This window comes from Pristis pectinata, chromosome 34 (assembly GCF_009764475.1).
Source record: "Pristis pectinata isolate sPriPec2 chromosome 34, sPriPec2.1.pri, whole genome shotgun sequence".
NCBI lineage: Eukaryota > Metazoa > Chordata > Chondrichthyes > Rhinopristiformes > Pristidae > Pristis > Pristis pectinata.
Genome location: NC_067438.1, coordinates 4,959,492 through 5,030,748, shown reverse-complemented (window position 1 = coordinate 5,030,748; position 71,257 = coordinate 4,959,492). Strand labels below are relative to the sequence as shown.

The window sequence follows — 71,257 nt, the reverse complement described above, 5'->3', positions numbered from 1 at the left end:
ACATCTTAATCTTTCGTTGCTGGTTCTGAAAAAAAGTCTTCTGGTCTACCACTAGCTTATGCTACCTTCTATGCTTTGGTCTTTCATTTAATATTTTCCTTTTCTTTTTTTCTTTGTTAGCCAAGATCCTTCCAGGATTCCACGCAATTCTAAATAGCGGCAGCACAAAGGTGCAGCTAACAGACCCACTGCCTCTCAGCTCCAGCGACCCAGGTTCGACCCTGACTTCCGGATGTGTGGAGTTTGTACGTTCTCCCTATGACTGCATGGATTTTCCCAGGGTGCTCCGATTTCCTCCCCCATCCCAAAGACATGCAGGTTGTGAGGCTAATTGGCCACTGTAAATTGCCCCCAATTGTGTAGGTGAGTGGTTGAATCTAGGGAGGAGTTGATGGGAATGTGTGAGGGAGAATAAAATGGGTTAGGGTAGGGTTAGCGTGAAACTAGGTGGTTGATGGGTTAGTGCAGACTCGGTGGGCCGAAGGGCCTATTTCCGTGCTGTACCTCTCTGGAAAGATTTGGTGGTGACAATTCACTCAGCATCTGATGCTGTTTGGGAGCCCTGGCTACAGTGGCATAACGGTTAAGCCATTGGTCCAATGTCTGGAGACCTGGACTTAGCCCTGGCAACACAAGTTCGAATCCCACCACAGCAGATGAAGAGTTCAAATTGAAGCAATTTAACAAATTTAAATATAATGTAGACATTAATGTCATTCTGAAACTATTGAACTGTGGTTGAAAACTCTTCTGCCTTCTAGGGAAGCTTACTCCAGACAGCAAAGTGGCGTAGCTGGTAGAGCTGCTGCCTCACAGCTCCAGAGACACAGGTTCAATCCTGACCTCCGGAGCTGTCTGTGTGGAGTTTGCACGTTCCAACAGTTGATGGGCTCTGAGCTCTGGAACTGCCCCTCTGCCCTTCTCTCCTCCTTAAAACCCAGAACCTTCAGCCGAGCATTTGGCCGCTCCCCGACAGTGACTGGTTCCGTAGCTAAGACGCACATTATGACCTACTTTGCTGGATGAAGACAAGCCTGCTGTTGCTGGCGGCTCCACAAGGTGGCAGCAGCTCCCACTGGCAATAAAGCATTGGGAGATAACATTAATACGCCAGCATTCGCCTTTCAAGTTTATTGTCACAGGCATGCATACACACACAGGGTATAAATGCCATGAAACTTGCAGCCGCCGCACAAGGATGTTGCCAGGACTGAAGGTCTTGGTTCATAGAGTCATACAGCACGGAAAGAGGCCCTTCGGCCCAACTGGTCCATGCTGACCAAGATGCCCCATCCAGGCTAGCCTCATTTGCTGGCGTTTGGCCCATATCCTTCTAAGCCTTTCCAATCCATGTACCTGTCCAACTCTTTAAAAGCTGTTATTGTACCTGCCTCAACTGCTTCCTCCGGCAGCACATTCCACATATTGGTATTGGTTTTGGTTTATTATTGTCACTTGTACCGAGGTACAGTGAAAAACTTGTCTTGCATACCGATCGTACAGATCAATTCATTACATAGTGCTTTGAGGTAGTACAGGGTAAAAACAATAACAGAATACAGAGTAAAATGTGACAGCTACAGGGAAGTGCAGTGCAGGTAGACAATGAGGTGCAAAGTCATAACAAGGTAGATTGTCAGGTCAAGAGTCCATCTCATCCTATAAGGTGGTTGATGGGTTAGTGCAGACTCGGTGGGCCGAAGGGCCTATTTCCGTGCTGTACCTCTCTGGAAAGATTTGGTGGTGACAATTCACTCAGCATCTGATGCTGTTTGGGAGCCCTGGCTACAGTGGCATAACGGTTAAGCCATTGGTCCAATGTCTGGAGACCTGGACTTAGCCCTGGCAACACAAGTTCGAATCCCACCACAGCAGATGAAGAGTTCAAATTGAAGCAATTTAACAAATTTAAATATAATGTAGACATTAATGTCATTCTGAAACTATTGAACTGTGGTTGAAAACTCTTCTGCCTTCTAGGGAAGCTTACTCCAGACAGCAAAGTGGCGTAGCTGGTAGAGCTGCTGCCTCACAGCTCCAGAGACACAGGTTCAATCCTGACCTCCGGAGCTGTCTGTGTGGAGTTTGCACGTTCCAACAGTTGATGGGCTCTGAGCTCTGGAACTGCCCCTCTGCCCTTCTCTCCTCCTTAAAACCCAGAACCTTCAGCCGAGCATTTGGCCGCTCCCCGACAGTGACTGGTTCCGTAGCTAAGACGCACATTATGACCTACTTTGCTGGATGAAGACAAGCCTGCTGTTGCTGGCGGCTCCACAAGGTGGCAGCAGCTCCCACTGGCAATAAAGCATTGGGAGATAACATTAATACGCCAGCATTCGCCTTTCAAGTTTATTGTCACAGGCATGCATACACACACAGGGTATAAATGCCATGAAACTTGCAGCCGCCGCACAAGGATGTTGCCAGGACTGAAGGTCTTGGTTCATAGAGTCATACAGCACGGAAAGAGGCCCTTCGGCCCAACTGGTCCATGCTGACCAAGATGCCCCATCCAGGCTAGCCTCATTTGCTGGCGTTTGGCCCATATCCTTCTAAGCCTTTCCAATCCATGTACCTGTCCAACTCTTTAAAAGCTGTTATTGTACCTGCCTCAACTGCTTCCTCCGGCAGCACATTCCACATATTGGTATTGGTTTTGGTTTATTATTGTCACTTGTACCGAGGTACAGTGAAAAACTTGTCTTGCATACCGATCGTACAGATCAATTCATTACATAGTGCTTTGAGGTAGTACAGGGTAAAAACAATAACAGAATACAGAGTAAAATGTGACAGCTACAGGGAAGTGCAGTGCAGGTAGACAATGAGGTGCAAAGTCATAACAAGGTAGATTGTCAGGTCAAGAGTCCATCTCATCCTATAAGGGAACCGTTCGATAGTCTTATCACAGTGGGATAGAAGCTGTCCTTGAGCCTGGTGGTATGTGCCCTCAGGCTCCTGTATCTTCTGCCTGATGAGTGAGGGGAGAAGAGAGAATGACCCGGGTGGGTGGGGTCTTTGATTATGCTGGCTGCTTCACCAAGGCAGCAAGAAGTATAGACAGAGTCCATGGAGGGGAGGCTGGTTTCCGTGATGTGCTGAGCTGTGTCCACAATTCTCTGCAGTTTCTTGCGGTCCCCGGCAGAGCAGGTATGGTCACGGCCATACCAAGCCATGATGCATCCCCCTCAGGTTCCTATTAAATTTTTCCCCTCTCATCTTAAACCTATGCCCTCTAGTTCTTGATTCCCCAACCCTGGGAACAAGACTGAGTGCTTTCAGCCTATCTATGCCCCTCATGATGTTGCACATTTCCATAAGATCACCTCTCAGGCTCCTACACTCTAAGGAATAAGGACTGTGCAACCTCTCCCTATAACTCAGGTCCTCAAATCCTGGCAATATCTTCGTAAATCTTTTCTGCACTCTTCCCAGTTTAATAACATCTTTCCTACAGCAGGGCAACCAAAACTGAACACAATACTTCAAGTGTGGCCTCACGAGCGTCCTGTACAACCGCACCATGACCTCCCAACTTTTATACTCAAGGACCTGACTGATGAAGGCCTGTGTCTCTAAAGCCTTCTTCACCACCCCATCTAGCAGAATAATAAGGAGAGACTAGAAGGGCTAGGACTGTTTTCCCTGTATCGAAGGAAGCTTAAGTGGTGACCTTACAGAGGCTGAGCTAATCATGAGGGGCATGGATAACGTGGATGGTCACATCTGATCTTTGACCCAGAGATCATTGGTTTAAAGTGAGAGGGGAAAGATTTAAAGGGGACCCGAGGGGCAACATTTCACACAGAGAGTGGGGGGTACATTGAATGAGCTGCCAGAGGAAGTGGTAGAGGCGGGTACAGTTACAACATTCAAAGGACATTTAGACAGGTACATGGACAGGAGGGGTTTAGAGGAATTTGGGGCAATTGCGGGCAAGTGGGACGAGCTCAGGTGGGCACCTTTGTCGGCATGGACGAGTTGAGCCAAAGGGCCTGTTTCCATGCTGTGTGACTTTAAGAGTGCAGAAAAGGTTTACCAGGATGTTGCCTGGACTTGGGGGCCTGAGTTACAAGGAGTTTGCATAGACTGAGGACTTTATTCCCTGGAACGTAGGAGATTGAGGGGTGACCTGATAGAGGTATATAAGATCATAAGGGGCATAGACAGGCTGAAAGCACCCAGTCTTTTTCCTAGGGAGGGGGTGCTAAAAACAAGATGGCATAGGTTTGAGATCAGAGGCGAGAGATTTAAAAGGGACATCAGGGGCAGCTTCTTCACTCAAAGGGTGGTGTGTATTTGGAATGAGCTGCCAGAAATAGTGGTTGAGGTGGGCATATTAGCAACGTTTAAAAGCCGTCTAGATAAGTACATGGCTAGGAGAGGTTTAGAGGGCTATGGGCCAAATGCGGGCAGATGGGACCAGCCCACTGGGCAACACAGTCGGTATGGACAATTTGGGCTGAAGGGCCTGTTTCTGTGCTGTATGACTCTATAATTCTAAGAAGGCCAAGGAGGTGAACAAGGCATTTGGCTGAAACAAATCTAACGGAGGTCCTCAAAATGATGAAGGTGTTTGATAAAGCAAATCCAGAGAGAACATTTCCACTCCTGGGGAGAAGCCGAAGAAGAGGTCACAAGAAGTCACCTAGAAATCCCCCTCATCCTATTACTGACCCCTCCCCCCCCCCTCCATCCCTCGCTGCAAATTAAAATCTTTTTTAGAGGCACCTGCCTTCTAATCCGGGCAGCATCCTGGTGAACCTCTTCTGCACCCTCTCCAAAGCCTCCACATCCTTCCTGTAATGGGGGCAACCAGAACTGAATGCAATTCTCCAGATGCGGCCTAGCCAGAGTTCTATAAAGCTGCAGCACAACTTCCTAACTCTTGAACTCGACGCCTCGACTTATAAAGGCAAGCATGCCATATGCCGCCTTTACCACCCTGTCAACCTGTGCGGCCACTTTCAGGGAGCTGTGGACTTGGATCCCAGGATTCCTCTGTATGTCAACACTGTTAAGGGTCCTGCCATTAACTGTGTCCTGACTCTTGACATTTGATCTTCCAAAGTGCAACACCTCACACTTGGCTGGAGAAGAGAATAGAAGAGGAAAGATGGAGGAGGGTCAAGCAGAGCAAGGATTGGCTGGGCCAAATGGCCTATTCCTGGTCCGTTTAACTTACGTAATCCCGTGTAAAGAAAACTCACGAGGAAGCGAACTCTGTTGGTCTATCCAGTCCCGTGTAAAGGATCCATCTGATCTTTGACCCAGCTGGAAAGAAGCCATGTTGGAGGATGGGGCCTACTTGTGGTTGCCGGGACACAGCCTGCACCTATTGTGCAGCAAGCAGAATAGATCCTTTCATCGGCTAAATCACGAGCCCCTCGAGCTCCAAGCTCCAGTGATTCCAATTAGCCAATTACTATGTGTGCATAGCATGTGGCTCAGAGGGAATGCTTGGGAGCAGCAGATTACAGAGAGGCCCAGAGATTCTACTTCTGGAAAATCAGCTCCAACCTGAGACGTCTGGTAAACTGAACCATAGATTTGTTAAAAGGGAGAAGGCCATTTGGCCCTTTACATTCTGGTATTGCAATCCAGTCAGTCCCATTCCCACACCACTGTAAACTCCCTCATACACTCCTCCATTTCCCTTATAAATGTCTGGATTTCACTGCCCTCCCTCCTACAGACACGGTAACAGATCTTCACCGTTATCAAATACGTCCTTTCTCAAGTCCTCTTTTGCTCAGAATTGTACATCTATGTCCCCCTGGTCTTTGAACCCAGTAATTAAAGGGAACGGTCTCTATCTATTTAGCAACACACAAAATGCTGGAGGAACTCAGGTCAGGCAGCATCTGTGGAGGGAAATGGACAGTCAGAGTTTCGGGTCGAGACCCTTCATCTGGACTGAGATGGTCAGTATAGAGGGAAGGGGTGGGGCAAGATCTGGCAGGTGATAGGTGGATTCAGGTGAGGAGAGGCAGATGGGGGGGGGGGGGAGTGGGAATAGCGACAGAGGCCGGGAGGTGACAGGTGGAGGTGACAGAGGGCTGCAGACGGTGGGATCTGACGGGAGAGGAAGGTGGAGCGTGGAAGGTGCGGAGGGCAGAGGAGAACAGTGGAGGGAGGGGGACCCAGTGGGAGGGGTGTGTGGGTGATGGAGAGGGTGGGGAAGGGGAAAGAAACAGGGTGATGGGGGGTGGGTGTAGGAGGAACTGGGTAGATCATAAGGAGAGAGAAAAGGGACAGAGGGGGAGCAGGTTAAATGAACTTCAATGTTTATACAATTAGGTTGCAGACCACGCAGGTAGAACATGAGGTGATGTTCCTATTATATTTCACCCGGGACCACCTGATAACTAAGGGATGTTGTGTATTTGGATTTCAAAAGGCCTTTGATTAAATCCCACATTAAAGTTTAGTTTGCTACATCAAGAATGAAAGGGTTGTCCGTCGAGAGAGGTTGGACAGTATGAGTTTGTATTCCTTGGAGTTTAGTAGAATGAGGGGTGGCCTTATACAAACATATAAGGGTGAAGGAGATTTGACAGGATAGATACTGAGATGTTTCCACTAATGGGGGAGATATTAGATATTAGATATTTATTTATTAGTCACATGTACATCGAAACACACAGTAAAATGCGTCTTTTTGCGTCATTGAGGATGTGCTGGGGGCAGCCGGCAAGTGTCACCACGCTGCCCCTCACCTACACACCAGGGACAATTTACAGCAGCCAATTACCCTACCAACCCGCACGTCTTTGGGATGTGGGAGGAAACCGGAGCACCCGGGGGAAACCTACGCGGTCACAAGGAGATCTCTTTCCCAAGGTCGAAATGTCTAATACCAGCGGGCATGTATTTAAGGTGAGGAGGGGGGAGAGTTCAAAGGAGATGTGCGGGGCAGGTTTTTTTGCACAGAGGGTGGTGGGTGCCTGAATGTGCTGCCAGGGGTGGTGGTGGAGGCAGATATGATAGAGGCTCTTAGATAGGTACATGAATGTGCAGAAAATGGAGGGATATGGACTTGTGTAGGCAGAAGGGATTAGTTTAATTTAGGTGTTATTAGCTTAATTAGTTTGGCACAGCATCTTGGGCCGAAGGGCCTGTTCCTGTGCTGTACTGTTCCTTGTTGTAATGTGCTGGGAGTTGGGAGTGGTGGAGGTCAGGATCGAACCCAGGTCGCTGGAGCTCTGAGGCAACAGCTCTCTCAGCTTGCACTACTGTGGCGCCCTCACAGACATGGGGAATGCCGAGATTCCCAAGCACTGCCGATTCAATTTGTGTCCTGGGATGGAAGTATGGGTATGGTTGAAGAGAGACAGAGAGGGAGAGAGAGAGAGACAGACAGACAGACAGACAGAGAGACAGACACCAAGGAATGACAGAGGAGCGTTATTCCCTCTGAAGCCACTGTGACAGGTGTTAACACAGCCATGAAAATCCCAGCCTAAAAGAGCTGGGCCCTCAGCAGCAGGAGATAGAGGTGAATAGGCGAACAAGTTCAGGGGCACAATTCAAGAGCATAGGAGCCAAGCAGCTCAAGTCAAGTAAAGTCAAGTTGAGTTCATTGTCATGTGCACAAGTACTGTGAGGTACAGGTACAATGAAAAACCTACTTGCAGCAGCATCACAGGCACGTAGGTCCTGTCCTGGTCAAATCACACAGACACCATGGCTAAGAAAGCTCACCAACGCCTCTATTTCCTCAGGAGGCTGAAGAAATTTGTCATGTCTCCTTTGACACTCACCAATTTTTATCGATGCACCATAGAAAGCATCCTATCTGGATGCATCAAAGCTTGATACGGCAACTGCTCTGCCCGGGACTGCAAGAAACTGCAGTTGTGAACACAGCCCAGTGCATCACGGAAACCAGCCTCCCCTCCATGGACTCTGTCTTTACCTCTCGCTGCCTTGGTGAAGCAGCCAGCATAATCTAAGACCCCACTCACCCGGGACATTCTCTCTTCTCTCCTCTCCCAACAGACAGAAGATACAGGAGCCTGAGGGCACGTACCACCAGACTTAAGGACAGCTTCTACCCCACTGTGATAAAACTATTGAATGGTTCCCTTATACTTTGAGATGGACTCTTGACCTCACAATCTACCTTGTCGTGACCTTGCACCTTATTGTCTACCTGCACTGCACTTTCTCTGTAGTTGTGACACTTTACTCTGTACTGTTATTGGTTTTACCCTGTACTACCTCAATGCCCTCTGTACTAACTCAATGTAACTGCACTGTGTAATGAATTGACCTGTACGATCGGTATGCAAGACAAGTTTTTCACTGTACCTCGGTACAAGTGACAATAATAAACCAATACCAATACATAAATTATATAAGAAAGTGAAGAGAGAGAGAAAAATTGTGCAAAACACAAGACCCACTCAGAGCCAACAACCTGCACAACCCTAATCACTAGAGTTTAGCAACTCTATGACCTCTTTGCACTAAAATGAACTTTGATTTTTTTTGTGTTTTCTTGTAAAAATTGTGTATAATTTATGTTTAATCTATGTTTTTCTATATGATACGATGTGCCTGTGACACTGCTGCAATATGTTCTTCACTGCACCTGTGCACACATGTACTTGAGCATGTGACAATAAACTCGACTTTGACTTTAGACAAGTCCATGGTCGTGCAGGAGGTGGTCCGTAGTGTTCTGTTGCTGAGCAGCTGAAGGCAAGACCACCAAAAGTGGAGCGTTTATTGTCGGGCATCATAAGAAATCGAGATTTCATGGTAAATAGTCCCCAGCAAATGCCAGACTTGCCTGAGGTAGATATGAACCCATGAGGGCAGGGTGTCAAGGAACATTTCACAGGAGGAACTTGATGACTTTAAGAACCTTCCTAAATTTTGTTCAGTTTTGGTTTGATATATTGTTTATAATTTTTCTTATTGATTTGGGGATTTTTTCCCCTTCTTTTATATACACAATAAATCTTTTTCTTTCCTTTTTTGTATATTATATTAATTTACTAAGAGATCATGGGATCTACAGTTTTTTTTATATTTTACTATTCTTTATGATTATCTATGCCATGTTGTTCTTCTGATCTCTTTGTATTACATGTACAAACATCGATGTTATATATTAATCTGTATTAATTTGGAAACTAATAAAAAGATTGAAAAAGAAAGAAAAAGAACTTTCAGGAGGGAATCTCGGACATAGTACAAGAACACAAGCAAATAGGAGCAGGAGAAGGCCATTCGGCCCCTCAAACCTGACGTGACTTTCAATGTGATCAGGGCACAGCCTCGGAATACAGGGACATCCCTTTAGAACTGAGATGAGGAGGAATTTCTTCAGCCAGAGGGCGGTGAATCTGTGGAATTTGTTGCCACAGAGGGCAGTGGAGGCCAAGTCATTGGGTGTATTTAAGGCAGAGATTGATAGGTTCTTGGTTGGTAAGGGGGGTAAGGGTTACGGGAAGAACGCGGGAGAATGGGGATGATAAAAAATCAGCCACGATCGAATGTCAGAGCAGACTCGATGGGCCGATTGGCCTACTTCCTCTCCTATATCTTATGGACTTATGCTGGCCTCAAGTCCTCTTCTCTGCCAGTTCCCCATAGCCCTCAATTCCCCAAATACCTCCACTTTTAATACAGCTAATGATCCAGCCTCCACAGCTCTCTGGGATAGAGGAATCCAGAGATTCACCACCTGTGAGAGAAAAAAGATCTATGTACCTTGGTTGTAAATAATTGGCTTCTTACCTTGAAACTATATCCCCTCATTCAAGACTCGCCCACCAGAGAAAACATTTTGACATCTACCCTGCAGCGTGATCTTGACCAGCTGGGAAAAAAGGCTGAAAAATAGCAGATGAAATTTAATGCAGACGTGTGAGGTGATGCACTTTGGGAGGACAAACCAGGGTAAGACTTATGCAGTGAATGGTAGGGCACTGAGGAGTGCAGTAGAACAAAGGGACCTGAGAATACAGATCCATAGTTTCTTGAAAGTGGCATCACAGGTAGATAGGGTCGTAAAGAGAGCTTTTGGCACTTTGGTCTTCATAAATCAGGGCACTTAGTACAGGAGTTGGGGATGTTATGTTGAAATTGTACAAGACATTGTTGAGGCTGAATTTAGAGTGCAGTTCTGGTCACCTACCTACAGGAAAGATATAAATAAGTTTGAAAGGGTGCAGAGAAAATTTACACAGGTGTTGCCGGGACTTGAGGACCTGAGTTACAAGTAAAGGTTGAATAAGTTAGGACTTTATTCCCTGGAGCGCAGGAGAATGAGGGGAGATCTTAGAGAGGTATTCAAAATTATGAGGGGTATAGATAGGGTGAATGCATGCAGGCTTTCCCCCCTAAGGTTAGGTGAGACTGGAACTAGTGGAGGCAAATTCATTGGGGGCTTTTAAGAGGGGCTTGGATGAGCACATGAATGAGAGGAAAATGGAGGTATATGGGCATTCTGTAGGTAGGAGGGATTAGCTATGTTGGCACAACATTGTGGGCTGAAGGGCCTGTTCTGTGCTGTACTGTTCTATGTTCTATGTTCTAACCAGAGGAGATAGGTTGAGGATGAAAGGTGAAATATTTAAGGGGAATCTGAGGGGGAACTTCTTCACTCAGAGGGTGGTGCGAGTGTGGAACGAGCTGCCACGGAAGTGGCAGGTGCAGGTTCAATTGTAACACTTAAGAGAAGTTTGGATAGATACATGGAGGGGAGGGGTTTGGAGGGATATGGTCCGGGTGCAGGTAGATGGAACTAGGCAGTAGATCAGGTTGGCATGGACTAGATGGGCTGAAGGGCCTGTTTCTGTGCTGTAGAGCTCTATGACTCTATCCCCCTTATATGTTTGAATAAAGACGCTCTTTATTCCTCTAAATTCCAAAGTGCACAAACACAACTTTTGTAGTCGTTTGTGATATCTTTGTTGTTCATACATGACTCACCATACCAGAAATTAGCCTGGTGAATCTCCCTTGGACTGTTTCCAATGTTACTGTATCCTTTCTTAGAGAAGGGGACGAGAACTGTGCACAGTGCTCCAGGCATGGTCCCACTAACACCCTGTACAAAACCTCCCTACTTCTAAACTCCAACCCCTTTCCAAGAGGGGCCAATGTGTCACTTGCCCTTTTAACTGCATCTGCCTGCTCACTTTTTAAGATAAGATTAAGATTTCTTTATTTGTCACAGGTACAGTACATCGAAACACACAGTGAAATGCATCTTTTGCGTAGAGTGTTCTGGGGGCAGCCCGCAAGTGTCGCCACGCTTCCGGTGCCAATGTAGCATGTCCACAACTTCCTAACCCGTACGTCTTTGGAATGTGGGAGGAAACCGGAGCACCCGGAGGAAACCCACGCAGACACGGGGAGAACGTACAAACTCCTTATAGACAGTGGCCGGAAATGAACCCAGGTTGCAGGCGCTGTAATAGCGTTATGCTAACCGCTGCACTTTAGGGTTGAAAGGTACACATCTCAGCACTTGCATCAAACTGCAGAGTTGGCGGAGTTGTCAGTAGGTTGCAGGGATGGAGGAGGCTACCGAGACAGGGAAGTATGAGACCACAAGGAATCTGATGACAAGGAGGAGAATTTTCAAACCAAAATGATCACAGCTGGGTGAGCCACAGATACAAAGCAAAAACCTTGTTTTCAAAGTCTCACTAGAAATACTTCTGCAGGAATTTCTCACTTGTGTTTGGGGGAGTTCCCTAATATGATAAATGGACTCTTGACCTCACAATCTACCTCATTATGACCTTGCACCTTATTGTCTGCCTGTACTTCACCTTCACCAAGAAAGAGGCTAAGGAAAAGGGTACCTGGGTTGACCTGAAACGTAAGCCTGCTGAGCCCAGGAAGGCACACTTCGTGCGAACCAAGGGCAACAAGCCACAGCTGCTGGAGCCTATTCCTTATGAGTTCATGGCATAATTGTTACAAACTCAAATAAACCTCTCTCTCATTTTATATTGACTTTGTGCATTCTTTAATAACTTCCCTCCTTGCTGGCTCAGTTACAGGTGTGGCTCTGCTACTGCTGGCCACTTTCTGGTATATTTTCCAACTGATGTCCCATGTGAGCTAAGATGAGTTGTGGGCATGCTATGTTGGCGCCAGAAGAGTGGTGACACTTGTGGGCTGCCCCCAGCACGTTCTCAGTAATGTAAAAAGACACATTTCACTGTGTGTTTTGATGTACGTGTGACTAATAAATAAGTGTCTTATATGTCTTATGTCATTCTGCATTCTGTTATTGTTTTACCCTGTACTACCTCAATGCACTGTGTGATGAATTGATCTGTACTAACGGTGCGCAAGATAAGTTTTTCATTGGACCTCAGTACAAGTGACAATAATAAGCCAATTCCAATTCCAATTCTTTGATTGTATGTGTGCTAGAGAAACAAAGGACTGCAGATGCTGGAATCTAGATGAAAAACACAGTCATCGCATTTTTCATCTTCAGTCCTGAAGGGTCCTGACCCAAAACAATGACCGCCTCCTTTTCTCCACAGATGCTGCCTGGCCTGCTGAGTTCCTCCAGTATCATCGTGTCTTTCATCTTTCATTGCATGTACCTTAAATCTTTACAGTAGCAGAAATGTCCTTAGACACAGTGGCACAGTAGGTTGAGCCGCTGCCTCACAGCTCCAGAGACCCGGGTTCAATCCTGACTTCTGGTGCTGTCTGCGTGGAGTTTGTACGTTCTCCCTGTGACCACGTGGGATTTCCCCTGGTGCTCCAGTTTCCTCCCACATCCCAAAGACATGCGGGCCAGTTGGTTATTTGGCTGCTGTAAATTGTCCCTAGTGTGTTGGCACATGGTAGAGTCCAGGGGGAGTTGATGGGAATGTAGGGAGGATAAAATGGGAGCCACAAGAGACTGCAGATGCTGGAATCTGGAGCAACAAAAAATATGTGGGGTGGTTCCCTGAGCAGACTGTCCCGATCATCGGGCAGAACGCTTCATCGCCAGAACTCACCAACAAGCACCAAGACCTCGCTTGCCTGGCGGTGAGAGGGACCCTCCCAGTCAGATTCTTCCTGTCCAGACAACGTATCATCCCCAATGCACACTGCCCTCGGGACGGCTGCAGTGGAGAAGACACAGTCACCCACTTCTTTACAGACTGTGGATTTGCCAAGAGGGTGTGGAGATGGATGCGATGGTCCGTGTCCCGGTTCATCCCCAGCAGCTGCGTGACAGAGGACTCTCTAATCTACGGGCTGTTCCCGGGGACACACACGGAGACGGACATCAAGTGCTGCTGGAAGGTCATCAACTCGGTGAAAGACTCCCTTTGGTCTGCCCAAAGCTTGTTGGTCTCCCAGCACAGTGAGATGTCCGTAGGGGAATGCTGCTGGCTGGCACAATCCAGGCTGCAGGAGTACGTGCTGAGGGACGCACTGAAGCTCGGTGCGGCCAATGCAAAGGCTCTGTGGGGAAGAGCCTGTCTTGGCTCCTTGCGCTACCGCACATGGAGGGGCTGAGTTGGGTGGAAAGCCCCTCGAACAATGAAAATGGTATATCACACCAGGAAGCCACATGAGTGGTATGGTGCAAAGGTTTACACTACTGGATGTAACAACCATGAATGTAAAAGAGCTTTGCACTGTTTCTTCCTTTGTGTATATTTTTTATAATGAATAAAGTTTATGTTTGAAATTTAAAAAAAACTATAGAGGTGAGGTGGTGACTGCTGATGTGGGGGTCCTGCTGGGATGAGGAATGAAGATGGGTTGAGAGTAGGGGGCTCAGCCCAATACATCACGGGCACATCCCTCCCCAGCTTCAGTACTATCTACAGGAGGCGCTGCCTCAGGAAGGCAACATCCATCATCAAAGATCCCCACCACCCGGGCCACGCCATCTTCTCGCAGCTACCATCGGGCAGGAGGTACAGAAGCCTGAAGTCCCACACCACCAGGTTCAGGAACAGCTACTTCCCTTCAACCATTCATTTCTTGAACCAACCTGCACAACCCTAATCACCACAGTTTAGCAACACTATGACCACTTTGCACAAAAGTGGACTTATTTTGTTCTAATTCTGTTATGTCTTGTAAAAATTGTATATAGAACATAGAACACTACAGCACAGTACAGGCCTTTCAACCCACAATGTTGTGCCGAAATTTTATCCTGCTCTAAGATCTATCTAACCCTTCCCTCCCACGTAGCCCCCTATTTTTCTATCATTCATGTGTCTGAGCCTCTTAAATGTCCCTAATACATCTTCCCCCACAATATAATTTATGTTTTTCTTGTGAATGTTGTGTCTCTAATGCTCTGTGCCTGTGATGCTGCTGCAAGTGAGTTTTTCATTGCACCTGTGCACACATGGACGTGTATGTGACAATAAACTTGACTTTGACTTGAGTTCTTTCTAAAGCCTGGTGTCTTTGCCTTTTGACTTTGATACTTGACTTTTACTTTGTCTTTATAACCTCAGGAGAGAAAGATGGAGAGAGAAAGTGGTTTAAATGGATGAATCATCTCCAGGGCTAACCCTGAGAGATCAGCTGCCTGGTCTTGGATGAGTTCCATCCAGATATTGGTCTAATTAGATTGTCTGTGGTAATTGCTGGTCATGCTGGCTATTTAAATGTGGGTGGGGTATTGGGGGGAGAACTTTAATCAGTGATATCCTGCTGTAAATTTACAGTGCAAGATCAGAGCGAGAGTTATCAGCCTTTGCTGTGTTCTTCTTGAGGATGAAGTCTACCCAGCTTATCTCCCTCCTCTGCCTGTTCTTCTCCATCGGTAAGTAACTGTGGCCCAAAACCACACCACCGCCAACATTTGGGCACCCCGGCTCCCTCTGTGAGTGTCTTGCCTCACAGCTCCGGCAGCACAGGTTCGATCCCGACCTCCAGCGCTGTCTGTGTGGAGTTTGCATGTTCTCCCTGTTTCCCTCTCACATCCCAAGGATGTGCGGGCTGGTAGGTTAGTTGACCACTAGGAATTACCACCGGTGTGGATGTGAGAGGTAGAATCTGGGGGTTGGGGGGGGCCGAATTGAAGGCAAAGTGGGGGGAGTAGATTACAGAGAAAATTAATGGGGGGGTTGGGATTGCTGTGAGCCGGCATAGACTCAATGGGCTGAATGGCCTTCTCCATCATAAGAAAAGATGGAAAAATGAGACTAGTGTAGTATTTGTATAAAATGGGTGCCTGATGGCTGGTATGGACTTGGTGGGCCAAAGGGCCTGTTTCTGTGCTGTATAACTCAGTCTCTCTATTTCTAGAATCATAGTCATACAGTGATACAGCACAGAAACAGGCCCTTCAGCCCACCGAGTCTGTACTGACCATCAGGCACCCATTTACACCAATCCTACACTAATCCTATTTCATCCTCCCCACATTTCCTTCTACTCCCCTTAGATTCTACAACTCAGCCTACACACGAGGGACCAGTGGCCAATTAACCCATTGACCGCCACGTCTTTGGGATGCAGGAGGAAACCGGAGCAGCCAGGGGGAACCTACGCGGTCACAGGGAGAGCGTGCAAACTCCGCTGCTGGGTCACTGGAGCTGTGAGGCAGCAGCTCTATTAGCTGCACCACCGTGTGTGTGTGTGTGTGTGTGTGTGTGTGTGTGTGTGTGTGTGTGTCCCTGTCTCTGTGTGTGTGTCTCTATCTCTCCCTGACTCTATAACTTCTCTGTAGAAACTGGTGTGTCCACCTCCTTGTCTTTCTTTCTTTCTACCTATATACCTCTGCAGATATGCCTCTCTCTTTATGTTCCTCTCCCACTCTCTCACTCCCCCCCCCCCCACCTCCATCTGCCTCTCCCTCCCCACCAAAGGGCCACAGTACAGGGGAACATGCTGCACCTCACCTGAATGAGATCACATCTGGGTGGTGGACAGAGACTCTTGTCTTGTGGAGGGGTCTGGTTGTGTTGGATGAAGGGAGTTACTGTGTAGTTGCGGCAAGCAATTAGGAAAACTGGCATGTTTCTTCACGAGGAATGGATTCCAAAAGTGGGGAAGGCAGTGAAAGCGAGAATAATCGTGTGACCGTGCCCGGAGTTCTCTCCGTACCTGGAGGAGGACGTGGAAGGGGATTAATTCCAGAGAAGGTGGAGGGGGATCCACACTGTGTGGGGAGCTTGGGTGAAGTTGACCTGCCCTCAGTAAAGCCTAGTGGAATGAGGAGTGAGCCTATTGAGACACACACATGGTCAGGAGAGGGATTGTCAGGGTAGGTCCTGAGAGGGTGTTTCTCCTGGCTGGACACCTTGAGGATGAGTGGAGAGTTGCCTCGGGATAGAGGTCGGCTGTTGGGCAGAGGCTGTGGAGAAATAGCTTCACTTGGGTTGTTCATAGAATCATAGGCAGATTGCACAGAAGGAGACAATTCGGCCCAACTGGTCCATGCCAACCGAGATGCCCACCTAAGCCAGCCGCATTTGCCCACATTTGGCCCATATCCCTCTAAACCTTTCCTATCCATGCACTTATCCAAATGTCTTTTAAATGCTATGGTGTCTGCCTCAACCACTTCCTCTGGCAGCTCGTTCCATATACGCACCACCCTCTGTGTGACGTTCCCTCTCAAGTTCCTATTAAATCTCTCCCCTCTCACCTTAAATCTATGCCCTCTAGTGTTTGGTTCCCTTTCCCTGGGAAAAAGACGGTGTGCATTCACCCTATCGATGCCCCTCATGATTTTATACACCTCTATAAGATCACCTCTCAGTCTCCTACGCTCCAAGGAATAAAGTCCTAGCCTGCCCAACCTCTCCTTATAACTCAGGCCCTCAAGTCCTGGCAACATTCTTGTAAATCCTTTCTTTGCACTCTTTCCAGCTTTATGACGTCTTTCCAATAATTGTAAGCTTTATAAGAGGTGTTGTAAGCCTCGACAGAGAGGGGAGAGGTGGGGGGTTGCGCCCAGTAGCCACTCTGGGTGAAACAACATCAGTCTTGCTTTCCAATCCCTGACCGGGCAATGGGTGTTGGAAATTATGCACCTGACAAGGGTCGGGATAGGATTGGATTGGTTGTGATGCTTTTGCAGTCAAGCAGCCTGCCAGGAATCACCAGGTGAATGTGGGACTGGTGATTATGACAAGAAGTGAGGTGTTTAATCAAACTGTTATAGCGAAGGGTGTGTCACCATCTGCAGCTTATAGTGGGGGGAGTGTGAAAGGGGTGTTCTGGCATTGGGCTGTTATGTGGGATTATTGTAAAACGGTGTCAGGCGATACTGTGAGGGGTGATCTTATGTCATCTTATGTCATGTCATAGTGCAGGGAGTGTTACGTCACAGTATTACACTGTGGGAGGTGTAATATTGAAGGATACTGTTGGCAGGGTGTGATATCAATGTTACCTATTCTGTATTATATCACTGTATTACACTGTAGGAAGTGTTCTATTGAAGATAATGTCAGCAGAGTGTTATACCAATGTTACATATTCTGTATTATATCACTGTATTACACTGAGCACAGTGTTGCAATGGAGGATACAGTTGGATGTGGGTGTTATACCGAGGATTACTGTGTGGAGTAATGCTACAGCAGGGGAATATAAGGGGGCATGTTAAATCAGGGGCATAATATGAAGGGATGTGTTATATCAGTGTTATATTACTGTTACACTGTGGCAGGTATTATCTTAGGGGTTGCTGTGGGAAGCCAGGGGTTACTCTGAAGGGAAGAGTTATACTGAAACACTGTTACCACAAGAGATGTGTTGTATCAGTGCTACAGTGAGGGATGTTTTATCACAGTGTAACAGTGAGGACAGTGAGTTATGTTACTGTTATAATTACAGAAGTGTCATGTAAGTGTTACAGTGAGGGGGAAGTGTTACATCAAAGTGTAACAGTGAGGGAAGTCTTATAATTTGTTACAGTGTCAGCCAGTTCCATCACGGGTACAGATCTCCCCAGCATGGAGGATGTCTACAAGAGGCGATGTCTCAGGAAGGCGACGTCCATCATCAGGGACTCCCATCATCCGGGACATGCCCTCTTCTCAATGCTGCCATCAGGCAAGAGGTACAGGAGCCTGAAGACCCCACACCTCAAGGTTTAACAACAGCTTCTGCCCCACTGCCGTCAGGTTCTTGAACCTACCTGAGAAACCCTAATTCTACCTCAGACTATATTTCTTTTATCTCTTGCACTAATGGGCACTCTTGCATTCTCTCTTGTTATGTCTATATTGTTTATTTTGACATGTAAGTTATGTATAATTTATGTTAAGCATGTTAACTTATGTCCATACCTCTAGCTGCCTTGGTGAAGCAGCCAGTATCATCAAAGACCCCACCCACCTGGGTCATTCTCTCTTCTCTCCTCTCCCATCAGGCAGAAGATACAGGAGCCTGAGGGCACTACCACCAGGCTCTATCCCATGGTGATAAGACTATTGAATGGTTCCCTTATATGATGAAATGGACTCTTGACCTCACAATCTACCTTGTTTTACCTTGCACCTTATTGCCTACCTGCAGTGCACTTCCCTGTAGCTGTAACACTTTACTCTGTATTCTGACATTGTCTTGACCCTGTACTACCTCAATGCTCTCTGTACTACCTCAATTCATTGTGTAATAAATTGACCTGTATGATCGGTATGCAAGACAAGTTTTTCACTGCACCTTGGTACAAGTGGCAATAGTAAACCAATACCAATACCAATGTTTGTCATGTAACGTACTGACCTGCTGCTGCAAAAAGCTAATTTTCATGACAAAATACTTGAACTTGAGAGGTTACAGGGAGCGATAGGTTCACAGGAAGGTCTTACACAGAGTCAGAAATGTAAATAAGTAATGCAATGAAAGATTGAAGGAAGCAGTTAAGATAGAAAGTAAGTTGGGGGACAAAAAACAGGTAAATGCATTAAAGAAAAGTGTCTGACACTCTCCAGTAAAGAGCACATTCAGGACCACCCACCTTGATGAGAGCAAAATTTGACCAATAGCCCAAGGGTTTGTCTGAAAGGGTCATTCATTGTACAGGAACTGTGAAGTTAAGCTCACAAAGTCAGTGGCTGTACCTAATGAGCCACACGTTTATCGGGATTGGTTGGTTTGACTGTATTTTACAGAGCTGCCTCTCTGTTTTTCGAACAGGTGAAACTCTAAAATGCTACACTTGCATCTTTCCTGCTCTGACATCAAGCGACTGCCTGAAGTTCCCAAGGATGTGTATGCCCACAGAGACCTGCTTCACCAGCAAAGCTGTTGGAATGAAAGGTAAAAAACTCAAGTCATGATGAGGGTGGGGTCTGACTTAGTCTCGGGAGCTGGGTGCGGGGTGGGGGGGGGACGGGTATGTGAGGGGGAAGAATAGTATGTGACCCACTGCTCCATCCGGGTCCAGAGGGGGAGAGGACAGTGTGTGACCCACTGCCTCACCCAGTCCCAGAGGGGGACGGGACAGTGTGTGACCCATTGCCCACCTGGTCCCTGAGTGGGACAGGACAGTATGTGACCCACTGCCCCACCCAGTCCCAGAGGGGGACAGGACGGTGTGTGACCCACTGCCCCACTCAGTCCCAGAGGGGGACAGGACAGTGTGTGACCTGGGCCAGGCAATGCCCTGACCCAACTCAGCCAGAAAGCAGGAAAGAAAGAAAAAAGTCCAAATCTTGTTCGACCTTCAGCACTGAAGCAGCTCACAGCCCAGAGTTTTGTTCAAGTTGTTGACATTTGGACCTGCCAGAGGAGGGGGTGGAATCACATACAATCACTGCATTCAAGAGGCATTTACATGGATACTTAAACAGGCAAGGCCTAGACAGATGCGGTCACTATGTGGGAAAACCTCAGATGGCGATGAGGAGGCGTACAGGAGTGAGGTAGATGGGCTGGTTGAGTGGTGTCGCAATAACAACCTTGCACTCGACGTCACTAAGACCAAGGAATTGATTGTGAAGTTCAGGAAGGGGAAATCAGGAGAACACACACCAGTCCTCATTGAGGGGTCAGCAGTGGAAAGGGTGAGCAGCCTCAAGTTCCTGGGCGTCAACATCTCGAAGGATCCTCCTTGGGCCCAACACATTGATGCAATCACGAAGAAGGCATACCAGTGGTTCTACTTCGTTAGGAGTTTGAGGAGATTTGGTACGTCAACAAAGACCCTTACAAATTTCTACAGATGTATGGTGCAGAGCATTCTGACTGGTTGCATCACTGCCTGGTACGGAGGCTCCAATGCACAGGATCGCAAGAGGCTGCAGAGGGTCGTAGACTCAGCCAGCTCCATCACAGGCACAACCCTCCCCACCATCGAGGATATCTTCAAGAGGCGGTGCCTCAAGAAGGCGGCATCCATCATTAAGGACACTCACCATCCGGGACATGCCCTCTTCTCGTTACTACCATCAGGGAGGAGATACAGGAGCCTAAAGACCCACACTCAATAATTCAGAAACAGCTTCTTGCCCTCTGCCATCAGTCTTCTGAACAGTCCATGAACCCGCAAACACTACCTTGTTATTCCTTTTTTACTCTTGTAATTTATGGTAACTTTTATGTCTTTGCACTGTACCACAAAACAACAAATTTCACTTCATATTAATCAGTGATAATAAACCTGATTCTGAAAATGGGATCAGTGCAGATTGTGAAAAAGGTTGGCATGGATGTGGTGGGCGAAGGGCCTGCTTCTGTGCTGCATGACTCTCTGAATCTTAAGTACTCTAAACATTTGCTGGTGTAACCTACTGCAAGTTCATCAGTGTTCTTTGAGTGGTTGAAAGAAGGTTAAATCAACAATGAAATTAGCTCCAGAAACCACTCCACTTTCAGGTGTGCAATGCCTCAGACGTCAATTGTTCTGCTTTTACTTTTTGGTTCTGGGAATGGTTCTTTGGTTCAGCTGGTTCCCTCCAGTGACAATCAACACTTCAGTCGTGAAATGCAACAGCTCTGGATTGCCACAAAGCCCAGTGATGTTGAAATCAGTTGTAACAACATGCGCACTTTCAGTGACATTGACATAAATTATGCCACTGGTTACCATGGTCACGTCATTAAAACATCAAACAAATGGGCTTGGTCGAGAACCTAGATGTGCATTCTGAAAATCACGTGCTGTATTCTCAAAGCACAATAGACAAATACTGAAGAGTTTATATTTCCATCACAGAGTTTGATTGGGGAATTATATTTAGCGTGACTTTTCAGTTTTTGATTGGTTAAAACTGAAAAATTCAAGTATCTTATGTTCAAAGCCTTCAAAGGATTTGCCTTTTCCCAATTCTGCACATCCTGCAACACTGCAACCCTCTGAGATCTCTGCCCCGCCAAATCCAGCCACTTGCTGCCCCCTGGCTTTTGTCAGAGCAGCAGTAATTCACTTTCCCTCAGCTACCGGGCCGGGAAACTCCGGGACTCCTGCTGAACATCATCTCTTCCTCCTCCATACAGCCAAATTCCTTTACCAAGCTTCCCTCAGCCTGCACGCTGTCCTCTCCCCCTCTGGGAGTGGGTGGGGCAGTGGGTCACACATGGTCCCCCCACCCCCCGGTGGGGCAGTGGGTCACACACCATCCTCCGCCTCTGAGACTGGGTGGGATAGTGGGTCACACAGTCCCCCCCCATCCCCAGGGACCAGGAGGGGCAGTGGGAAGTGGGCCGCGTTGTCTCTGCGTTAACCTGCACTGTATGAGCTGTGGCTGCCACCATGCGACCCAAGACCTGTGTTGCTTCCCCCCGTTCTGCAGGAGGGCAGAGGCTGGTGCTCTACGAGAAGGGCTGCGTGTCCGCTTCCCTGTGTGGCATCTGCGGGACCAAGACCGCCATGGGCATCGTCTTCTCCTACAACAACACTTGCTGTGACACCGATCTGTGCAACGGGGGTGTGGGGGCCAGAGCCCTCCTGTCTCTGGCCCTTGGCAGTCTGTTCCTCACTGTCCTGGGTCCTGCCCTCCTGTGAGGAACAAGTTGGCGAGGCTTGTGCTGGGCCCTGGGTACCCGAGAACAATCACCAGTCAACCAACTTAGAGTCATACAGCACAGAGACAGGCCCTTCAGCCCAACTGGTCCATGCTGACCAAGATGTCCCATCCAAGCTAGTCCCGTTTGCCAGCGTTTGGCCCATATCCCTCTAAACCTTTCCTATCCATGAACCTGTCTAATTATCTTTTACAAGTTGTTATTGTACCTGCCTCAACCACCTCCTTTGGCAGCTCGTTCCATATACAGACCGCCCTCTGTGTAAAAAAGGTTGCCCCTCACTTTCCTATTAAATCTCTCCCCTCTCACTTTAAACCTACGCCCTTTATTCCTTGATTCCTCAACCCTGGGAAAGAGACTGAGTGCATTCACTTTATCGATGCCCCTCATGATTTTATACACCTCTATAAGATCACCTCTCAGTCTCCTGCACACGAAGGAATAAAGACCTAGCCTGTCCAACCTCTCCCCATAACTCGGTCCCTCAAGTCCCGGCAACACCCTCGTAAATCTTTTCTCGCCAGTTTGATAACATCTTTCCTACAGCAGGGCGACCAAATCTGAACAATACTCCAAGTGTGGCCATAAGACTTGACCATAAAGGTATAGGTGCAGGATTAGGCCATTTGGCACATTGAGTCTGTTCCGCCATTCAATCATGGCTGATTTTTTTTCTCTCTCTCAACCCCATCAACTTGGGCAGCTTTAAGGTAGGTGTTGCTCTCCAAGTCTCTGCAATATCAGGTGCTGTGCTAGAGAGCATGGGATGTTGCCTGGGGCATTTTTCCCCCAGCAGTGCTCCACCAGATGACCATCAGCATGACATCCTCTCCAGCACTGCTCCCATTGGCTGGCTGCCCCAACACTCTCCTGAAGCCCTGCCTCTCTAAGGCCAGTGTCAATGTGGCTGGGTGATTTTGGGCAGGGTGCTGGCTACTGTGGGGAACTGGTCATCCAGAGAGCTGGGTTCAAATCCTACAACGGCAGTTGTGGGGTTTAAATTCGGTTGATAATCTGGAATTAAAACAAAACCTATTTCATTAGCAATAATGACAAAATTATTGGGATGGTTGTAAAAAATCCATCTGGTTCACTAAATCCTTCAGGGAAGGAAATCTGCCATCCTTACCCATGGGGCTTGTATGTGACTCCAAACCCACCATTGTGGTCGACTTAAATACCCTGAGAAAGGCCGAGCATGCCACCCATTTCAAGGGCAGTTAGGGATGGGCAATAAATGCTGATCTTGCCTCCAACGCCAAACACAAAAACTTAATGTATTTTTTTAAAAGAAAGGCCATTTTCTTTTTGCATCCAACCATTCTTTGATGGTCCTTCCCTGAATAAACCTTTAAAGAATCCATTGTTTTTAAAACGTGCATTTCCCCCCATTCAATGCTCTTCCAACACTGGTTGACAGAGATATTCCAGTGGCTGCAGAGAAGTTCTGGCACTGCCAGAGTTCCCTGTGTGGGTCAGTGAGGATGTGCTGGGAAGCAGTCACTGGATAACCCTTGACCCCCTGCTATATGACGTTCTCTTCCATTCCCTGCCAGCGGGCAAGGTCCAGTTCCGGTTTTGCTAGCTGTTTTATCCATTTACGCACTCCAATAGAAAAACTAAGGCTCTAATTGCCCCATGCTACCTTCCCCCTAACGTGGCTGCTCTTGCAAGCACAGGAAGAGGCCATTCCCAACTTCTTAGACTGGTGATAGATTCCCTGGGCCCCTTGCACCTCAAATACAACCAGCAGCGGAGACTCCCAAGCCAACTGCTGAAACCCCTCGGATAAACCCCTTCCTTGGCCCAGCATGCAGTGTTAATTAGCCTGGGGACACAAGAGACTGCAGATGCTGGAATCTGGGGCAACAAACAATCTGCTGGAGGAACTCAACGGAACGAGCAGCATCTGTTGGGGGGAACCGTCAGGGAGGTAGCTTCGGGTTGAAACCCTACATCAGTCCTGGAGCGTCGACAATCCCTTTCCTCCTGCAGATGCTGCTCGACCTGCTGAGTTCCTCCAGCAGATGGTTTGTTGCCTCTTCCTCAATCTAATGGGAGGCCCCCAGTACTCAGTTAAGGCCACTGGAGCAGCCATGATAGACCCGGGCTGTTACTACAGGAAGGGAACTCACAGCAGTGCTGGGGGTAAGAAAGATCCCACACCAACTCCCTTACTAGGCATTTAGAAATAGGCAAGGGCAATTAGGGATGAGCAATAAACGCTAGTGCCTGCCAAACCCCAAAAAATGAATATTTGTTTTTGAAAGTCAGGTGGCCATTTTCTTTTTGCATCCTGTTACTCTTTGATATTTCTTTCCCAGATAAACCATTGTTTTAACACTGCGTTTTTCTTCCTCCTTACTCCCCTCCTTCCGTCACCAGTTTCCATGCTAGAACAGGAGTAGGCCACTCGGCCTCTCAAACCCGCCCCACCGCTCAATCTGCTGACGACAGATATACCCCGGGCCTCGTCTCCTCCTCTATGTTAACCAACCTCACCAACGACTCCTCAGCAGTGCAGGGTGAGCTGTACTTAACAGGACACTGTACTGGTCAATAAAGCCTTGCTGTAAATGGGGTGTGTGGAGTCTCTTTTGCTACTAGCCTTGTATGGGGAGTGAGTGAGACTTCACAGGCCTCATGCTCAAGACTGGGTCTTCTGGCTTTGAGAATATAAATGGAAGGTGGAGAAGACCCTCGAGCTCCCCCTTTCAGCACAAACACTGCTGTTCCTATCTCTCACCTCACAGATAAAGACCAACTCCTGGTCACCCAGTCTGCCTCATCATGGCCTCTGCACCTTATTTGTCGACATTGCACTCTCTGTAACTGCAACACCGTATACCGCATTCGGTTATTGCTTTTCCCTGGTAGTACCCCAATGTTCTTGTGTCTTTAAATGATCTGTATGGATGGCATGCAAAACAAAGTTTATCACTGAATCTTGGCACCATGGGACAATTACCAACCAGAGAGACTCATCAACCCAGTGGGTCATGCACCCATTCTACACCAATCCCAAAACATAAAGAGAGAATGCTGGAAACACTCAGCAGGTGAGGCTGCATCTGTGGAAAGACAAATTCACTTACACTAATGCTAACCAGCCCATGTTAATTCACCCCACGCTCATCGACACACTCGGGATACAGAGTCAGAGAGCACGAGTCCACACGAGGGCACGTCTCATCTGATTGTAACCTCAACTGTGCATTCCCATCTATTCCCAGTAACCTTTCACCCCCTTGCTTTTTGAGAATTGATCTCCCTCTGCCTTAAAAATGTTCAAAGATTCTGCTTCAAACCCCCCCCCCCCCCACCTTTTGAGGAAGACATTTCCCAAAGACTCAGAGAGGGGGAGAAAGAAAACAGTTCACCTCATCAGTGGGGTGACCCCTTGATCTTTAATGGCTGTTCCCTAGGTCCACACTCTCCCACAAGAGGAAATATCATCTCCACAATCACCCTGCTGAGACCCCTCAGGTTATTGCATGTTTCAATAACAAGGCATTGGTCAGACCACATTGAGAATATTGTGAGCAATTATGGGTCCCATATCCGAGGAGAGGTGTGCTGACCCCAGACAGGGTCGCAAGAATAATCCCAGGAATGAAAGGCTTAACATACGAAGAGCGTTTGATGTCTCTGGGCCTGTACTCGATGGAATTCAGGAGGAGGGGGAATCTCATTGAAACCTCCTGGATACTGAAAGGCCTGGATAGAGTGGATGTGGAGAGGGTGTTTCCATCAGTAGGAGAGTCGAGGATCCGAGTGCAAAGCCTCAGAATAAAGAGACGTCCCTTTACAACTGAGATGAGGAGGAATTTCATGAGCCAGACGGTGGCGAATCTGTGGAATTTATTGCCACATTGGAGGCCAAGTCATTGGATGTATTTAAGACAGAGATTGACAGGTTCTTGATTGGCAAGGGGTTAAGGGTTACAGGGAGAATGAGGTTGAGAGAAAAAAAAATCAGCTGTGATTGAATGGCCTAATTCTGCTCCTATATCTATGGTGCCTCTCACTTCTAAACGCCAGTGGATTCAGGCCAGCATTACACTCTCTGGAGAGATCCCCATCTCTGGGCAGACTCCAGAGGCATCAGATGAAGAGAAGCCCACAGTGGACAAGGCCCTCCAAGTCTGGGCAATACCAGTGAGACCGATCTAAACTGGCACTTGGTAACAAAGGCCCAATGCCCTTCTCAATTTGTTAGTACCAGTGATGTGAAGCAAGTTCACTAAACCTCATGAAGACAATCATAATTGGAGGACAGAGAGGGGGAAAAAAAACATTAAACCCAAACTTGTTCCATTTACCCTTCATCAAGCCACCCCAAACAAGGTGGTCAAAGTTCCATCTTGTCTCAATTCCCAGGCAACTGCAAAGACTTTGACGAAACATAAATATTTATTTTTGAGGAAAGCAAATAAAAAGACAACTAGGTGACTCAACGTTGGAGAAATAATACTTTTTTTTGAACAAAAAGCGAAACAAGTCAACTATTGTATCGCACCACGAGGAGAATCTAATTGCTCAGCTCAAAATACTCTGAAGATGAGGCTCTTCACTTGAGAGATTTGGCAACCATGGCGTAGGCAAGCTCGATCTCTTCGTCCTTCGGGCAGGTGCTGGCAAACTCTTCGCAGCTGTTGGCGTTCTGCAGGTACCTCCAGATGCCCGTGAACTGCTGGGGGAACTCGAAGCCTCTGTACTTCCGGCACACCACCTGTTTGGAGGGTGGAGGCACAGGGAGGGGAGGAAGACAAAGAGGAGACAATTAAGGGCTTCTTTCAGAACGGCCTAACAATGAATCTTACATCACAAGAAGACAGTAGGGGTACATCAGCTCAGCTATTCGCTTGCAAAAAGTTGTGAAACGAAGGTAGCACAATAGCGCAGCGGGTAGAGCTGCTGTCTATGGCTCCAGCGATCTGGGTTCAATCCTGACCTCTGGTGTTGTGTGTGTGTGTGTGCGCGCGCGAGTGTGAGACAGAGAGCGCGCGGGAGTAAGAAAGATCGTGCAAAAGTAAGAAAGAGCACGCGAAAGTAAGAGTGTGCAAGTGTGTGTGGAGTTTGCACGCTCTCCTAGTGACCTTGTGGTTCCCCCGGGTGCTCCCATATCCCAAAGACGTGCAAATTGGCAGGTTGACAGTCCAGTGTGTAGGTGAGTGGTACAATGTGGTTCGAGGTGATGGGAATGTGAGGAGAATAAAATGGGATTACTCCTTGTTTTGTGTAAATTGGTGCCTAGTGGTCGGCGTGGACTCAGTGTGCTGAAGGACCCCATTTGCGTGCTGTAGGACCAGTTGACAAATCCAAGTCCACCTTTACACAAGGGAGACTGGGGTGGATTTATTAAGAGGGATTGAAAAGAACAGAAGGGTTTCGGAGAAGAGAACACTGTGACAGGGTTTAAAAGCAATTGGCAAAAGAAAAAACATCCAAGAGGGAGGGGATGAGGAGAATTTTTTTGAGACACTGCATTTAGTGACAACACCTCGTCAGCCAATGAGTTGGAGATGGGGCAGAGTGTGAACCTCAAGGCACATGCTCCACTGAAATATACAAGAGGAACAGACCTAAACGTGAGCCCTCCATTCTGCTTCACCATTCAACACGACCTTGGCCGATTATCCATCTCAATTCCCACACTGTCCCAATGTCCCTTGACCCTTGTGTTTATATCTATATCCAGTGACTTAAGCCTCCACACTATTCTGTGATAGAGAACCGCAGACTCACCATCCTCTTGGTGAAGAAATTTTTTCTTATCTCAGTCCCAAGTAACTTCCACCCCCCATATTCTGTGCTGGCCCTGGAGAGGGTCTGGAGGAGGTTCACAAGGATGATCCCAGGAACAAAAGGCTTAATGTAAGAGGAGCATTTGATGTCTCTGAGCCGGTACTCGATGGAGTTCAAAAGGATGGGGTGGTGGGGGGATTTTGTTGAAATCTACCGGATACCAAAAGGGCTGGATAGAGTGGAGGTGGAGATGGTGTTTCCATTAGTAGGAGAGTCGAGGATCTGAGGACACAGCCTCAGAATAAAGGGACGTGCCTTTAGAACTGAGATGAGGAGGATTTTCTTCAGCCAGAGGGTAGTGAATCGTGGAACTTGTTGCCACAGAGGGAGGTAGAGGCCAAGTCATTGGGTGTATTTAAGGCAGAGGTTTATAGGTTCTTGATTGGTAAGAGGGTTAAGGGTTACTGGAGAAAGGCAAGAGAAAAGAAAATCAGCTGTGATTGAATGGTGGAGCCGACTCGATGGGCTGAATGGCCTAATACTGCTCCTGTATCTTATGGTCTTGTATTCTGAGACTGTGACAATGACCGTTCCAGTAACAGGTCCACCATAGAAGCGGCTTTGTTTTTACCTGCACAATGTGGAGCTTAGGTAGAAGATTACAGTCGGCAAGGGTCAGTTCATTGCCATCCAGAAATTTCCTGGTGGACGTGCCGATGTCCTCTGCACTGTTCTCATCAATCTCCTCGGGCAGTGGGGCATTAAGGTACTCGTCCAGTTGTGCCAAGGATTTTAATAGCCCCTTCTCCAACGCTAGCGAGGAGACAAAGAAAGAACACTTTAAGCAAAGCCAGTTGGGTATGAGTACAGGTTGCAGCTTAGTGGCTGATCAGACAGCTGCAAGTTCAATTCCTTTCCCCACACAATTCAGGTTGACAGGAGGTACAGAAGCCTGAAGTCCAACATCACCAGCTTCCCTTCAACCATTCGGTTCTTGAACCAACCTGCACAACCCTAATCACTACCTCGGTGTAGCAACACCACTTTGCACTACAATGGACTTTGGGTTTTCTTTTGTTATAATTGCATTCTTCTTTGTAAAATTATGTATAATTTATGTTTAATCTATGTTTTTCTTGTGAATACTGCTTATCTAATACTATGCACCAGTGATGTCCCTGCAGGCAAGTTTTTCATTGCACCTGTGCATATGACAATAAACTCGACTTGGACCCATCCAGTGCAGCTTCCAACTGTGTCACAGGCACTGCCTTCCAGACACCAAACCGAATCATCTCAGATAGGTACAGTGATGGTACAACAGGACTAGTAACCCGGAGGCTTAGGTGGAAAAATCCAGAGAGCCCAAGTTCTAATCCCACCACAGCAGCTGAGGAATTTAAATTCAGCTAATAATTTGGAACAAGCAGTCTTAGTAATGCGGCATTTAGAGTGTTAAAACAGCCATCACAACGTGCAAGACATTTGGATGATGCCATGTTAGTTTTCCTAAAGCACTAAGAAGATATGAACAAGGAGATTGAGCAGACAGAATTGAAGGAGAGAATCTCCGGAATTGACTGATCACAGGATGAACCAAACTGGCATGAGGTTAGGGACAATATCCCATGTAATATTCCCTCAGCTTCCCCATCAACTGGGAAGTTGGCTCGTTCTACTAAGACTCGTGGTCTCAGGGACCTAATAAATTGGAAGCAACAAGACATTGGCCATCTGGTTGCAGTGAGATAACAACTTTCAGTGGCATCCAAGTCAAGTTGAGTTTATTATCATGTGCATAAGTACGGTGAGGTACAGGTACAATGAAAAACTTGCTTGCAGCAGCATCACAGGCACGTAGGTACAGACAACACACAGAATAGAAATTATACAAGACAGTGAAGAGAAAAAAAACTGTGCAAAACAAGGCATTAGTGCAAAAAACAAACCAGAGACAAGTCCACAGTGGTGCAAGTGTGGTCCATAGTGTTCCATTGCTGAGGTAGAGTCATACAGCATGGAAACAGGCCCTTCAGCCCAACTGGTCCATACTGACCAAGATCCCCATCTAGTCCCACTTGACCATGTTTGGCCCATATCCCTTGAAACCTTTCCTATCCATGTACCTTTTAAATATCGTTAATGTACCTGCCTCAATCACATCCTCTGGCAGCTCGTTCCATATACGGACCACCCTCTGGGTGAAAAAGTTGTGCCTCAAGTCCCTATTAAATCTCTCCCCTCTGACCTTAAACCTATGCCCTCTAGTTCTTAATTCCCCAACCATGGGGAAAAAGACTGTGTGTGCATTCACCCTATCTATGCCCCTCATGATTTTATACACCTACACACTGGGGCACAGTGGCCAATTAATCTACCAACCTACTCATTATTGGATTGTGGGAGCACCCCGAGGGGAACCCCACACAGTCACAGGGAGAACATGCCGGAGGTCAGAATCAAACCTGGGTCGCTGGAGTCATGAGGCAGCAACCTATGCCATGAACGCTCCACCAGTTTGGTGTCTGTCTGTTGGTTGCCGAGGGACAACGTTACCTTGGGGCTGTGGGGCACCACCTTAAGAAGCCGTAGCATGTGGTTATCTACTGTTCTATTTTGGTACCAAACTAGCAACTACAGTTCAGACCCAAATACCAGAATAATCACTTCCGCTCACTTGATGCTCACTGTCTGAGATCATAGCTGAAAGTTTCAAACTCTGGAGACCAGTTCTAAACAACTGCAGTGCAGTTGTGTGCAGTTCTGCTCACCACACCATAGGAAGGATAGAGTCACAGAGCAATACAGCCCCGATACAGGCCCTTCGGCCCACCCAGCTAGTCCCAATTTCCTGTGTTTGGCCCATATCCCTCCAAACCCCGCCCCTCCATGTACCTATCCAAGTGCTTCTTAAATGATACCATTGTACCTGCCTCACCCACTTCCTCTGGCAGCTCATTCCATATACTCACCACCCCCCGCGTGAAAAAGTTGACCCTTAGGTCCCTTTTAAATCTTTCTCCTCTCACCCTAAACCTACGCCCCCTACTTTTGGACTCCCCTACTCTGGGGAAAAGACTGTTACCGTCCCCCTTATCTATGCCTCTCATAATTTTATAAACCTCGATAAGATCACCCCTCATTCTCCTACGCTCAATGGAATAAAGACCTAGCCTGGCCAACCTTTCCCTATAACTCAAGGCCTCTAGTCCTGGCAACATCCTCGTAAATCTTCTCTGTGCTCTTTCCAGTTTAACCACGTTTTTCCTATAACAGGGTGACCACAACTGTACACAGTGCTCCAAGTGCAGCCTCACCAACGACTCGTACAACTGCAACACAATGTCCCAGCTCCTATACTCAGTGCCCTGACTGATGAAGGCCAATGCGCTAAACGACTTTTTCACTACCCTGTCTATCTGTGACACCGCTTTCAATGAACTATGCCCTTGTACTCCTAGGTCCCTGGTTCCATTACATTCCCCAGTGCCCTACCATTCATAGTACAAGTCCTACACTGGTTTAACTTCCCAAAATGCAACATGTCACACTTATCTGCATTGAAATCCATTTGCCACTCCTCGGCCCACTTCCCTAAGTGATCAAGATCCCCCTGTAATCTAAGTTAACCTTCTTCACTATCAGCAACACCTCCCAATTTGTCATCCGCAAACTTACCGATCAAGCCTTGTGCATTTGCATCCAAATCATTTATATAAATAACGAATAACAAGGGTCCCAGCACCAGCCCCTGCGGCACACCACTGTCACCGGTGTCCATTCCGAGAAACAACCTTCAACCACCACCCTCTGCTTCCTACCTCTGAGCCAGTTTTGAATCCACCAAACTAGCTCTCCCTGGATTCCGTGGAAACTAACCTTCCAGACCAGTCTACCATGCAGGAGCTTGTCGAAGGCCTTGCTAAAGTCCAAATGGACAACATCCAATGCCCTACCCTCATCTACCTTTTTGGTTACCTCTTTAAAAAAACTCTTAAAAGTTTCACCAAGCATGACTTTCCATGCACAAAGCCATGCGGTCTCTTCCTAATCAGGCTCTGTCTATCCAAATTCTGGTACATCTCATTCATTTTGCCATTTACCTTCACCAACGGGGTAATTTACAGTGGCCAATTAACCTGCATCCCTTTGGGATGTGGGAGGAAACCAGGTTGGTTGAGGCTGGTGTGATGACAACATTCAAAAGACATTTGGATAAATTCATGGATAGGAGGGGTTTAGAGCAATATGTGCCGAACGCGGGCAAATGGGACTAGCTTGCTGGGCACCACTGCCAGTATGGACAAGTTGGGCCGAAGGGCCTGTTTCTATGCTCTACTCTACGACTCTAAGGTGTTCCTTAGGCCCAGGAAACAGATAACAACAGCAACTAAAGTAGGCAGTAAATGTGGCTGCCAGCTCTGGGCACATCATTTTGGGAAGCATCTCAGGGATTTGGGAGAGGCCCCCCATGGAGAACACAACGTTTTAGAGTTTGTAAGTTTAAAGGAGATTTGCAAGGCAAGTTTTTTTTTTAAATATACTTCCAGGAATGCGCTGCCGGGGAGACGTGGATCCTGTGATGCTGCTGCAAGTAAGTTTTTCATTGCACCTGTGCACACATTGTGCATGTGGCAATAAACTCGACTTTGATAGGCACATGAACAGGCAGGGAACAGAGGGATATAGACCACGCACAAGCGATGGGATTAGTTTATGTTGGCATTATGGTCATCACTGACATTGTGGGACAAAGGGCCTCTCTCTGCACTGTACTGTCCTACATCCACTTACAGTCATTCAAGCTGGGATTGGCGTTCTTGATGTAGGCAGAGAACTTTGAGAAGACGTTGCTCCCAGCGGTGTTGGATTCTGGATTCCTTGCTGCAAGGCGTGGGTACCTGAAGGAAAAAGAAATGACAGCCACGTCAAGCCCAAGAAAGGACGAGTGAGGCCAAGGTTACTCCACCCCTCCATTCAATAAGATCACGGCTGATTTGATTGTAATGGGAGTCATACAGAATGGAAAACAGGCCCTTCGGCCCAACTGGTCCATGCAGACCAAGATTCCCGTCTAAGCTAGTCCCATTTGCCCATATTTGGCCCATATCCCTCTAAACTTTTCCTATCCATGTACCTGTCCAAGTACCTTTTAAATGTTGTTAATGTACCTGCCTCTACTTCCTCTGGCAGCTCGTTCCATAATATTGGCCACACTCTGGGTGAAAAACTTGCCCTTCAGGTTCCTATTAAATTCCTCTCCTCTCACCCTAAAACTAGGCCCCTCTAGCTCTTGATCCCCCAACCCCAGGAAAAAGAAGTGTGTGCATTGAGCCCCTCATGATTTTATGCACTTCTATAAGATCATCCCTCATTCTCCTACTCTCCAATGGAAAAGGTCCCAACCTGCTCAACATCTCTCCATAACTCAGTCCCTCGAGTCCCAGCATCATCCTCATAAATCTCCTCTGCACTCTTTCCAGCTTAATGGCATCTTTCCTATAGCAGGGTGACCAGAACTAGACAAAATATTCCAAATGCGGCCTCACCAATGTCTTGTACAACTGCAACATAACATCCCATCTCCTATATGCCTGACTGATGAAGGCCAGTGTGCCAAAAGCCTTCCCTCACCGTCCTGTCTATCAGGAAACAGTGTACTTGTACTCCTAGGTCCATCTGTTCTGCAACATTCTCCAGGGCCCTACCATTCACTGTGAAAGTCCTATCCCCAATTTGCCTTCCCAAAATACAACACCTCGCACTTACCCAAATTAAACCCCATTTGCCAATCCTTGACCCATTCACCCAGCTGATCCAGATCACAATGCAATTCCCAATAACCATCTTCAAGTGCACATTCCCCTCTTCCTATGCTAACCTTTCACCCCTCGGTTGTCAGGAATCTATCGATCTATGCCTTAAAAATATTCCAAGACTCTGCTTCCAATGACCTGCTGGAGAAGAAAGTTCTAAACTCAGACTTCACTTTCTCAAGTGAGGGACAAGCCCTCATGCCAGACTTCTTGTGGATTGAACCCACTGATTTCACCTCAAGTCATAAAATGGGCAACCTCTTTTTTTTCCCAAAAACACCAATACCTCGTTTGAAATGCACCCACAAAAGGAAGAGGAAAAAAAAATTCCAAATAGTGCTCAAGAGGAGTTTTAAGACCGTTTAATCTCTGGAAAGACACTGTACGCCTCAATGCAAGCAGCAACTGAAAGTACAAGGGTTAGTCTAGTGGTTCCCAAGTGATCACCAAAACTCCCCATGCCCAGCACAGCACAGCACAGCATTGTCTTCTGCTATCCTCATTACTAGGCTCATTTATCCCGAGAAAACTGCAATCCAATTGATTCAGTATCCAATTTAGGTGCCGAAAGAGTTATTCTTCCCGAGAGGTGAGAAGGGAGATGCAGAGGCCAGCAAAGGAGAGAGACAGCAATCCCATCTGTCCCATTTCCTCACCCTCTCCATGGCCCTGCAAATGATTGCTTCCAAAGTACCCATCCATTTGCCTTTGGATCTTCTCCATAAACTTGGTTTACCAGGATACTGCTATGATCTTGTGCCAAATTAATTTTAATGACACCTAATCCCATCCACCTGCAAATGATCTGTAATGCTCCATTCCTAGCATATTCATCTAAGATCTATCTAAGATCCTCTTAAACACTTCTATCATATCTGCCTCCACCACCGCCCTGGCAGCACATTCCAGACACCCGCCACTCTGTGTGAAAAAAATTTGTCCTGTACATCTCCTGAGAACTTTCCCTCTCTCACCTTAAATGTATTAGACGTTTCAATCCTGAGGAAAAAGATACCGGCTGTCTACTCTACCTATGCCTCTCATAATTTTATAAACTTCTATCAGCTCTCCCCTCAGCCTCCGCCGCTCCAGAGAAAACAACCCAAGCTTGTCCAACCTCTCCTTATAGCACATGCCCTCTAATCCAGGCAGCATCCTGGTGAACCTCTTCTGCACTCTCTCCAAAGCCTCCACATCCTTCCTATAATGGGACGACCAAAATTGAATGTAATACTGCAGGTGAGGCCTAACCAGAGCTTTATAAAGCTGCAACACAACTTCCTGACTCTTGAACTCAGTGCCCTAACTTAACCACCCTATTGACTTGTGCAGCCATTTTCAGGGAGCGATGGACTTGGTTCAATTAAAGTTGCCTCATAATTGCCAGTTATCTACCTTAGGATGAAACCTTCAGACAACACGTGCGATGTCGACATAAGGGTACGTACTTGGGAGGGCAGAGGTTTTCCTCCAGAAATTCCTCGATTTTGTTGGTGTCCGTCTTCACCTCGTTGTCGTACAGCAGGAATGGTGGCTGAGCCCCTGGAGCCAAATCCTTCAGATACTGGTTCTCAAATTTCCTAAATCCAGGATGTTCAGAGAAGGAAAGAGAGTTTACGGTTAGTAGCGCTGGATGCATTAACTACCCAGGACCACACTTCAGTACAATGTCTGTTGGTCACTGAGGCAGGCACTCAGTAGAGTGTCTGTTGGTCACTGCTGGGGACACATGTTAAACTCCAACAGAAAGCAGAAGGGCCGAATGTCCTCCTGGAGGGCTCCAGGAAAGGGTTCCCAAGGCATCATTACACTGGAAAGAGTGCAGAGAAGATTTAGAGTCACACAGCATGGAAGCAGGCCCTTCAGCCCAGCTGGTCCATGCTAACCAAGATTCCCATCTAAGCTAGTCCCATAGCCCATATCCATCTAAACCTTTCCAATCCATGTACTTGTTCAAAGTACCTTTAAAATGTCGTTAATGTACTTGCCTCAACCACTTACTCTCATTCCCTATCCTGACCACCCTCTGGGAGAAAAAGTTGTCCCTCAGGTTCCTATTAAATCTCTCCCCTTAAACCTATGCCCTCTAGTCCTTGATTGCCCAACCCTGGGAAAAAGACTGTGCACATTTACCCTATCTGTGCCTCAAATTTATGAGAATATCACCAGGACTCTAGGGCCTGAGCTATTGGGAGAGTTTGGGCAGGCTAGGACTTTATTCCTTGGAGCGTAGGAGACTAAGGATTAATCTTGTAAGAGGTGTACGAAGTCATGAGGGGCATAGATAGGGTGAATGCACACAGTCTTTTTCCCCAGGGAAAGAGAACCAAGAATCTCTACACCTCCCCATTTTGACTGCATTCTCCTACTCAGGGCCCAGCTGCCACTCCAGCGCACACCACTAACCTCTTCATGTCCAGCGTGGTGACGTTGAAGGTGACCCCCTTGAGCCAGAGGACCATGAAGAGTCGCTGAGAGAACGGGCAGTTGCCGATGCTTTGTCCATCACTGCCAGCCTGCCAGAGGTAGAGAGAGGGAGGAGAGGAGACAACACACACAGGCGTCAAATCCAAGGGAAAAACTCCACACAGCAACACCTTCCCATTCCGCTCCCCCCTTCCCTCACAATCAAAACCCCACCCAGAGGCGAGGGGCCTCCAACACCATTCAGACCACGGCCCTCTGAGGGGGAGAATGAACGTCCTTCACCCACAGACAGTGCAGTTGCCCAACAAGTATTGTCTTTACCATGGCCCCTTTCCCCCGTCTATAGAACATTGTACAAAGATTGGGGGTAGTCATTTAAAACTGGAGATGCAGAGAAATTTCTTCTTGCAGAGAGTAGCGAATCTCTGCAATTCCCTATCCTGGAGGGTTCTGGAGGCTGGATTACTGGAGATATTTAAAAGTCAAAGTCGAGTTTATTGTCACATGCACAAGTCCATGTGTGCACAGGTGCAACGAAAAACTTACTTGCAGCAGCATCACAGGCACATAGCATTAGAGACACAACATTCACAAGAAAAACATAAATTAAACATAAATCATACACAATTTTTACAAGAAAGAACACAATTAGAACAAAAAAAGGTCAATTTTAGTGCAAAGTGATCAAAGTGGTCATAGTTGTGTAGGTTGGTTCAAGAACCAAATGGTTGAATGGAAGTAGCTGTTCTTGAACCTGGTGGTGTGGGACTTGAGGCTTCTGTACCTCCTGTCTGGTGGTAGCTGTGAGCAGGTGGCATGTCCCAGATGGCGGGGATCTTTGATGATGGAGGTTGCCTCCTTGAGGCAGCGCCTCCTGTAGATGGTGAGGAGGGCTGTGCCCATGATGTATTGGGCTGAGTCCACATATTTTTGAAAGATCGAGGGATTATGAGGAAGCGGTGCAGAAGAGGAGATGAAGCCTGGCACAATCAGCTATGGCCATATTGAATGGCGGGGCAGGCTTGAGTGGCCAGATAGTCTACTCCCACTCCTATTTTCTTACGTTCTTGAAGGGCGTCCACCCTAAATCATGAACTGTTTCTCTTCTCACTGACACTGCCTGACCTGCTGAGTGTTTCCAACATTTTCTGTATTTATTTCAGATTTCCAGCACCTGCACTTTATTTTGATGGTCAATCACTGATGTGGAATGGGGGGGGGGGGGGGGAGGTGTCACTGGGTCCATTGGGAGTTCCCACCTTGGGGTGGAGAGGGGCTGGATATACCAATTTTAAATTTACAGTGTTGCTCACATGAAAGTAAAGAAAGGACCAGAAAAAAATAATTGCAGGTAACTTCCACACCTTTCATGGACTAAACAATATGCTTAAAGTCTTCCGTTAATCAATAGAAATTATGCAAGAATTATAATCCCCTCAACTACAGAGCAGAGATGGCTGCTGATGGTTTGGACATACAACAGCCACAGGGAATTGGCAAACAAAACAAGATCAAATTCCCTGAACAATAGCCACATAGCTCCATGGACATATCCCCTATACAAATGAGACATTTGCAAGAGGGAACAAGATACTCAGGAAGATGAGAAGGATGTGTGATTAAAAGATAGGGCACGGAAAACAACCATTGGTCAGATCGTTGGGGAATGGGAGGGGAGGGGGCCATTCAACCTATCATATTACTGTGCTTGCTTTTTCTAAAGACCTCAACAAAATTGAGTTCAAGAGCCATGAAGTTATGCTGCAGTTTTATAAAACTGAGGTTTGGCCGCATCTGGAGTATTGCATTCAATTCAGGTTGCCCCGTTATATGAAGGATGTGGAGGCTTTGGAGAGGGTGCAGAAGAGGTTCACCAGGATACTGCCTGGATTAGAGGGCAGGTGCTATAAGGAAAGGTTGGATAAACTTGGGTTGTTTTCTCTGGAGCGGTGGAGGCTGAGGGGAGACCTGGTATAGGTTTGTGAGAGGCATAGATTGGGTAGACAGGCAGTACCTTTCTCCCCAGAGTTGAAATGTCCAGTACTAAAGGACATGCGTTTAAGGTGAGAGGGGGAAAGTTCAAAGGAGATGTGAGGGGCAAGCTTTCTTTAAAACAGGGAGAGTGGGTGCCTGCAATGCATTGCCGGGGGTGGTGGTGGACTTAAATTTGACATTTAAGAGGCATTTAAGAGGCTCTTAGATAGGCACACGTATGTGCAGAGAATAGAGAGACATGGACACTGTGTCGGCAGAAGGGACTAATTTAGTTAGGCATTTAATTACTAGTTTAATTACTTCAGTACAACATTGTGGGCCAAAGGGCCTGTTCCTGCACTGTACTGTTCTATGTAGAATGACCCACATTCCCTCTCATTCTACCCTCCTTTTGCCTGTAAATCCTTTAGCAACATTACTCTGCAACGTACAGGACAAACGAGTACTTCTTGTCTTTTCTCTGGAGCGTCAGAGGCTGAGGGGAGACCTAATAGCAGTTTACAAAATCACAAGAGGCAATAGATAGGGTAGATAGTCAGGAGTCTTTCTCCCAGGGTGGAAATGTCAAATACCAGAGGGCATAGCTTGAAGGTGAGAGGGGGAAAGTTTAAGGGAGATCTACGAGGCAAGTATTTTTTTTACATAAGGAGTGGTAGGTTCCTGGAAGGCGCTGTCAGGGGAGGTGGTGGAAGCAGATACGATAGCAATGCTTTAAGAGGCATTAGGACAGACACATCAGGCGGAGTAAGAGAGGGATGTAGACCATGTGCAGGCAGATGGGATTAGTTTAAATTGACATCATGGTCGGCACAGACATTGAGGGCTGAAGGGCCTGTTCCTGTGCTGTACTGTGCTATGTTCTATGGATACAGGAGGCATCAACGAAGGAGGGGGAAAGAAGGAAAAAAAAACAAGAATTGGACAATCTGAGGTGTAGATTTCTTGCCAACGTTCTGTATAATCTCCCCCACCATCTCCAAAAAGGTCCCATGCGCAGGGCAAGGCTCAGGGTACAACACCCAACGCAGAGTGAATTTGCACTTCCACTGCCACAGAACTGCTCAAACACAACGCACCCAGCCGTACCTTTTCTCCAGAATCCACTCACTAAAATGAGGAAGAAGAGGATCTCACTCGCGCCCGTGACCAGAGAGTTTTGTGCTCAGCTCTCTCGAGGGACATGACCCTGCGCAATACGAAGATCCCTGGGACTGACTGACATAGGAGGCCATTTGACTTGGGGAAGCAATCCCATCCCAGTCCAGATGAAGTGTCTCGACCCAAGACATGGAATGTCCATTTCCCTCCATAGATGCTGCCTGACCCGCTGAGTTCCTCCAGCTTTTTCCTGTGTTGCTCTAGATTCCAACATCTGCAGTCTTTTGTCTCCAAGCAACCCCATCAGTCCCACTGACCTCCCTCCTTATTTCCTGAACCCCGGCGATTTATACCCTCACACGCACGCCCATCAACTTTGATTCTTTTCACCACTAAGGGGTAACTTGCAGCAGCTAGTGACCACGTCTTTGGGATGTGGGAGGAAACCGGAGCACCCGGGGGAAATGTGCAAACTCCACACAGACAGTGCCGGAGGCTGGGATCAAACCCTGGTTGCTGGAGCTGGGAGGCAGCAGGGCGAACTGTGCAACCACTGTTGGAAGACGAGAGGAAGTTTAGTCTCGTGGTTGGTTGCATCATGGCCTGGTACAGGAACACCAGTGCACAGGAACACAAAAGGCTACAGAGAGTGGTGGATTCAGCCAGTTCCACCATGGGTACAGCTCTCCCCACCATTGAGGACGTCTACAACAGGTGATGTCTCAGGAAGGCGACATCAGTCATCAGGGACCCCCACCATCCAGGCTGTGCCCTCTTCTCGATGCTGCCATCAGGCAGGAGGTACAGAGGCCTGAAGATCCGCACCTTCAGGTTCAACAACAGCTTCTTCCCCACTGCCATCAGGTATTGGAATTGGTTTATTATTGTCACTTGTACCGAGGTACAGTGAAAAACTTGCCTTGCATACCGTTTGTACAGATCAATTCATTACACAGTGCATTGAGGTAGTACAGGGTAAAAACAATAACAGAATACAGAGTAAAGTGTCACAGCTCCAGGGAAGTGCAGTGCAGGTAGACAATAAGGTATAAGGTCCAAGGTCATAACAAGGTAGATTATGAGGTCAAGAGTCCATCTCATCATATAAGGGAACCATTCAATAGTCTTATCACCGTGGGATAGAAGCTGTCCTTGAGCCTGGTGGTATGCGCCCTCAGGCTCCTGTATCTTTTGCCTGATGGGAGAGGGGAGAAGAGAGAGTGACCCAGGTGGTTGGGGCCTTTGATTATGCTGGCTGCTTCCCCAAGGCAGCGAGAGGTATAGACAGAGTCCATGGAGGGGAGGCTGGTTTCCGTGACGCGCTGGGCTGCGTCCACAACTCTCTGCAGTTTCTTGTGGTCCTGGGCAGAGCAGTTGCCGTCCCAAGCTATGGTGCACCCAAATAGGATGCTTTCTATGCTGCATCGATAAAAGTTGGTGAGTGTCAAAGGGGACATGGCAAATTTCTTTAGCCTCCTGAGGTTCTTGAACCAATCCGAGAAACCCCAACGCTACCTCTACGTTTCTTTTTTCCTCTTTCAACTTGCACTAGTGTTGTTCTGTTCATTTTATCATGCAAGTTATGTATAATTTATGTTAACTTATGTTTTTCATGTCCGTAATATACTGTGCTGTTGCTGCAAAAAGCTAATTTTCATGGCATTTATACCCTATGACAATAAACTTGAACCAATACATTCAATACCCTGCCCGGGTGAGACTGTATGGTCACCAGTTCATTTTTGGCTTGGGACTCTGCTGTATAAAGCTGGAGGGAAGAGTAGGTAAAGGAGGGCAAAATAAAGCAGAGGCCTTTCGTCATCCAAGTGGCCAGAGGAATGAAAGGGTTAATTCATTTCACCCTGTGACTAAACACTAAGAGAAGGAAGGCAGCCAATGGGTGGGTCAGTATCATCCAACGCCTTGTACCTTTGTTGCAATAACCTGACTCAGAACAAATACCTCATTCATGGGCGGGATGACAAGCAGGGATGGGCATCACCAAACAGGGCAGCACAGTGGCACAATGGTAGAGCCGCTGCCTCACAGCTCCGGGGATGCGGGTTCGATCCCGACCTCTGCCCCTGTCTGTGTGGAGTTTGTATGTTCTCCCTGTGGGTTTCCCCCAGGTGCTCCGGTTTCCTCCCACATCCCAATAGACATGCGGGTTGTTGAGTTAATTGGCCGCTCTGTGTATGCGAGTGGGGAGCCAGTGGGAATGGGGGAAAACATTTGGCAATGAGAGTTCCAACGACCTACTACCCTCAAAGAAAGAAAAAAATCATGCTACTAAGCTGGAAAGAGTGCAGAGGAGATTTATGTTGCCAGGACTCGAGGGACCGAGTTCTGGAGAGTTTGAGTGGGTTGGGACTTTTTACATTGGAGCGTAGGAGCACGAGGGGAGACTTTACAGAAGTGTATAAAATCACGAGGGGCATAGATAGGGTGAATGCACACAGTCATTTCCCAGGGTTGGGGAATCAAGAACCAGAGAGCATAGGTTTAAGGTGAGAGGGGAGAGATTTAATAGTAAACTGAGGGGCAACTTTTTCACTCAGAGGGTGGTCAGTATGTGGAAGTGGTTGAGGCGGGTACATTAATAACATTTAAAAAGGTACTTAGACAGGTGCATGGATAGGAAAGGCTTAGAGGGATATGGGCCAAATGACTAGCTTAGATGGGAATCTTGGTCAGCATGGACTGGTTGGGCCGAAGGCCCGTTTCCGTGCTGTAGGACTCTACAACTTTATCTCAACTGTCTTTATCGGCTGATCCTTTCTTTTTAAAAAGTGACCCTTAGTTCTAGATTCTCCCTCAAGAGGAAACGTCCTCTCCACATCCAGCCCGTCAAGACAGCTCAGGACCTTGTATGTATCAAGTCACCTTTCAGTCCTGAAACAAACCCAACCAGTTCCACATTTCCTCAGAACACAACCCACCCATTCCACGTACCAGTCCAGTAAACCTTCCCTGAACCGCTTCCAACGCATTAGCGTCCCTCCTTAAAATAAAGAGACCAATCCTGTACGCAGTACTTCAGATGTGATCTCACTTTGCCCTGAAGACAACTCCCTACTTGTGTATTCAATTTCACTTGTTTTACTGGTTAAACCATCCTGCCCTGGAGAACATACTGAACTGGGTTGAGACAGCCTGAACCAAGCAAGTCTATTGGAGCTGGAGGAACTTAGACACAAGAAAGACTGCAGATGCTGGAAATCTGGAACAACACAAGGGGACATAATTTGAAGGTGATTGGAGGAAGGTATAAGGGGGATGTCAGGGCTAAGTTGTGTTTTTTTTTTACGGAGAGTGGTGGATGCATGGAACACACTGCTGGCAGAGGTTGTGGGGGCAGATACATCAGGGACATTTAAGAGACTCTTAGATAGACACATGAATGATAGAAAAATAGGGGGCTATGTGGGAGGGAAGGGTTAGATAGATCTTAGAGTAGGATAAAATGTTGGCACAACATTGTGGGCTGAAGGGCCTGTACTGTGCTGTAATGTTCTATGTTCTATCTGAGTCGGCCTTGTGAGAGGGGAAAGAGTTAAAAAGGGACCAGAGCGTCAACTGCACCCCCGCGGCCCCCCCCCCCACCGACACACAGGTGGGTGGTGAGCATATGGAACGAGCTGCCAAAGGAAATGGTGGGAGCTGGGAGGAATTACGACAGTTAAAAGGCATTTGTACAGGTATGTGGACAGGAAAGGTTTAGAAGGACATGGGCCAAACGCAGGCAAATGGGACTAGCTTAGGTAGGCAACTTGGTTGGCATGGATGAGTTGGGCCAAAGGGCCTGTTTCTGTGCTCTATGACTCTAAGACTTTACACTCCCCTCCATCCAATCTTCCCCACCCTCAGAGATAGCTGGTCCTCCATCCCTGGCCTCTTGAACGTCCTTGAACGGTTTGGTGACGAAGGGCTGCAGATGATATTATGATTTACACGAGGATGACGATGATATTAACTTAATAGCCCCTTGGGTCGATTGTGGCCTCACCTCAATTCCCATAATCTCCAACTCTCCTATAGTCCTAGAACCTACTCAATGACACCACTCTCACAGCTCTCCAGAGCAGAGAGTTGCAATTATAATTATGTTACAGTTATACAAGACATTGGTGAGGCTGCACTTGGAGTATTGTGTCTTGGGAGTTCATCGCCCTCTTACAGGAAAGATGTTATTAAACTAGAAAGTGCAGAAAAGATATACCAGGATGTCGCCCGGACTTGGGGGCCTGAGTTACAAGGAGATGGTGTGTAGACTAGGACTTTATTCCCTGAAACGTAGGAGATTGAGGGGTGACCTGATCGAGGTATACAAGATCATGAGGGGCATAGATAGGGTGAAAGCACATAGTCTTTTTCCCCGGGGAGGGGGTGCTAAAAACAAGAGGGCATAGGTTTAAGATTAGGGGTGAGAGATTTAAAAGGGACATCAGAGGCAGCTTCTTCACGCAAAGGGTGGTGCAAATTTGGAATGAGCTGCCAGAAATAGTCGTTGAGGCAGGAACATTAGCAATGTTTAAAATCCATCCAGATAAGTACATGGATAGGAGGGGTTTAGAGGGCTATGGGCCAAATGTGGGCAGATGGGACTGGCTCGCTGGCAACACAGTCGGCATGGATGAGTTGGGCCGAAGGGCCTGTTTCCAAGCTGTGTGACTCTAGAGGATTCCAAAGATTTACAACCATCACAGAGAAAAAATTCCACCCCATCTCCATCTTAAACGTGACTCCTTATTCTGAAACCCTACCCCCTGGTTTTACATGCCCTTTCTGGGGGGGAGGGGAGAAGATCCCAAACAATGAACGACCTGCACTGTTGAGAGGAAGGCACAGTGGCGCAGCGGGTAGAGCCGCTGCCTCACAGCTCCAGAGACCTGGGTTCAATACCGACCTCGGGCGCTGTCTGTGTGTGGAGTTCACATGTTCTCCCCGTGTCTTGTGTGGGCTTCCACTGGGTGCTCTGTTTTCCACCCACATCCCAAGGACGTGCGGGTTAGGTTAATTGGCCCTTGTGTGTCGGTGAGTGGGAGAATCAGGGGGTGGGGGAGTGGAAGGGTATGCAGGAAGAGTAAAGGGGGTTAACATAGGAGGAACATTTGACGGCTCTTGGGCTGTACTCCTTGGAGTTCAGAAGAATGAGGGGGGACCTCCTAGAAACATTTCGAGTGTTAAAAGGCCTGGACAGAGTAGATGTTTCCCAAGTTGTTTCCCATGGTAGGGGAGTCTAGTACAAGAGGGCACTCATTCAGAACAGAGATGCTGAGAAATTTCTTTAGCCAGGGAGTGGTGAATCTGTGGAATTTGTTGCCACGGGCGGCTGTGGAGGCAAAGTCATTGGATGTATTTAAAGCAGAGATTGATAGGTGTCTGAGTAGCCAGGGTATCAAAGACTATGGTGAGAGGGGAGGGGAGTGGGGCTAAATGGTAGAATGGATCAGCTCGTGATAGAATGGCACAGACTTGATGGGCCAAATGGCCAACTTCTGCTCCTTTGTCTTATGGTCCAAAGTGGGATTAGCATAGCATTGGTGCTCAATGCCCAGCATGGGCTCAGTAGGCTGAAGGGCCTGTTGCCGTGCTGTACAACTTTAGAACATAAAGCGTCTATTACTTTCAAGTCCAAGTCCTTGATATTGACAAACGATCCAAGGGAGGAACTCCAGGACGGATGTGGGGTTTCAACCCGAAATGTCGACAATTCCTTTCCTCCCTTGCTACTCGACCTGCTGAGTCCCTCCAGCGCTCCAGATTCCAGTCTCCTGCGTCTCCTCACTGAGATCCCTACATCTACACATGGAGATTAGCCTGTGCCTTGTCCAAGGCTCACTCTCCGGTTTGGCCACATTCCTGCTGCAATCCAAATATTTACAGAGCTGTGCAAGTGTTTTACAGCCCAGAGCACAGCCAGGAGCTGGCAGTCCCTTGGGTGTCACGTGGGAGTCAGCAGGCAGGAAGGTGACCGGATTGCCAGTGCTGCTCCCAGCTCAGAACCCTGGCTCCCTCTCCACCCCCAGGTCCAGGGAAGAAGGCCTGGCTAGCACAGTCAGTAGAGCATCAAACTTTTAATCTGAGGGTCCAGGGTTCAAGTCCCTGTTCAGGTGCTGACTTTACATCGGGAGTTACTGTAACCCCACACTTTTAAGGGCAGGCACAGTAGTGTAGTGGTTAGCGTAACACTACTAAAGCGCCAGCGGCCCGGGTTCAATTCCGGCTGCTGTAAGGAGTTTGTATGTTCTCCCTGTGTCTGCGTGGGTTTCCTCCGGGTGCTCCAGTTTCCTCCCACATTCCAAAGACGTACGGGTTAGGAAGTTGTGAGCATGCTATGTTGGCGCCGGAAGCGTGGCGACACTTGCCGGCTGCCTCCAGAACACTCTACTCAAAAGATGCAATTCACTGTGTGTTTCGATGTACATGTGACCAATAAAGATATCTTACCTTACCTCCTATCCCTGTCCAGGATGCCTGATCTCACACCCGCCCTCCCACCCCGATTGGAAGCAGACTCCCCCTCCCACCCCTCAATTCGCCAAAGGCAAGGTGGGGGGGGGGGGGGGGGGTTGGTTTGGAGGAAAGCAGACCTCCAGGACTGAGGAACGCTGTGGTGCCTGTCCCGACTGCTCCCTGGGGTGAAACCCACCTGCCTGCTCGCAAAAAGAGGACCAATGAGTGAAGGCGAACTGGAGGGGGAGCGGCGGGGCGGGGCATGTGGGGCACACCGGCCAATCCATGGACACTGTCTACACTTCGGGAAAGCAGCCAACATAATCAAGGACCCTTCCCACCCCGGACATTGCCTCTTCTCCCACCCTCCTGTCGGGCAGAAGATGCAAAAGCTTGAGGTACGACCAAGCTCAAGGACAGCTTCTATCCCGCTGCTATCAGACTATTGAACGGACTTCTTATACACTAAAAATAAGCTCTTGATTTCTCAGTCTACCTCATCATAGCCCTTGCATCTTATTTACCTGGACTGCATTTTCTCTGTAACTGTAATACAATATTTTGCATTGTTACTGATTTTCCTTTTGTGCTACCTCAAAATACTTACGTTTTGGAATGATCTGTCTAGATGGCATGCAAAATAGCTTTTCTACTGTATCTTGGTACATGTGACAGTAATAAACCAATTACCAACAGGTCAAAAGATTCCAAGGCAAAGGGTCACACCCTTCAGTCTCATCCCCAGAGGAGAGGGAGAGGTTATTTTATGGGTATTAATGGAACCAGATGGCGATGTGGGGGGGCAGGGCAGGAAGGTGGAGCCGTGATATCACTGGACGGTCCAGCAGGTACAATGGGCCGAATGGTCTGTTCCTGCCGTTGTATCCAGTATTCTCCGTCCACTGACACCCACCCTCCAACATCGCACGAGTCTCTGCTCTCTCACCAACCCTCACTTATACTACGAGTGGTAGGGTGTGTAATGGAACAGAGGACCTAGGAGTGCAAGTGGATAGTTATCGAAAGCAGGGTTACAGGGTGATGAAAAAGGCGTTTAGCACGTTGGCCGTCATCAGTCAGGTCACTGAGTATAGGAGTTTGGGACATTATGTTGCAGTTGTACAAGTCGTTGGTGAGGCTGCACTTGGAGCACTGTGTACAGTTTGGGTCGCCCTGTTATAGGAAAGATGTGGTTGAACTGGAAAGAGTGCAGAGAACAGTTACGAGGATGTTGCCAGGACTAGAGGGCCTGAGTCATAGGGAGAGGTTGGCCAGGCTAGGTCTTTATCCCTTGGAACGTAGGAGAATGAGGGGCGACTTTATCGAAGTGGTTAAAATTATAAGAGGCATAGATAAGGTGGACGGTAACAGTCTTTTCCCCAGGATAGGGGAGTCCAAAATTAGGGGGCATAGGTTTAGGGTGAGAGGGGAAAGATTTAAAAGGGAGCTGAGGGGCAACTTTTTCCACACAGAGGGTGGTGAGTATATGGAACGAGCTGCCAGAGGAAGTGGTTGAGGCAGGTACAATGGCATTATCTAAGAAGCACTTGGATAGGTACATGGAGGGGTGGGGCTTGGAGGGATATGGGCCGAACGCAGGACATTAGGACTAGCTGGGTGGGCACCGTGGTCGGCATGGACTGGTTGGGCCAAAGGGCTGTGTTGCTCTATAACTCTTTTTGACCCATCTTTGGGCGACTCCCACCGGCCCCCCCCCAGGAAGTGGAGGCATCCCTCCACCCTCCATGACTCCCACTCCCCGGATGAGCGGCGAGTCAGAACTTGACATGGCACAAGCACCAAATTGCGGTCTTGCCTCACTGCCGTCTATTGAAGCAGCCCTGCAGATACACACCGCCTATACTGGGAAGGGAGCAAGCAATGAAAGAAAAGCATTTAGATAGCACCCATCACATCCCCCAAAGCACTTCCCAGCCTACAAAGAGCAAATCCAGGTAGCAAGCAGATGGAGGAACTCCCCCCCACCATAAACTGCAGTGCAATGAACCCACAAGGGTCCAGACAGGGTGGGTGTGGACAGGACATTCCCTCTCCTGGGACAAGCCAGAACTAGGGGGCCTCAAGAGACTGCAGATGCTGGAATCTGGAACAAGAAAGAAGATATTGAAGGGACTCAGCAGGTCTGCAGCATCTGTGGAGGGAAATGGACAGTCGACGTTTCGGGTGGAGACCCTTCATCTGGACTGGAAGACAGAGGGGAGGTAGCCGGGATAGAGAGTTGAGGGGAAGGTGTGTAGCAAGAGCTGGTAGGTGATGGGTGGATCCAGGTGAGGATGGAAGAGGGGAGAGTGGAAATAGTGACAGAGACTGGGAGGTGGGGATAAGAGAGATGCCATTTGAAAAGAGTGCAAGAACGGAGACGAACCAAACTTCTCACAGAGGGTTGCGCCTTTAGAACCCTCTTCCTCAAAGAGCAGTGGAAGCAGAGGCTTTGGATATTTTTTAAGGCAGAGGTAGATCGATCCTTGACAAGTGGTGAAAGGGGGAGGCAGGAATACAGAGTCAAGGTTACAGTTAGATCAGCCACAGTCTCATCAAAAGGTGGTGCAAGTGCGAGGGGCCGAGTGGCCTTCTCCCAACTTGTAGGTCCATCTAATGCAGGGAGCAAACACTTCCCCAAGCAGCAGAGAAAACGGCCGTAAGAGCAGGAAGCAGTTGCCAGTCTGCTTGCTCAGGGAGGAAGGCCTCCATTGTGGTGGTGTGGGGGAGGGGTTTCCTCCGTGTAGCAAGCTTTGCAGAAGCAAAAGACGTCATTGTGCCTTTCTCCGCTCGGAGTCTTGGAGGTAACCACTTCCCCTTCAGAGCTCAGCGAGGGCTGCGAGTTAACACAGAACACTACAGCACAGTACAGGCCCTTAGGCTCACAATGTTGTCCGACATTTTATCCTGCTCTAAGATCTATCTAACCCTTCCCTCCCACATAGCCCCCTATTTTTCTATCATTCACGTGTCTATCTAAGAGTCTCTTAAATATCCCTAATGTATCTGCCCCCACAACCTCTGCCGGCAGTGCGTTTCACGCACCCACCACTCTGTGTGTGTAAAAATCTTACCCCGACATCCCCCGATACCTTCCTCCAATCACCTTAAAATTATGCCCCCTTGTGTTAGCCATTGTCGCCCTGGGAAAAAGTCTCTGACTGTCCACTCGATCTATGCCTCTTATCATCTTGTACACCTCTATCAAGTCACCTCTCGTCCTCCTTCTCTCCAAAGAGAAAAACCCTATCTTGCTCAACCTATCCTCATAAGACATGCTCTCCAATCCAGGCAGCACCCTGGTAAATCTCCTCTGCACCATCTCTAAAGCTTCCACATCATTTCTATAATGAGGCGACCAGAACTGAACACAATACTCCAAGTGTGGTCTGACCAGTGTTAGTCATGGCCTACAGTTGTTTGGTCAGAGAGAGACCTCTCTCTCTCCCACTGTCATTTCCTCTTGACATAGAAGCCACTTGTATCACCACACTCAAGAACAGCGTCTATCCCGCTATTATCAGATTCTCAAACGGACCTCTCATACGCTAAAAGATGAGCTCCTGATCTTTCAGTCTACCTCGTTGCGGCCCTTGCACCTTATCGTCTACCTACACTGCACTTCCTCTGTAACTGTAACACTATATTCTGCATTCTGTTTTCGTTTTTACCACCTCGATGTACACAAGTATGGCATGATCTGTCTGGATGGCACACAAAAGCTTTTCATTGTATCTTGGTACATGTGACAACAGACCAATTCCAATACCAAGGCCTATCACCCGCCAGCTTTGCTCCTCCCCTTCCCCCTTCCCCCCCCACTTTTTTATACTGGCCATCGCCCCTTTATCTTTCAGTCCTTTATCCTTCATCTGAAGGGTCTCGACCCGAAACATCGACTGTCCACTTCTCTCCACAGATGCTGCCTGACCCGCTGAGTTCCTCCAGAGCTTTGTGTGTTGCTCCAGATTCCAGAATCTGCAGTTCCCTGCATCTTCAATACCAAGTGCATTGAGACTATGCCTGCAGTCCCATCTGCCCCACTTATCTCACTGTAACTCATTCTCTCTCACACATTCACATCAACTCCCGCCTCACATTCCACGACCCACACACTAGGGGCAATTTACAGCGGCCAATAAACCTCCTGACCCGCATGTCTTCGGGACGTGGGAGGAAACCCATGAGGTCGCAAGGAGAAGGTGCAAACACCACGCAGACAGCGTTGGAGGGTAGGATCGAACCCGAATTGCTGGAGCTGTGAGGCAGTGGCTCCACCCGCCATGCCACTCTGCTGCCCGCTTGCCCCGTGGTGCGTGGCTCAGCAGAACCCTGCGGCAACCTACGGGTCAGCACCGCACCCTAACCCATCCCGCCTCGGTAGGCATGGTGAGCAGGCATGATAGTGTAGCAGTTAGTGTAACGCTTTACAGTGCCAGTGACCCAGGTGCAAATCCGGCCACTGCCTGTAAGGAGTTTGTACGTTCTCCCCGTGTATGCGTGTGTTTCCTCCGGGTGCTCCGGTTTCCTCCCACGTTCCAAAGACATACAGGTTAGGAAGTTGTGGGCACGCTATGTTGGCGCCAGAAGCGTGGCAACACTTGCGGGCTGCCCCCAGAACACTCTACGCAAAAAGATGTATTTCACTGTGTGTTTCGATGTACATGATATCTTAAGATATCACCCTCTCCAGACACAATCCCCAGTTGGAAGTCACAGTCACTCCACACTAATGGATGTTGAGTGTAAACATCACCGAGAGGCAGCTACAATCTCTGGACTCACACTCAGACAGATGGGAGTCTGCAGGACTAAACATCCAAGAAAATGGCCTCAACCCCAGCAAGGAATGGTGAGTATGGGCAAAGAGATATCTCAGGGTACGTCATTTCCATTTGCATGTCTTTTTTTTTTGACTTAAATACAAATTTTACATAACCACTCAGTCCTCCAGATTTGAGAGCAGCGGAGACACAAGAGACTGCAGACACTGGAATCTGGAGAAACACACAAGCTGCTGGAGGAACTCAGTGGGCCAGCCAGCCAACCAGCATCTGTGGAGGGAAATAGAGAGTCAGCTCTTCAGGCCGGGACCCTTCATCCGGATCGAAAAGTAGAGGGTAGATAGTCAGTGTGACAGGGTGGAGGGAAGGGGTGGGGCAAGAACCGGCAGGCAATAGGTGTGTAAAAGGTAACTGGAACTGTAAGGGTTAATGGTGTGCAGCTATTATTGTTTCAACCATGGTGTGACGATAGTTATGACTGCAAGCTGTGCAGGTGCTTGTGTGAAACAAAGAAGTGCTTAAGGCATATCTTGTTTTGCTAAAGTTTGCTGTAAGCAACTGCCCAAGTATGTGCAGCTCTGCACGTAGGCATCTAAATTTAGTATAAAAGGAGGGACACTAACATGTGAATCTTTGACTGGGGATCAGTACAGAGCTCGGGTTACACTGTTTACTCTTTCTCTGTATCCCTCACTCCTGCTAGCATTAAAGAATAAAGCATTAATTGTACACCCCTTGGTTCTGCTGTTGTGTGCTTTATTATAGCGCAGGTCGACTTTTCACAGGTGGATCCAGGTGAGGAGGGGTGATAGGCAGATGGAGGAGGGGAGAGTGAAAGTGCTGGGAGATGATAGGTGGAGGCAAAGGGCTGCAGATGATGGAATCTGACAGGAGAGGAAGGTGGGAGCGTGGAATCAACTGAGGGAAGTGGGGAGGGCAGATGGGAACAATGGCGGAGGGGAACCAGTGGGAGGAGTGTGTGCGGTAGGGTGTGACTCAATAGGGCATCTTCAGAGGGTACCAGACTCTATTTGCTTTCCGATTGGCCAGTTAGGTGACCAATAGCAAAACAGGGGATGGGATGGGAGGTGAGAAGGGGAGTCCTGCAGGATTGCTTCCGATGGGAATTTTGCAGTACTGGTTTGCAAGGACCTGGTTCACGTCTCCCATCAGAGCAGTCTATCCTGTTTCTCTTTGGCCTATTGGTATTGGTTTATTATTGTCACATGTATCGAGATACAGTGGAAAAACTTACTTTTGTAAACCATCCATGCAGTTCATTTCAAAACACAAGTACTTTGAGGTAGTACAAGGGAAAAACAGTAACAGAATGCAGAATATAGTGTTACAGTTACAGGAAGTGCAGGCAATAAGGTGCAAGGGCCACGACGAGGTAGATTGTGAGATCAAGAGTTCATTTGCAATGTACCAGAGGTCCGTTCAAGAGTCTTATAACAGCGGGATAGAAGCAGTCCTTGAGCTTGGTGCCTGCTTCTCCAGATTGGTACCTCGAACGAGTGGTGCTGATGGTTGAAAGGGCAAAACTGGATTAAAGAAATGAAAAACTCCTTATAAAGGAGAAACAGGGAAGAGAGAGAGAAAAAAAACAAACCCAAGTGTTTCAATCAGTTTGGGAGATATGAGGAATGTGCAGCAATCTTGGCTCTGGGTTGCCATGGTGATGTCACGGCAACAGGCCCACTTGGCTCATGGCCTGGAGCTCAGCCAACAGCCAGGCTCTTGGCGAGGCTGGAGATCATTCAGTAGAGCAAGGCAACCTTGTCTGGGCTGCAGACAAACGCCACAGGTCCCAGCATTTTCAGCCCAAAGAAGGAACAAGCCTTAGTCACAGGGCAAGGCTGCCGCTAACTGGCTCCCAAATCAAGGATTCTTGGACGTGACAGCAAGATTGGGGGGGGGTTGAAGAAAGATTCACAGGAATGATGCCAGTATGAAGGAAATGCCAAGCATTTATTCACTCCAAAAGAAAGTCACAAAGGAGAAGGCTCAGGGCTCACTCCGAAAGTGATTGAATGGAGATGGGACTCGGAAGGAGCAGCTCAAGCACATGGAAATTGGAGCAGGATATCAGGGCCTCATCTGCCATTATACAAGTTCAGTCATTTATCATTTCCACATTCCCTACTCCTCCCCACTCTTCCAAAAAAAAATCAGTCAATTCCCTTTGGAACTGTTAAGACACAGAAGGAGGCCTTTCAGCCCATTGACTCCATTCCTGCCCCTGGCAACACAACCCCATCAATTCAATTCCCTAGCTCTTTCCACGCAGATTATCTCTAGTTTATTACTGTAGGCAATACATACACGGGGTATAAATGACATGAAAATTCACTTCTTGCAGCAGCACCACAGTACATTACAAACATGACAGACATAAACTACATAATCTTAAATTAACGTAATTTTTTTTTTACAGAACTTACACGACCAGATAAACAAAAACTAAACATAAATGCCATTAGTGCAAGTTACGGGAAATGTCACCCGAGGTAGAGTTAGGTTTTTTCAGGTTGGTTTAGGAGCCACACTAGTTCCCTCCCTGACCGAGCCCACCTCCCTTCCAGCATCCAGCTGCAGATTACATGGCATTTTCCTCACAGTCCTCTTTATTTTCTGCCCAGTCTGTCCCGTAACAGGCTTCCTTCTCCTTACTCTGCCGAAACCGGCCATGGTCCCCTTCTCCCGCACCTCGATCAAAGTCCCCTTCATCCCTCCTTATTCCAAGGAGGACCACAATTCCACCAGTTCAACCCTGAACTGAATTCTTCCGCCCTCCCCCCAAACCCCTCCACTAACTTCCCTGGAACCATATTAGTTCATCTTTGAGCCTTAATATCCAGTAACCTCTCAGCTTTAAAACCCATCGACTAAACATCCACAGTCCTCTGGGAGAGGGAATTCCAAAAAAACAATACCAGTGAAGAAACGTCATCCTATCTTTATCCTAAATGTCTGACCTCTTTTAGCAAAGGGCCATGTCTCGTCTCCTGTACGCCCTGCCAACAAGCTCAGTCACCCAAGGACTTAAAGCACTTTGAATTCCTCCTTGGAGTTGATGTCCATGATTAACAAACAAGTAAAGTGATTTTTTTTTTAAATAATCACTCTCCTCTGTAGAGTTCAGTGCAATCCACATCACAAAAAGTCCCAAAGACTTTTTCCCAGTGCGACAATGGCTAACACGAGGGGATATAATTTTAAGGTGATTGGAGGAGGGTATAAAGGGGATGTCAGGGGTAAGTTTTTTTTTACACAGAGAGTGGTGGGTGCGTGGAACGCACTGCCTGCAGAGGTTGTGGGGGCAGATACATTAGGGACATTTAAGAAACTCTTAGACACATGAATGATAGAAAAATAGGGGGCTATGTGGGAGGGAAGGGTTAGATGGATCTTAGAGCAGGATAAAATGTCGGCACAACATTGTGGGCTGAAGGGCCTGTACTGTGCTGTAGTGTTCTATGTTCTAACTAGAATAATGCAGGTTCCAAACTGGGTTCTGGAGAGGCAGGGAGCCCAAACTCAAGCCCAGAAATATAAGGTGGCCCATTGAGTCCATGTCGACCACTAACCACCCATTTACACCCATTCATTTATTCTCCCCGTATTCCCATCAGATTCGACGCACTAGGGGCAATCTACAGTGGCCATTTAACCGACTGACCTGCACGTCTTTGGGACCCGGGAGGAAGACAGAGTGCCCGGTGGAAACCGCGCAGTCACAGGGAGAATGTGCAAACTCCAGACAGACAGCGCCAGGGATCAGAATCAAACCCAGCCTGCTGGAGCCATGAGGCAGCTGCTGTACTCACCGTGCCACCAATTCTATTCTTATTACCCCCTTGCAATTACTAAGAGGAACAGCCACCCTGGGGAGATACAGCTATGTTTGTGCCCATTTGTAAATGTTCAACTCACATTCCCAAGTGATTAGAGGCTATGTGGAACAACACCAAAGTAAATAGAAAAAGAAATGCCCGTCACACCCTTTCAGAGACAGTGCTGTAGAGTCCGGTAAACATACGGGGTATAGGAAGTGAAAAATAATAAATCCTGTGTGAGGGCAGCACAGGGTTGGCTTCAATTTTCACCCCCAGATCTTCCATACACCAGGGCCACACTGAAATACCCTGGAGGCTACTCATAGGGGTGACATGTACCATGATCCAAGGATGGGTACGTGACAGCAGACAGGAGAAAGGAAACTTAATGACAAAAGCACAGACTGCTCTGGCAGATCATACAGATTCATAGAACAGTACAGCACAGGAACAGGCCCTTCGGCCCACCATGTCTGTGCTGACCATGATGCCAGTCTAACTAATGTCATCAGCCTGCATACGATCTATATCCCTTTATTCCCTTCCATTGATTTTGTTGTTCATCCATATTTTTGCAAATTAAGAAGCCTCTAGTGACTTGGGAATACGAGTTGAACATTTATAAATATTTATAGGACCCCCTTCTCTTTGTGATTTTAATAAGTAACTTGGATGAGGATGTGGAAGGTTGGATTAGTAAGTTTGCTGATGACACGAAGGTCGGTGGTCTTGTGGATAGTGTAGAAGGTTGCTGTAGGTTACAACAGAACATTGATAGGATGCAGAGCTGGGCTGAGAAGTGGCAGATGTAGTTCAACCCGGAAAAGTGTAAAGTGATACACTTCGGGAGATCGAATTTGAAGGCAGAATACAAGGTTAATGGCAGGTCTCTTAGCAGTGTGGACAAACAGAGGGATCTTGGGGTCCACGTCCATAGATCCCTCAAGGTTGCCGGCAGGTTGATAGGGTCCTTAAGAAGGTGTATGGTGTGTTAGCCTTCATTAGTCGGGGTATTGAGTTCAAGAACTGCGAGGTAATGTTGCAGCTCTATAGAACCCTGCTTAGACCACACTTTAAATATTGTGTTCAGTTCTGGTGACCTCATTATAGAAAGGATGTGGAAGCTTTAGAGAGGGTGCAGAGGAGATTTACCAGGGTGCTGCCTGGAATGGAGAGCATGTCTTATGAGGATAGGTTGAGTGAGCTCAGGCTTTTCTCTTTGGAGAGAAGGAGAATGAGAGGTGACTTGATAGATGTGTACAAGATGATAAGAGGCATAGATCGAGTGGACAGTCAGAGACTTTTTCCCAGGGCGAAAATGGCTAACACGAGGGGGCATAATTTTAAGGTGGTTGGAAGAAGGTATAAGGGGGATGTCAATGGCAAGGTCATTTTTTGTTTACACAGAGAGTGGTGGGCGCGTGAAACGCACTGCCTGCAGAGGTTGTGGGGGAGGATACATCAGGGACACTTAAGAAACTCTTAGATAGACACATGAATGATAGAAGAATAGGGGGCTATGTGGGAGGGAAGGGTTAGATAGATCTTAGAGCAGGATAAAATGTCGGCACAACATCGTGGGCCGAAGGGCCTGTACTGTGCTGTAGTGTTCTATGTACTAAATGAGCAAAAACATTCATGTGCCTGTCTAAATGCCTCTTAAACATTGCTATCGTTTCTGGTTCCAACACCTCCCCTACAGTGCATTCCAGGAACCTACCACTTCCTATGTAAGAAAACCTGCCTTGCAAATCTCCTTTAAATTTTCCCCCTCTCACCTTAAACCTACATCCTCCAGTATTAGATATTTTCACCCTGGGCAAAACATCTCCGACTGTCTGCCGTCTCCTCCTCACGAGGATGACTCGCTTCCAGTCCAGTTCTGATGAGTGGGAAAGGCACGTGTATGAATTCCTTTAAAGCTGTTTAAGCCATCAGACAGCAGCCACCGACCGCAGTGGTCCAACAGCATGGGGTCCAAGATGGTTGGAGGCTGAATGGACCCATCTGGTGCATCCGCCCTGCCTGTGCGCACCACCTCACAAATTATGGCGGCCACTTCCTGTCCCACCTGTGGGAGAGGATGAGATTCCTGCACTGGCCACCTCAGAACTCACCGTGGTCAGCATGGACGAGTTGGGCTGGAGGGTCCGTTTCCATGCTCTATCACTCCATGACTATCTCCTTCCTCTTGGGGGTGGGGGGCAGGGATCCTTCGGGATCCAATCATCCTCAATACCAATACCAAGGGACTCCCCAAGAGGAAGGAGATTGAGTGATACAGCACAGAAGCAGGCCCTTTGGCCCAACTGGTCCATGCTGATCATGGTGCCAACCAAGCTCATCCCATTTGCCCGCATTTGGCCCGTTGCCCTCTAAATCCCTCCATAGAATTATCCAAATGTCTCTTAATCGTTATTGTACCTGCCTCAACCACTTCCTCTGGCAGCTCGTTCCACATACACACCACCCTGTGTGTGAAAAAGTTGCCCCTCGGGTCCCTTTTAAACCTTTCACCTCTCACTTTAAACCTGTGCCCTCTAATTCTTGAATCCTCAACCCTGGGAAAAAGACTGTGCGCTTTCACCCTATCTTTGCCCCTCATGATTTTATACACCTCTATAAGGTCACCCCTCAACCTCCTATGTTCCAAGGAGATGAACTGGAAAAGGGAACTGGTGAAGATTCAATAACTTTTGAAATGTATGAATGCTTTAATGCAAAAGGCAGCAAGGCTGTGGGAGCAACAGCAAGCTCAGGGAAAGGGGACTGAATCGCTTCCTACTGTACCTTATAATAGAAATAACAAAGCAATAACGAATCCTTGGAAACTGATGTGGGATATCCTGGAAGAATTTGACAAAGGCCTGTGTAAATACTACCTCACAACCTATATAATAACAACTTAATTAAGGACCCCTTCCACCCTGGTCATTTTCTCTTCTCCCCCCCTTGCATCGGGCAGAAGACACAAAAGTCTGAGGACACGTACCACCAGACTCAAGGGCAGCTTCTATCGCACTGTTAATCAGACTGTTGAAAGGACCTCTCATACGCTAAAAGGTGAGATCTTGATCTCCCGATCTACCTTGTCGTGGCCCTTGCATTTTATTTGTCTACCTGCAATGCATTCTCTCTGTAACTGCAACACTATATTATTTTCTTTTTACTACCTCGATGTAATTACGTATGGAATGATCTGACTCGGTGGCATGCAAGACAAGAGCATTTTATGGTATCTTGGTACACGTGACAATAATAAACCAATGCTAATTTCTCACCTTAAGGTGTCGGTTATGATACCTTTAGTAGTGAGACAGGTTCCTTTCTCTGGCACCATTCCAGACACACTACAACACAATTTCACCAGAACACCTTTAATGACTGAGCTCAGATTAGAACCCTGTGCCCACCCTCCCAGGAGTCGGAAGGGGGAATTGAACCCTCGACATCCCAGAACGTGCTGCAGGTGACAGAGGGTGGGCAGTGGCACCGTGCAGGGAACTTTCTTCAGGGGCAAGGTCCTTCGGCCCATTCTCTCACACAATCGCACCCTCAATAGGGGAGCAGGAAAGACATGGGATTCAATGTTGGCCCTGTGTGCACCTTGGCAATCCAATATCCCTGGGATGTCATGTAGAATCTCCAAGGCTTTTCCCAGTCAGAATCATAATAAATCTGGAGGTGTTGAGAGAAGATCTTTCCCAATTAATTAAGTCCTTGTCATGGGTAGGACAATCCTTGTCATAGAGATACAGCATGGAATCAGGCCTTTCTGCTTACTGAGTCCATCCCAACCATCAACCACCCATTTTACATGAATCCTGTATTAATCCCATTTTTTATTCTTCCTACATTCCCATCTACTCCTCCCCAGATTCTACCACTCACCCACACACTAGGGGTAATTTATAGTGGCCAATTAACCAACCAGCCAGCCAGCACATCTTTTGGACGTGGAAAGAAACCATAGCACCCGAGGGAAACCCACAAGTTCCGAGGGAGAACGGGAAAACTCCACGCACAGACAGCATCTGAGATGAGGATTGAACCTGGGTCTCTGGCGCTGCGAGGCAACGTCCCTATGAACCGTGTCGGAGACAAAGACCAACCAACATGAAAGATTCTCAGTAAGCAAAGACTCCCGAGGGATTCCCGCAGCATTTAATCCCACCTGTAGACATCACGGAAGAGATTTGCCGAAGTAATTCCAAGGAGAAAAGGGTGACAAGGACAGATTGACATCAGGGCCGTTCTCCTTGGAGAGGGGAATTCAGGGCAGATTTAACGATTTGCAAAAATCGTCAATAATTTTGATGGAGTAGATAAGGTTCTGCATCTCCACTGGGAAGAGCACCAGTTACACAAGGACAGAAATATAAGGTGATTGTAAAACAACTAGAGAAGTTGTTTCTATCTTGTGATCAGAATGTACCACTTGTAAAGCCGTTGGAAAGAAATTCCACATTAACTTTCAAGTAAGGAAATAGGATTGACATGAAAAGGAATGCAAAGTGGTAGGCTTATAGTAAAGGAATGAGGTTAACTGCTGAGACCTCATTTGGAATACTGAGTAGTTTTGGACCCCTTATCTTAGAAAGGATGTACTGATGTTGGACAGGGTTCAGAGAAGATTTACGAGGATGATTCCTGGAATGCAAGGGCTTACATATGAGGAGCGTTTGTCGGCTCTTGGACTGTACTCACTGGAGTACAGAAGAATGAGAGGGGACCTCATAGAAACATTTTGAATGTTGAAAGGATTGGACAGAGTAGATGTGGCTAAGTTGTTTCCCTTGGTGGGCGAGTCCAGGACAAGAGGGCACAGTTTTAGAATTAGAGGGTACCCATTTAAAACAGAGATGAGGAGAAAATTCTTTAGCCAGAGGGTTGTGGATTTATGGAATTCATTGCCACGTACAGCTGTGGAGGCCCCATCATTTGGGGGTGTTTAAGGAAGAGATTGACAGGTATCTAATTAGTCAGGGTATCAAGGGATATGGGGAAAAGGCCAGAAATTGGGGCTCGATGGGAGAATAGTTTAGCTCATGGTGAAGTGGCGGAGCAGACTCGTCAGGCCGAATGGCCAACTTCTGCTCCCTTGTCTTGTGATCTTGTGAATTGGATGGCTCTCGCAAAGCCATTGTACATCGAATGGGCCATGTGGCCTCCAGTGATCCTTGACTGATAAAAAGTCACATAAAAGGTACTGCAGATGCTCCAAATCTGCAATAAAACCAGAAATGCAATGCAGATCAAGCAGCATCTGTAGTGAGAGAAAACGGCTAAAGAACAGGGAAGTGATATAAAACAGGCTTTACAATGCAGGGAAAGTGGGGGCAGGGGTAGATAGTTGCATTTCTACCCTTTTCCGGTTCCGACGAGAACTCTGGAGGTGTTGAGTGAGGCTCCTTCCCAATTTCTTAGCTCCTTGTGATGGGCAGAACAATCCTTGTCATGGAGAAGCAGCAATGTGAAACAGGCCCTTTGGCCCACTGAGCCCATGCTGACCAGCAACCATTATGCAAATCCTAACTTAGTTCCATTTTTTTTTCTTCTTCCCGCATTCCCATTAACTTCCCCAAGATGCTACCACTCACCTACACACTAGGGACAATCTACAGTGGCCAATTCACCAGTCTTACTTCTCTACAGATCCTGTCTGATCTGCTAAGTATTTCCTGGTTTATTCATTCCAATGTTACATTTCTACATTGCCATATGACTTAGGATATGACCACTCACCCATTGAGACTATACAAGCTCACAACATTCCTATCAATCCCATTCCCCATTTACCTCCGAGCAACCATTTTGCTCTTGTGTTCCTAACTGATACAGCAGTATATGAATTCAAGCACAAATCAGGGCTAGGATAACAAACAAAATGGTATAGGTTTATTATTACTGTCACGTGTACCAAGATACAGTCATCCAGACTGCCATCCAGACAGATCATTCCATTTGTAATTACATTGAGCTAGTAAAAAGAAAACAGAATGCAGAATACAGTGTTGCAGTTACAGAGAAAGTACAGTGCAGGCAGACAATAAGGTGCAAGGGCCACGACAAGGTAGATTGGGAGATCAAGACTTCATTTAGTGCATGATGATGGAGGAACTCAGCGGGTCAGGTAGTGGAGGGAAATGGACAGTTGACGTTTTGGGTTGAGACCCTTCATCTGGCCTGAAAGATAGAGGGTCCCAGGTGAGGTGTGAGGTGATCAGCAGATGAAGGAAGGGGGAGTGGAAAGAGTGAGAGAGCCTGATAGGGAGCTGATAGGTGCAGGTAGGCCAAATGCGGGCAAGTGGGACTAGCTTGGTGGGTACCATTGTCGGCATGGACGAGTTGGGCTGAAGGGCCTGTTTCTGTGCTGTATCACTCTATGGCAGAGGGCTGCAGATGATGGAATCTGATCGAGAGGAAAGTGGATCATGGAATCAAGTGAGGGAGGTGGGGACAGCAGATGGGAACAGGATGGGGAGAGGGGGCCCAGTGGGAGGGGTGTGTGGGTGATGGACAGATGGAGTGGGTAGAGGAGGGGAAAGAAACAGGCTGATGTGGGGGTGGGGGGGGTGCTGGGGTGGGTGTAGGAGGAACTGTGTAGATTAGGAGGAGAGGGACAGAGGGGGAGCAGTTTACCTGAAACTGGAGAATCCAATGCTCATGCCATCGGGCTGTAGAATACCCAGGGGGAATACGAGGTGTCGTTCATCGAGTTTCTGTCTGGCCTCACCGTGGCAGTGGAAGAAGCCGAGCACAGACAGGTCGGTGCAGGAACGGGGAGGGGAATTAAAATGGCTGGCAACCTGGTGCTCCAGAAAGCCTGTGAAGCTCCATCACAATCGGGTTACCATGTACGCCGTTTCTTACCATCTTTTAAATTAATAGCAAGCATTCTTTTTTTAAAGATATACGTTAAATACTGAACAGTGTATTTAATGGATTCTCCCGCTACCTGCCTACACTAGGTATCATTTACAACAAACAATTAATCTACCAGCATGTCTTTGGAATGTGGGAGCAAACCCACAACAGTCACAGGGAGAACATGCAAACTACACCCAGGCAACACCCGAGATCAGGAGTGAACCCGGCTCCCCCCAAATCCCCGCAGCACTTGAGACGCCCTCGATGGGTGCTAGCGGCACGCATCAGGAGGAGGTGCTGCATAGCCCCCCGGTCTGCTTGCCACAGGTTTGTGGCTGATCAGCTTCTTAATTCCGCCCACTCTCCTGGGATTCCGCAACCCTTAATCTCCACCGCAGGCAGCGCGGAAGAGATTTGCCAAAGAAATTCCAGGGGAAAAAGTGACAGGGACAGACCGAAGTCAGGGCCGTTCTCCTTCACTGGGGGGAGGGAAAGAGATTCAAGGGAGATTTAAAGATCTGCAAGACTCTCAGGAGTAAGTAAGATCAAACTATCTCCACAGAAGCAACAGTAACAAAAGGACATGGATTGTAAGCGATTTGTAAAAGAACTGAAGAAATTGCTTTTTTAATCTTGTGATCAGTAAGGCCTTTGGAAACCGACACAGTGAACTTTTGAAAAGGGAAGTGGGGTAGGCATCAAAATTATAGGGTTGTGGGGAAAGAACAATATTAACTGGATAATTCTAACAAAGCCACCGTACACAGATTGGGCCAGGCAGCCTCTGTGTTCCTTGCCAAACAAAAACTTATCAATCAGCTCTCCGGGAGAGGTTCCAGATTTCTTCCACTCCAACTTTAACTCCCCCTGGACTGTCTAGCTTCAATTTAGGATTTTCCCAAGGATGATCCTGTTTCCTCCCATATGCCAAAGATGTCCCACTAGGTTAACTGGTTGCTATGTTTGACCATCTTTAGCAAAGGCAAGACTACACTAAAAAAAGCCAAAGGGAAGTTAATAGTCATGTGAGAGGGAGTGCAAGGTGCAGGGGGACAGGATAATAAGGGGAAAGTGAGGGGTTGCACTGTTGCTGGGAGATGGCATGGAACTGATGGGCTGATTGGCCTTCCGCACTGGCATAAAGTAAGTGAACTCAAGCTCAAATCAGGGGAGGGATAACTTCCGTCTGCAGAGCTCACACCATGAGTCACTCCAGTTCAATCTAGCTATCGCATTCAGTACTTACTTCCACTATTCTTGCAGATTTATTTTTAAATTAACGACCATTTTTAAAAGAAATATATAGCTATTAAGTCTCTTAACCCATATTAATGAATATCATTAAGTTTAGCAAACAGCCTACTAAGCACTGGTAATTCATCATGTATTAGCTCAGTCTGCAGCAGTTTCAAATCTCGCCCACTTTTTTTTTGAGTTTGCAGTCTAGACGAGGCACATAGACGAGCACCTACTGGAACTTTCCACAGCACACCCCCACTCACCCCTCCTCCACATTAGTCTTACGTGTTTGACTACACAGCAAGAACGGGTGGTGTGGGGATGGACTCCCAAATGTAGAGGAAACGAGAGTCAGCCATTCAGTCCCTTGGGTCTGCTCCTCTCCCGTCCGGGTCCCAGATACTCAAAGGGAATTTCCCCTGGTGGGGCAGTCTCAAACTAAGGGGTAACCCCTCAGAGTAAGACATTGTCCTCCAAGGGTCACGACTCTGGAACTCGGTGAAGGGAAAGTCACACGTTCAGGACTGTGGCGGGGTTGAGGGTCATGGGGAGCAGGTTGAGCATCATTACCGGGTCTAACTCCTGGAATCCCTCCCCAGCAACACTGTGGGAGCACCCTCCCCAGAAGGACAGCAGCTCACCTCCACCTTCTCAAGGGCAATTCGGGATGGGTCAAAGTGACTCTCATATCCGACAAGTCTTCGAAAATAGCAGTGGGCCAGTTGGCTGGATATGGGCAACAGCCACTGCAGTACAGTGGTGCAGCTGGTAGAGCTACTGTCTCAGCGACCAGGTTCGATCCCGACCTCCGGTGTTGTCTGTGTGGGGAGTCTGCATGCCCTCTGTGTGGGTTCTTGGCCCCCACCCCCCCCGAGAAATACTGATTTGGATCGATGAGCTCTCAACAGAATTGGGAGAGGGTAGAAATTAAACCCTCTCCCCCCCACACCCCCCCCTTCGAGATTAATGTACGCAAGAAAATAGAAGTGGGAGTGGGACACCATAGATGCAATCACAGGGAAGGCACACCAATGTCTTTACTTTCTTAGAAGGTTAAGGAGGTTCAGCTTGTCACTGAACACGCCAACAAACTTCTACAGATGTACTGTTAAAAGTATCCTGACTGGTTGCATCATGGTCTGGTATGGCAATTCGAATGTGCAGGAACACAAGAAACTGCAGAGAGTAGTGGATTCAGCCCAGTACATCACGGGCACATCTCTTCACATCATCAGTAGTATCTACAGGACGTACTGTCTCATGAAGGCATCATCCATCATCAAAGATCCCCACCATCTGGGCCATGCCATCTTCTCGCTGCTACCATCAGGCAGGAGGTACAGAAGCCTGAAGTCCCACACCACCAGGTTCAGGAACAGCTACTTCCCTTCAACCTTAAACCTGCCCCGGCCCTGCAATATGATCATGGCTGATCTGCTCCAGGCCTCAACTCTTCTTCTGTGCCATGTCTCCGTACCTCTCTATTCCTCAATCTATCAAATATTTATCCACCTCCACTTTAAATACTTCCAATGATCCAGCTTCCACCACCCACCAGAGCAGAGAATTCCGGAGATTCACCACCCTCTGAGAGAAATTTCTACGCACCTCAGTTTTAAATGATCGGTCCCTTATTCTGCAGTGATGTCCTCTTGTTCGAGACCCTCCCACTAGTGAAAACATTCCAGCATTTACCCTGTCAAGCCCCTTTAGGATTTTATATGTTTGAATAAGGTCACTCCAAGGACCGTAAGTCCTAAATATTTTCTTTAATGGCCTGTTTCCACAATGTACGTCTAATTACAGAGGATTACATCATGGAAGAAAACAGAGCGCCAAGGGTCCTGTTCCCATGCTAGATCGCTGAGGAAGGGGAAGGAGAGTGAACGTGCGCCATTCTACAAAAAAATAATCAGCGGTGGAGAGGGTTGGCAGCTTTAAATTAACATATTGGATGACCTGTCCTGGGCCCAGCACATAGATACAACCACAAGGAAGGTGCACCAGTGTCTTTACTTTCTTAGAAGGTTAAGGAGGTTCAGCTTGTCACCGAACACTCCAACAAACTTCTACAGAGGTACTGTTGAAAGTATCCTGACTAGTTGCATCATGGTCTGGTATGGCAATTCGAATGCGCAGGAACACAAGAAACTGCAGAGAGTAGTGGATTCAGCTCAATACATCACAGGCACATCCCTCCCCATCATCGGTAGCATCTACAGGACGTGCTGCCTCAAGAAGGCATCATCCATCATCAAAGATTCCCCACCATCCGGGCCATGCCATCTTCTCGCTGCTACCGTCGGGCAGGAGGTACAGAAGCCTGAAGTCCCACACCATCAGGTTCAGGAACAGCTACTTCCTTTTCTTGAACTAACCAACACAACCCTAATCACTATGACCACTTTGATTACTTTGCACTAAAATTGACTTTTTTTGTTCTAATTGTGGTTGTTCTTGTCAAAATTGTTTAATTTACTTTTAGTTTCTTTTTCTTGTGAATGCTGTGTCTCTGATGCTATGTGCCTGTGGTGCTGCTGCAAGTAAGTTTTTCATTGCATCTGTACTTGTGCATCTGACAATAAACTCACCTTTGACTCTGATTTTCCTCAGCACCTATCCCCTCCTCCCAGCCCAGCCTGTGTCTCAGGATCCACAGCACTAGCCAGCAGCCTGTGTCCGTGGGGCAAAGAGGTGAAAAAGTTACCCCCTACGTAACTCGTAGGGGGAAAATAAGCCAGAAAGGGAAACAGCAGAGGAGAGATAAAATGGGCATATGGAGAGACCAGGGCAGAATGAGAAGGATGGGGAAGGAAGACGGGGATAAAGAGAGACACACACAGGTAGACAGTGGCGTGGGTGGGGTGGGGTGGTATTGCAGAGAAGACACACGGACAAACAAGGGAGAGGTAGCAGCAGTCAGAGGATAAAGAGAAGGCGGAATAATGGTCTTTGCAGATGGAGGAGAGAGTGGGAGGAGGGGAGGAGGGGAGCTCTGTACAGAGAAGCCACCTACTCTGAATGTGAAACTCATAAGCTCAGTACTGCAAGACAGATAACAGGATGAATGTACAGGGCTCTCTCTCACCTCACCAGCCCTTCAATGCAATCACAAGACTCATCCACTCCCAAGATGAGAATTCAGGGTGTTTTTTTTTCAAATAAGACAAATAGAGAATCAAACATGAGTAATATAAAAAGAGGAACTTGGTCATAATGGGCAGGGGTTGGTCGTGAGGGGGGTGGAGGGTAGGGCGGGTGAGTAGGGGGTGGTGGTGAGGTCAGTGGGGTGAGGGTGTGGGGGGGTGTGGAGAGGATGGGGTGCGGGTGGTGGTGTGGGGCAGGGGAGGGGGAAGTGGGGGGGGCAGGTGAGGGCAGTTGTAGTGGAGTGGGGGAGGTGGGGAGAGTGGGGGTGGGGGGGAGTGGGGGTGGGGGGGAGTGAGGGGGGAGTGGGGGGAAGTGAGGGGGGAGTGGGAGTGGGGGCGTGAGGGGTGGGGGGAGTGGGGGGCGTGAGGGGGAGAGTGGAGTGGGGTGTGAGGGGGATGTGATGGGGGTGGGGGGGAGGGGGATGTGATGGGGGTGGGGGGGAGGGGGATGTGATGGGGGTGGGGGGGAGGGGGATGTGATGGGGGTGGGGGGGGAGGGGGATGTGATGGGGGTGGGGGGGAGGGGGATGTGATGGGGGTGGGGGGGAGGGGGATGTGATGGGGGTGGGGGGAAGGGGGGTGATGGGGGGAAGGGGGTGATGGGGGGAAGGGGGGAAAGAGGCGAGGGTGTAGAGTGGGTGCGAGGGGGTAGAAGGGGAGTTGGGTGGGGGGTGAGGGGCAATGGGGTGTGGGGGAAAGGGGTGGGAAAAGGAGGTGGGGAAAGGGTGGAGAGAGAAGGGTTGAGGAGAGGGGGAAGGGTTGAGGAGAGGGGGAAGGGTTGAGGAGAGGGGGAAGGGTGAGGAGAGGGGGAAGGGTGAGGAGAGGGGGAAGGGTGAGGAGAGGGGGAAGGGTGAGGAGAGGGGGAAGGGTTGAGGAGAGGGGAAGGGTGAGGAGAGGGGGAAGGGTGAGGAGAGGGGGAAGGGTTGAGGAGAGGGGGAAGGGTGAGGAGAGGGGGAAGGGTTGAGGAGAGGGGGAAGGGTGAGGAGAGGGGGAAGGGTGAGGAGAGGGGGAAGGGTGAGGAGAGGGGGAAGGGTTGAGGAGAGGGGGAAGGGTGAGGAGAGGGGGGGTGGGGAAAGAAAAGGGGGAGAAGAAGCGAGTTGGGGAAAATCTAGATAAGGAGGGGCATTTTACCAGACGCCTGAGTGAGGGGGACGGGAACAGGGACGGTGAGGGGGACAGTGAGGGAAACGAGAAGGTCGGGCAGATCCGCGCACAAAGGGAAATGGTGAACAGACCGTCGGCGAGAACAGACAGACTTTCCTTTTCGCGGTTGAAAAGGTTCGTCAACTAAACGCAACAAGTGCGTGAAGTTGAGTCAGGGAGCAGGACCGAGACCTCGCCAGTGGCCCCCCAGCCAGCGGCTGAAGTCGCGCCAACGCCCCCCGAGCCCTTCGCCCGGGACTGGCCCAGGTTAGCTGCTACCCTCACCTTCACGAACAGTTCCACTTGCTTTTCGTCAGCCATTTCGCGGAGGGAGATTCGGTTCCCGTGGGTTTTGCCCCCTCAGATGCTCGGTGCGCAGCCAGAAGAAGTTTGCAGAGGCTCCCGGCGCCAGAAGCTGCCCCAGCCCGATTCCTCACTTATTTCTGCTCCCGTAACGACTGGATCCGAGCGACTCAGCCCCGCTTCCTGGACCCCACCCAGGAAGCGACGAGAGGCGGGAAGACTCGGCCGAAAATCAAATCCGGAAAAAGAGAGACGAAAGATGCAGAGAAGGAGATGAGCCCGGCAGACAAAAAGACCTGAGACCTCGTGGGGAGACTGGAGGGGTTTATTTCCCTTTGGAGTGGACGAGACAGGGACCCAATATAGAGGTACAAAATGATGAAGGGCATAGCTAGCGGGCAAATGAGAAGTTTCACAGCGTGTCTAAAGTGTGAGGGAGTAGATATTTGGCTAAGTGCATGGATAGGAGAGGTTTAGAGAGTTGTGTGCCAACGCGAGCAAATGGGACTAGCTTAGGTGGGCACCTTGGTCGGCATGGATGAGTTGGGCCGAAGGGTTGGTTTCCCTTCTGTCTTTCTTAGTGACTCTAAATGGTAGAGGCGAGAGACTGCAGATGCTGAGATCTGGAGCAAAATATAAATGGAGGGGACATCAATCATAGAGTAATACAGCATGGAAGCAGGCCCTTCGGCCCAACTCGTCCATGCTGAGCAAGGGGCCTATCTGAGGGAGTTCCATATGCCCCTGTTTGGCCCACATCTTTCCTATCCAATGACCTGTCCAAGCGTCTTTCAAATGTTGTTATTTTACCAGCCTTAACCACTTCCTCTGCCAGCTTGTTCCATCCACGCACCACCCCCGGCGTGAAGAAGTTGCCCCTCAGGTCCCTTTTAAATTCCCCCCCCCCTCACCTTAAACCTATGTCCTCTAGTTTTTGATTCCCTTGCTCTTGGAGAAAGATTGTGTGCATTCACCCAATCTATGTCCCTCATGATTTTATACACCTCTGAGGTCACCCCTCACTCCTATGCTCCAACAAGTAAATTCCTAGCCGGCCCAACTTCCCCCTATAATTCAGACCCCTGAGTCCCGGCAATATTCTTGTAAATCTTCTTTGCACTTGCAGGCAGATGGGATTAGTTTCATGTGGTATCATGTTTGGCAAAGATATCATGGGCCAAAGGGCCTGTTCCTGTGCTGTGCTGGTCTGTGATCTATAACCAGCATTTTCATTGCTCCAGCAGTTTGTATTTTGCCTGGGGAACTGGTAAGAGGTTTGCAGGGAATATATTTTCACCCAGAGAGCGCTTAGAGTTTGGAGCGCGCTGCCTGAGGGGGTGGTGGAGGCAGAGACTCTCACGTTTCGGAAGTATCTAGAGGGGCACTTGAATCACCAACGCACAGAAGGCTATGGTAAAGTGCTGGTAAATGGGATTACTATAGATGAGTACTTGATGATCAGCAGGGACATGATGGGCTGAAGGGCCTATTTCTATGCAGTATGACTCCATAAGCAGGAGGAAGTCATCTAGCCTGCAACACTGCTCATCAATATCATGGCTGATCTCCCTTAGCACAATTTCTCACCACCTACCATCCAGAAATCTACCATCTCTGCTTTGACTCGGCTGAATCTCCTGGCACCTCAGGGTAGAGGATTCCAAAGGTTCGCCAAAATATAGGTGAAGAAATATCATCGTCTTCACGCTAAGTTGTCTGCCCCTTTCCTGTGGATAGGAGGGTGGCAAATGTAACCCCAACTATTTAACGAAAAGGAGGGAGAGGCAAAACGGGTCAGTCAGCCTAACCTTGGTAGGAGGGATAATGCTGGAGTCTATTATAAAACAATGCGATCACGGGACACAGTGCATTCTTCTGTCTGTAGCACAGCACAATGCATACATGGGGTGAGACAAAGTCAGCACAGGAAATGCCGGAAGTACTCAACGAGTCAGGTCACACCTGTGACAAGAGAAACAAGAATCAACGTCTTGGGTTGGAGACCCTGCGACAGGACTGGGAAGGAGATGAAAGCTCGTTAAGCTGCAAGGAGGTTGGAGGATGGGGTTGTCCCTGATAGGGTGAAATCAGATGACCATAGGGATAAACTGTAAACCAGGTTATCTGGTCCATCAGTGAGTGGGAGCTCACTCTCTAACTACTCCCATTCACCCACTGACCAGTTAACCTTGTTTACAGCTTATTCCCATAGACACTCCTGTCTTACCCCACCAAAGACATTCACCACCTCCCCCCCCCCCCCACCCACTCCCCTACAGTGTCATCTGGCGAAGGATCTTCGCCCTGCAACATTCACCCCATTTCTCTTCCCACAGATGCAGCCTGACCTGCTGAGTGTTTCCGGCATTTTCCAGTCGTCGAGGTTATTGCCATATGCACACGTACGGTGAGGTACAGGTACAATGGAAAACTTGCTTTCAGCAGCATCACAGGCACATGGGTACAGACAACACATGGAACATAAATTATACAAGATAGTGAAGAAAAAAGACTTCAGAGCAAAACATTAGTGCAAAAGGTAGAATTCGAAACAAGTCCATGGTAGTGTAAGAGGAGGCCTGTGGTGTTCCGTTGCTGAGGTAAGGTTAGGGTCCTGCTTTAATTTTAGATTTCCAGCATCTGCAGTTTTTATGATTTTCATTAGACAAAGTCAGCAAGGATTTGTGAAGGGGAAATCACGATTGACGATCCTACTGGAGGTTTTTGAGGATGTAACTGGTAGAAGAGATAAGGGAGAACTCGTGCATTTGGATCTTCAGAAGGACTTTGTTCAAATCGCACATTAAGGGTTAGTGTGCAATAAAGCACATGGGATTGGGGGTGCTATACTGACATGGAAATCCAAAAATTCAAATACACTGCATCGTTTTTTGTTATTAAGGGCAGACTCTGCCCCTATCTCTTGCAGATAAAAAGGACAATGTAACTGGGTTTAAATTGTCCAGTCACAAGTTATATCCTGATCATTAAACCAGATTTGTCGGTGATAATATTACCGTTCTGCTAACCCTATCCACTGTACCTTCTGTTTTATTAGTTGAGGCACTGAGTTCAAGAGCCAGGAAGTTATGTTGCAGCATTATAAAACTCTGGTTAGGCCACATCTGGTGTATTGCATTCAGTTCTGGTCGCCCCATTACAAGAAGGATGTGGAGGCTTTGGAGAGGGTGCAGAAGAGGTTCACCAGGATGCTGCCTGGACTAGAGGGCATGAGCTATAAGGAGAGGTTGGACAGCCTTGGGTTGTTTTCTCTGGAGCGACGGAGACTGAGGGGAGACCTGATAGGAGATTATAAGATTATGAGAGGCATAGATAGAGTAGACAGCTGGTATCTTTTTCCAAGGGTTCAAATGTCTAATACTAAAGGGCATGCATTTAATGTGAGAGGGGGAAAGTTCAAAGGAGATGTGTGGGATCAAGTACCTTTTACACAGAGAGAGTGGTGGGTGCCTGGAATGTGCTGCCAGGGGTGGTGGTGGAGGCAGATACGATAGAGGTGTTTGAGAGGCTCTTAGACAGGCACATGAATAGCCAGAGAATGGAGGGATATGGACCATGTGCAGGCAGAAAGGATTAGTTTAATGAGGTGTGTTTAGCTTCATTAGTTCAGCGTAACATCGTGGGCTGGGGGGCCTGTTCCTGTGCCGTACTGTTCTATATTCTGCACGAAGATGTCATAGTCAATGTTAAAGAATGTGATTTCTGCTTTCCTTTGAATCTCGGAGCAGAAACTGTCAACACAGTTTTAAATTTCAAGTCCCCAGTAGTAGACATTGCCATATTTCCTTATGACCTTGGAGGTGATTCAGCCCATTCTATCCATCAATCCCATTCCCCCCTGATGTAGCTTCACACACTCTGTACATTTTTCCACGTACAGTGAAATTCCACTGACTGCTTGTTTGGAATTCCTGATGGCTTCAGGGTCTGGCTCCCTGGGGCCCTGTTTCCCATGCTCCCTTTAAACTCACCAGAGCCCTGCTTTTACTATTTCAAAAATAAACTTTATTCATAATAAAAAATATATACAAAAGGATAAATACCGGAAAACTCTTTACATTCTTAGTGTCATATGGTCAATATGTTCATACATTTTTATTTAAACCGTAGGACCATTGCCACTCATGTGACCCCCCCCCCCCCACCCAGGGTGAGACGCCCTTTCAATGTTTGAGGGGCTTCCCCACCCGACACAGCCCCTCCATGTGCAGTAGCTGAAGGAGCCGAGACTGTGGTCCTTCCCCACAGAGCCTTTGCATTGGCTGCACCAAGCTTCAGTGCGGCCTCAGCACGTACTCCTGCAGCCTGGAATGTGCCAGTCCCTTTCCTGCATTCCCTTTAAGTACACAGGGGCTCCAACTCCCGCTCTGCCTTCAAACACACTGGGTCCCATTTCCCACACTCCCTTTAAACTCAGGGCCCCGTTTCCAGCGTTC

At 48.0% G+C, this 71,257-nt stretch overlaps 2 protein-coding genes and 1 long non-coding RNA gene across 3 annotated transcripts; 2 read left to right on the top strand and 1 right to left on the bottom strand.

Annotated features, from left to right (window-relative positions):
• Positions 1–14,724: 14,724 nt before the first annotated feature.
• LOC127585834 (sperm acrosome membrane-associated protein 4-like) lies at positions 14,725–22,862 on the top strand. Its single transcript, XM_052043533.1, has 3 exons — positions 14,725–14,773; positions 19,108–19,230; positions 21,705–22,862. The coding sequence occupies exons 1-3, from the start codon at positions 14,725–14,727 to the stop codon at positions 21,914–21,916; spliced, it is 384 nt and encodes a 127-aa protein (XP_051899493.1). The 3' UTR covers positions 21,917–22,862.
• A 3,468-nt stretch (positions 22,863–26,330) lies between these two features.
• Positions 26,331–67,002, bottom strand: LOC127586091 (chloride intracellular channel protein 1-like). Its single transcript, XM_052043902.1, has 6 exons — positions 66,783–67,002; positions 35,907–36,016; positions 34,949–35,080; positions 32,479–32,585; positions 28,316–28,497; positions 26,331–26,668 (listed from the first exon to the last, which is right to left on the bottom strand). The coding sequence occupies exons 1-6, from the start codon at positions 66,816–66,818 to the stop codon at positions 26,507–26,509; spliced, it is 729 nt and encodes a 242-aa protein (XP_051899862.1). The 5' UTR covers positions 66,819–67,002; the 3' UTR covers positions 26,331–26,506.
• LOC127586092 (uncharacterized) lies at positions 42,059–50,533 on the top strand. Its single transcript, XR_007958632.1, has 3 exons — positions 42,059–42,271; positions 50,170–50,328; positions 50,423–50,533. It is a non-coding gene; the product is annotated as an uncharacterized LOC127586092 (long non-coding RNA).
• Positions 67,003–71,257: the final 4,255 nt, after the last annotated feature.

What these genes read in the sequence shown, in the direction of transcription:
- LOC127585834 (XM_052043533.1), top strand. Translation starts at nt 14,725, where the DNA reads ATGAAGTCTACCCAGCTTATCTCCCTCCTCTGCCTGTTCTTCTCCATC. An exon ending in CTGCCTGTTCTTCTCCATCG is followed by an intron (nt 14,774 to 19,107) that starts GTAAGTAACTGT and finishes TTTTTCGAACAG; the next exon opens with GTGAAACTCTAAAATGCTAC. An exon ending in CAAAGCTGTTGGAATGAAAG is followed by an intron (nt 19,231 to 21,704) that starts GTAAAAAACTCA and finishes CCCGTTCTGCAG; the next exon opens with GAGGGCAGAGGCTGGTGCTC.
- LOC127586091 (XM_052043902.1), bottom strand. Translation starts at nt 66,818, where the DNA reads ATGGCTGACGAAAAGCAAGTGGAACTGTTCGTGAAG. An exon ending in GAAAACCTCTGCCCTCCCAA is followed by an intron (nt 32,586 to 34,948) that starts GTACGTACCCTT and finishes TTTTTCCTTCAG; the next exon opens with GTACCCACGCCTTGCAGCAA. An exon ending in CAATCCCAGCTTGAATGACT is followed by an intron (nt 28,498 to 32,478) that starts GTAAGTGGATGT and finishes TCTCCTCGCTAG; the next exon opens with CGTTGGAGAAGGGGCTATTA.